Below are 62080 nucleotides of genomic sequence, written 5' to 3'. Positions count from 1 at the left end.
CAGGGTGAGGGCATTGTTGCAAATCCTCTTAATGAATCATGGCAACATCTTTTCAAATGCAACTCACTATTTATGTAACGTTCACCAAATCTCAACAAAAGGACAAATTCCAAGAATTGTGTAACGAGACAAAATTCACAATACAGGACGTTTTACAAAACATGACTAAAAAAAACTGAAACGCCAAACATTTATCTTTTTTTTTTTTTTTTTTTTTGGTTTAAGCCCAATTACCAACATAATCCACACTGCCTGATGAAAGCTATTAATGTGTCATTTTCTGAGAAGAAACCAATTTAAAATACAGATCAGGTGTAAAGTATTTCAAGCGCAACACTGGAACTCTTTACATTCATAGTTGTCCCTTTTAGGAATATCACAGGGTGATTTCTAATAGAACAGTTCAATTTTGTCAGTATGTCTGATATGACAAATATTCTAAAACCTCACCATAATGGATTCACATGTGGTCTCCTAACTCCCATGATGAAAATAATCAACATTAATACGCGTATCGTAACACCCCTACTGATAACTCACTGTAGTTAAGTCACAAAGAACTTAACTGTTACAACTTTAGGGGGTTATTGGATATAAAGTATTGTTTTGTATCCTAGAATCCATTTGACTGCAAAAGATTTTACTTGCAAGAGGGCAGCAAAAATGGAGTGTACACAGAACATTTATGTCTTTCATTTTCACACCTCCTGACTAGTGTAATTAAAGCTCCAACATTCAGTGTAGTTACCATGCCCTCTTGTGTCTCAATATTGGCACAGCAGTCTCAGGCCCTCAATAACAACAGACCCTACAGTAGGCTAATAACAAACAAACAAAACTTTCCTAACAATATTAATAGAGAAAGGAATTCCAATCAAGTGCAAAAGTCAGCTATTACTGACATCATCTTGTCCTGGCAGCAAAGTCGATTTCTGAACTGAACAGAATGATTTTTACAAATAAGGCAACCATGGTATTCAACATCAACCTTTAGCAATCCTTTATTGATGATAACAGATCAAATTCACCGTTTGCTAATGAAACATCACAACATCATACTGGGGGCTATCATTACATGGATTAGAGAGGGTCAGAAAGAAAGAGGGAGTGAAGGAAAAAAGAGAGAGAGAGAACACAGAGAGAGAGAGAGAGAGAGAGAGAGAGAGAGAGAGAGAGAGAGAGAGAGAGAGAGAGAGAGAGAGAGAGAGAGAGAACAGAGAGAGAGAGAGAGAGAGAGAACAGAGAGAGAGAGAGAGAGAACAGAGAGAGAGAGAGAGAACAGAGAGAGAGAGAGAGAGAACAGAGAACAGAGAGAGAGAGAGAGAACAGAGAGAGAGAGAGAGAACAGAGAGAGAGAGAGAGAGAACAGAGAGAGAGAGAGAGAGAACAGAGAGAGAGAGAGAGAGACAGAGAGAGAGAGAGAACAGAGAGAGAGAGAGAGAACAGAGAGAGAGAGAGAGAGAGAGAGAGAGAGAGAGAGAGAGAGAGAGAGAGAGAGAGAGAGAGAGAGAGAGAGAGAGAGAGAGAGAGAGAGAGAGAGAGAGAGAACAGAGAGAGAGAACAGAGAGAGAGAGAGAGAACAGAGAGAGAGAACAGAGAGAGAGAGAGAACACAGAGAGAGAGAGAGAGAGAACAGAGAGAGAGAGAGAGAGAGAGAGAGAGAGAGAGAGAGAGAGAGAGAGAGAGAGAGAGAGAGAGAGAGAGAGAGAGAGAGAGAGAGAGAGCGCAAGAGAAATACAGAAAGACAGAGAGCCCTCCATCAAAATTCTCAAAAACAGATTGATTCAGCAGTCTCCCTTCCAGCTCCCTCCTCCCTCTCACACAGCACATCCATAAAGCCAAATATTCTGAATAAATAAAATCTGTCACAATAATCATTCTATTCATCAATAATTGTAGATATACAAAAGAGTGGGTGCTTGTTCCTTGGCACCCACAGCACAAAATATATATCTTTAACATTTCAATTGGAAATCATTTAGTAAATTTAACTCCTATCCATCATAAAATTAAGCTTTCCAGCATATGGCTACAAGTTTGTGTGTGTACCAGCGGGAAAAGAAACTGCAAAAATATATATACATACATAAAACAATTATCTCATTAAATTCAATTAACACTCATTTTAAAGCTACACACCAGATCAGGTGGTCAATGAAGCAGGAAAAAAAGGACCCTGGGGATGTTTGGCCTCCAATAGCAATAAGTGTTCCTGCAGATTAAAGGGGGAGTGGGGGTGGGAAAGATGGGAGTTAAAAGTATGTGTGTAAATGAGCACATCTGAAGTAATATGACAGTTTTGTCTATACAGCATGAATATGAGAATGTGGAAAAACAAAGAAACAGACATGAGGGTGTGAGAAACACATCCTCATTCAGCGCTTGAATATATACAAACATGTACTTACATATGTATGTATAAACTGTATGAATGAGTGTGTAAACAAGGGTTACATTCATCCACAGCTAGCTGTCCTGTAAGCATATCTTTACTGCAATGGATCTTCCACTGATTCTCACAGGCACAGTTAAAAATTTGAAATCAACTACTATAAATACTTCCCCTCAAGGGTGAGTGAAGAGGGGGAGATTTAAAAAAAAAAAGAATTCAAGTACCTATCAAACAAAAGGGAAACAGAGTGTACTCCCCCACTCTTTCATGTCTTTGCTGACAGATCAGGACATATATATGTATATACATATTTCTGCAGTTTTGCTTTAGAAATACTCTAACAACCTTTACTTTCTCAAATATTTATTTAAAGTCATGCTTTCTGTAATCAAAATTGACTGCAAAACACCACCAATTACACCATATGATCATTAAAAAAGCTTTAATTTAAGAAAAAAAAGCTTTGAATGATTTCTTTTAAAGTCCTTTAAAAGTAAAAAAAAATTAAGTTAAAATATTTGTTTTATATGTTATACTTTTGTTAGAGGAAAAACAAAAGAGCAGAAGGCAAGTTGATGGAAAAACCACAGTGAGGAGAGCTAGGAAAAAGAGCGAAAAAAGAAAGAAGGAGGAGGAGCAAAGATAGATAAAGGATGCAGAGGCTTTAAAGGAGACATTTTTAACCCAGTTCTTCAGGATCTCCAACCGTTCCCCAATCTTATTCTATTCCCAAAAATAACTAAAAATAATAATAATAATAATAATAATAATAACAATAATTTGCTTGAGTTATTTAAGTCAGCAGAACATTAGTATCTCAGTTTCCAACAGAAGAAAATGAGAACTTGGTTGAGTCCTCAAGAACTGGATCTAGAATCTCTGTGCTGTAGTGAATGCCTCAGGAAGTGGAGGTCAGCCTCCAAAACCCCAAAGCTCACCATAGTGACATTCCCTACAGCAGTTCTCTTTCATCTCAAACTGCTAGGTGAACATGTCCTATTTTCCTCTTGTTCTAATGAGTGCTCTATTTTTTTCTTGTTTGTTTTACAGCAAGCACCAAAAAGAAGTATCTGAAACAGTAAGCATAACCCCAAACAGAACTTAAAAAAAGGATACATAAGAATTCACAAGCAGCAGGACAAGGAACGTGAGAGATTGAGAAGAGTGTAAATGCAGGATTTCAGTAGAGTTGTGGTGTTCGGTGGCAGGTAGAGCTGAACATGGCAAACACCGATAGGCAACACCTATCAGCCATGTCTCTGGGAAGCTGCACATGCTTGGACAGGGGATGAGAGCCACATCTGAGATACAGGTGAGGAGGTGCAAGGTAAGCTCCACATGCTAGAGCACCCTGCTAGAACAGAAGTCCAAACATTTCCGCTCTCCCCATCAGAGCACACACTGGCCATCTGTCCATCTGCAAAGTCCAGGGTCCTCTCCTACAGCTCAGCAACATGCCAAAAATCCTCAAACATTCTTATCATCACTCTCAGGTAACTTATAGTGCGGAGGGGAAACAAATGTTCAGTCTCGTCATCGCTCTCAGTTAGTGGAGAGGGGAAATGGGGGGGGGGGGGGTTGAAAATTATTTCTCTCTATACCAAACAAATGATGCAGTTCTAAAAATCTTGCAATTTCTGTAGATTCCTCATCTTCAAAAGAGGTGTATGTTGCATTGTGTTTACTTTCCAGACTCTTAACATCTCCTATGAATTTCTCAGAATCAAAACCAAAAAGTGTTAGTAAGGATTTTCTTCTGTGTGAACTGCAGACATTCTCAGATGGAGACTGTAGGCTTCAGTGTCTCTGGTTACCATGGGTCATCTAGGTCACCTCCATTCTATGACAGGGAGAAAAAACAAGAGAGGGATAGAAATGAGCAATCTAAGGGGGCAAAAGAAAAAAAGGAGGAGAAAGACTAGTGAGAACCAAGGAGACTGCAGAGAGAGGCAAAGCATGCCCAACATCCATATAATAAATAAATAAATAAATAAATAAATAAATAAATAAATAAATAAATAAATATAAAAAAATATATATAATATATATATATATATATATATATATATAAAAAACATTTATCTGATTCAAAGGAGAAATTACACAATGGGTATATATGTAAAAGTAGTGATGATTCTGGGAACAAAAGAAGCAAATGACTTATAAAGGCAGCCTTTTATTAACCTTAGGTGCTCCACAGACCACCGATGAGGATGAAAACCACAAATCTCATAGAGGACTTAAAAATAACTAAAAATGAGGGGACAAAGGAAAAAACTGGAGGAGCATACTTTCAACACAAACTAGTACCACACAAGGAAATGCAGAGCCTGCTACAACTTTAGAGGCAGAAACAAAGTTTAACAGCAGTGATATCATTATGGTTATACCATATAATACCAAACAGTTTAGTCTTAACAATAAAGGATTTGTAAAGGCAATGGGTAACCACTATGCCACTGCAGTAAGGCAGGATAAAAGCAAGTTCTTATGTTCCACTTATATTGTAACTGAGAATAAAAAGCACAAAACTGTCCAACATAGACCTTACCTATACTTACCCGAAGAGATTACACAGCAAAATCTATTAGATGTACACATATCAGTGCAAAGCCACACATTTAAGTGTTGTTGACAGTGGCAGATGTTTATACACTTCTTTTGCATTAGCAGGCGACATACCCATCAAAATGACGATGAACTGACTACATACAATATTATGAGAGCCTGTCTGTGAGCTTTTGCCATCTGACAAATGGAAATGTTTTAGTTGATGAAGCAGGCCAAATTAAATTATACAGTAATGACAAGCAACAGCATACACAACAGATGAACTGTTCAATAAGATTTATTTGGTCAAAACAACACAAAAAAGCAAAATCCAACACACTGTTCAGGATATAAAGTCTTGTCAAGGCCCCAACCCAAACCCGGAAAATAACGGTACTGACTACTGAATACTCAAGAAGAAATGATTACTAGAACAAAGAAAATCAAACTCTAAACAATACCGATCCCATAGTCTTCCCAAAAATCAGTAGGGCAATAAACACAATTTTAATTAAATTTTTAATATCTTTACATATGCAGTTATGCTCATAGTTTAGAAGCAATACAGAACGCTTTATCTAATTAATGCAAGATCAAATCAAGTCTGTATAAAGCACAAATTATTTTCACATTCCTTTTAACATGGGGTAACTGAAGAGGGATTAAGAGAAAAAAAAAAAAAAAAAAAAAAAAAAAAAAAAAAAACACACATAAGCATCAGTATCTTTGGGCATGACACTTAACCAGTGTGGAAAGGATTAGAAACTATCCAATTCACAGGCTGATAAGTGTTTCTGTGCAAACTTTGCAAAATACAGACAACTACAAGCTATCATGTACCAGTGGTCTGTCAGCTAACCTGAGAATGGGGATGAAAGATTTATACAGATTTAAACAACCTTCCATAAGTGAACCTGAGCACAGGAATATGACAAAAAGGTGTGTGGGGGGGCTGTAGGAAGAAATGGCCACATGTGAGTAAATAGGGAAATGACAAGACTTTAATTTAATGTTATTTAGTATTTAAGTGCTGTTGCATTGACATTTTTGTGCTTTTTAGTGGCAATTGCCTAGTACCCCCCCACTCACCCCAGAACACTCAAAAAGGAGACAGCAAACATGAGACTTAAATTGTACAGTTTATACATATTTATCATATACAGTCTATGATCGGTTTATTATACAGAAATACAGATTTGTATCCATTAATTCAATCAGAGATACTGTTAAGAGAAATAGTCTTAGATAGTATCGACAGGCGTCTCATATTTCTGCCTTCATGTCTCTCACACACATTTTCAGCACTACAAAAGTGCTAAACATGACACACACACCCTAAAACCAATCAAAAGACAATCCAAAACGCAAAGTTCACATGCACTGCATGGCAAGCAGCATGTGCTAGTATGCACAAAAGCAAGTATTCAGTGATTTCCCTGGCAAGCCCCAGATTGTCTGTTCCATTAACAATGTAATTCCCTTTTTACACATTATCTATTTACATGGGGTAAATACTGGAATACCACCCTCAAAAGTGGTTGGGACATTTCTGCACCCTTATCAGAAGCAGCCACATGTACCAAGCATCCACATGTACCAAGCTACTCCATGTCACCACTGAAATTCTACATTCAAATATGCTCTGATATATAACCAAATAAAGACTCCATAAGGTCTAGATCAGGTCAATGTTAAGTGCTGCAACTCATAAGTGCTGATTACAGACAGTGCTGGGATACGCCAAAGATGACATCATTTACAGTTACAGAGCAGGTTTTAAGCTATGAGAATAAGCTGAGTTAAATTTGTTTCAAAGAGTTTGACCCTTTTGTGGTTTAATTAAGACCAGATCTAGGCCAGCATCAAAGTAACTTGTTCTCATTTACCAATACTTACATATACTTACTAAAACAATTAACCAAAAACCTGCACCGAAACTGTTCACTGGGTTGGGAGGGAGCAGTGCCACAAGACAACTGGGGAGCGAACTAGTGCTCTGAGCCAGGGAGAAGAGAAGAAAGTTGGTGAGCAGGATAAGAGAGGGGTTTGGAGGTTACTGGATTGGACATCAAGGATCATGCAACAGGGGGATCAGAGAGCTCATCAAGTGGTGGTGGCGTAGCTGCCTCGTCGGCTCCCTCCTCAGAGTTGAGGGGCTCAGTGGCAGGGGAAGGTGGGGGCGAGGGAGGATCCTCCTCAGGGTTCGGTCGCGAGGCACCGCCTGGCTCACAGGACAGCCGGTAGGTGGACAGTGCTTGCTCCAGCACGTGGCGATACTCGCCCCGGTGGCTAAGGCGGAACTGGCGCAGCGCCTCCAGCAGATGGGCAGCAGCGCTGCTTTCTTCTTCCTCACTGGCAGCGGCCGCACCTCCTTGGTCGTCCTGGTGCAAGACGCCAGTGTCAGTGGACAGAGCAGCTTAAGAAACTGGACCTGATTAGCACAGGCCGCCTGCCCAAGACCTCACATTGCCCTCATCCTGGCTCATCATTAAGAAAGACTCAGAAAAGGGTGCCGGGACAGAGAGGGCTGCCCCAAATCAGAGAAGCTGACAGCTGATGAATGTGTGAGTGTGAGAAACAGAGTGAGAGTAAGCACCTGAGTAAACACAACATGTGCAGGCATCTGCTTAACAACAAAAAAAAAAAAAAAAGGGAAAAAAAAAAAGACATACTGCAGGCAATGCACGTTCTTTTGTGTTCCAAGATTAATCCAAGTATCTGACTGAAACTTGAACAAATGTATTTGTGCAGCACCTCTCGTCATGGACAAATACAGAATATTTTCAAGCAAGACAAACAAGACAAGAGATCAAATCTCCCATTTTTATAAATTCAACACATACTAATACATACTGAATTCAGGTTCCTATACTGGCTTAAAGGGAACATGTGCTCATCAGGTTCCTTATATCACCTACTCAAGTACTGCCCCAGACCTTATACTGCACAAGAAAAACACACGACAGGCTGTAATGAATTAAAACCCATTAACATGCCTTACTAATGATATCTGACCTTGCAATCTCTGCATTAGTATGTGACCAAGTCTGAATAGCTTACAGGCAAGGGTGTGTACTATAATCTCCTAGTGTTCTTTCAGCATTAATATTTAATAAGAATAATTTAAATGGCAACTCACCCCATCTTCTTCTCTATGTGGGTTAAGCCTGTTGTACACAGCCTCGATTACACTGCGCCTGAGAGTTAAGAAATAAGACACTGAATGAACACAGGAACACAGAATAAGGACAGTCAATGATGTGAAGCACCAGCATGTAATTCCACATTCAAATATACTCACATACAATAAAAACAAATAAACAACAAATAAAGACTCCAGAAGGTCTATATTAGGTCACTGTTAAGTGCTGCAAATCAGGTAAATGCTGATTATAGACATTGCTGGGATACGCCAAGGATGACATAATTTACCACTGAAACAGACACCAACACTACCACGTCAGTGCTGACAATGATCCACCCCTCAAATAATTCCTTCTCTGTGGTGATCCTGACCATTGAAGAATAGGGTGAAAGGGAGATAAAGTGTACAGATGGACTACAGCAACTGGGGAAGTAAAGTGCACCTTTACAGTAAGTGGAGCTGATAAAATGGAAAATGAGTGTAGAAACAATTAATGAACTAATGTAATTAAATGAACTGGCTAGGCCTACATGCAATGTATAGTGGATCACATTCTAATATGCCCCTGTATTTTGAAACTTGATGTGGAAAAAAATTCTTAAGCATGTGCACGCAGAAAAGCTCCTGGAGAAATCTGAGTGAAGTTCTGTAAATGGCCTTGATATAACCTATAAAGCAGGGCTGGACTGGGAACTAAATTTAGCACCCTGAATCTTTGTCTAGACCAGTCCACTACAACCACAGTGACCTTCCCACCATCCACACTGGATTAAGCCTGCTATCAGAGTTGACGCATACATTTGAACAGTAAACACTGTTCCTCTCTACCATATATGAATGTAAACACATTAAATTAATTTTAAATTAATTTAAATTAAAATTAGCCTTCTTTAGCCTCAGTGTACAATGGCTACCTTACCACACCTGCACTTCAGCCATGCGGTTCCTCGCTCTGATATTAAAAAAAATAAAAAATAATGAACTTTTCATTTCTTTGTTTAAGTTCAGTTTTTTCATCATGCTCTCCTCCCCCTTATGTTTTTAGATGTTTCTTCTCCATCTTTCTCTAGTCAGCCTTCATGATTTAACTTTGCCAGCTATCATCAATATGCTTTGTTCTGGGGGCAGCAGCTTTTGCATGATAAACCATGGACCGCAGCATATATACTGGAGCGTACGGATACATGTACTCCAGTATTCGCTCGGCACGTACTGTTTGTCTCTAGTCATTTTATATAGGACTACATTAGAAATGACCATGTATTTCTCTCTTTCTCACCCTCTTAGCCGCCCATCAGGAATTCTATCTAGAGTGGCAGTATCTTGTGCACAATCTTGTTAAAAGTGAGTATGTGATTGAGTGAGTGAATTACAAGCCAGGTCCACTAGGTGCTTCGCATGTAAAAATAGAGCTAGCCGACCATTCCCTGACCAAATTAATTTTGAAAAGTTAACATTTAAGACAATTTTCTTAGTCTGGACACAATTGATATAAGTATGCCTCATATCAAAGTGGACAACTCAGAGAAATGAAATACTGAGAGTGAGTTTTCATACTTGCTAACAAGACCACCTCCTGGTGGTAAATTTGAGATATTCTCAGCAGAGAGGGTACGCATAACATAGGCCAGGTCTGGGATACCTTCCTCCCCTGACTTCTCCATGATCTCTGCAAGTTCAGAAAAACAAGACATACAACAAGAACTGTAAACGGACCATCTTAATTAAATATTTGACACTCCCTAAAATGAAGCACATCTGGATGCAAGCTTTGATTAATCTCTACATCCTTGAAGACACGGCAATTGATAACATCTTTACATAGTGGACAACAAATGTTAGTACACATCACTGTTTCCTTTCTGATGACACCAATATTTGGACAACAAAGTAGAATAGATACTGATGGCATCCATGAGCTTTATAAACAAAATAATCACTTGTAATGTGTGATCGTAGGACATTCTCTTACCCTCAACACGGGACTCTAAGAACTTGTCAAGCTCTGCCTCTTTCTTCACTGCTTCCTCTGATACTTTGGGTGCATTTGGGAAACACACCAGCACAACACTCATGTTGTCACGACTGCCCTGAATAGAAAAAGAGAAGATATGCTTTAAACAAAATAAATAAATAATCTGTTCAGTGTTGCACTTAATATGACTGCTATCGTAAACTTTCATAAATCTGCTCTCTCTTCCATTTGCCAATATTTTAATCCAATCAATGGAAACACTGACATCTTTTTGTGGTATCTACTTGTACTGAGACACTAACTAACCAGAACATGAACTTAAAAGAACCTTTGAGAATGGGGGGGATACTTAAAACATGATAAGAAAACATGTACACAAACTAACGGTTGTTTTAGTAGCCTTCAAATGGTTACTTAAAAGTAGTGATTTTCTAAACAGTGATGGTTCTCTAAGGATCTACAGTTATGCACAGAAATATTTGGACAGTGACACAATCTTCATGATTTGGGTTCTGCATGCCACATTGGATTTCAAATGAAACAACTGAGACACAATTGAAGTGTAGACTTAGGTTTAATTCAAAGGGTTGCACAAATATGTCCTATGAAATGTTTAGGAATTGCAAGGGCTCAAAAGTAATTGGACAAATTAACTTTACAAAGGCAAAGTCTAATCTGGCCTTTCTATTTTTGAGGCTGATTAATGGTTTGCACCTCATGGTGAACGCTCTGTATTTGCTCTCATGAAGTCTTCTCTTTATGGTAGACTTAGATACTGATACTTCCTGGAGAGTTTTCTTAGCTTGGGTGGATGTTGTGAAGGGTTTTTCTTTACCATGGAAAGAAATTCTGCAATCATCCACCACTGTTGTCTTCTGTGGATGTCCATGCCCTTTTGAGTTCCCGAGCTCACCAGTGCACTCCTTTTTTCCCCCAATGTACCAGAATGTACCAAACTGTTGATTTGGCCACTCCTAACATTTCTGCTATCTCTCTGATGGATTTCTTCTTTTTTTCAGCCTAATGATGGTCTGGTACACTTCCATTGAGAACTCCATTGACCGCATGTTGTGGGTTCACAGCAACAGCTTCCTAATGCAAATGCCACACCTGGAATCAACTCCAGACCTTTTACTTGTCTAATTTATGTAACTGATGGATTAATGAGGGAATAGCCCATGAAATAGCTTTTGAGATAACTGTCCAATTACCTCTGGACCCTTTAAAAAGAGGCAGCTACATATTAAAGAGACGTAATTCCTAAACCCTTCCTCCAATTGGGATGTGAATGCCCTCAAATTAAAGCAGAGAGTCTGAACTTTACGATCAAGTTGATTATTACCGGCATTTGGCTGACACTCTTATCCAGAGCGACTTACAATTTGATCATTTTACACAAATGGCCTAACTGCATGTCTTTTGGACTGTGGGAGGAAACCGGAGAACCCGGAGGAAACCCACGCAGACACGGGGAGAACATGCAAACTCCACACAGAGAGGACCCCGGTCGCCCGGCCAGGGAATCGAACCCAGGCCCTCCTTGCTGTGAGGCGACAGCGCTAACCACCACGCCACCGTGCCGATTATACAACTGTATCTTGAATAGGTTTTGGTAAACAGCTAAAATACCAAAACTTGTGTCACTGTCCAAATATTTCTGGGCTCAAATGTACTACAAGGATGCAAAAATACTCCACACAATGTCATGCAATTCAAAATTCATATTTTTAAAGGTGTAGACAAAAAGCTATAGAGCTGACTACAGACATCAAATCTTGACGGTTGTTACTAAAGGCTATCAGGAATGCTGCTTAAGTGGCAAAATACAAAAATAAGTATGAAAGCTGTAAACAAAAATACCAGCATGAAAGCTATAAATGCAAAAAAAAAATAATAATAAAAATAATCCACCCTGAATTACTTTTACCTTGTGTAGACATGTATCCACCACTGAGTTGCAGACTTTCTCTAGGTCATCCCACACCTCCAAACGTGAGCGCACAAACTCACACAGCTCCTCGTTGCTCATAACGTCCCAGATGCCATCACAGGCCAGCACCACAAATTCATCTTCCTCTGGAACTCTTGGGATTTCAAAAACCTCTGGCTCAGGTGACACCAGCTGCTCTGTGGGTCCCTTTCCATCTACACACTTGTAGTCATAGTCTCCCAGGGCCCGTGACACAGCAAGAGAGCCATTAACCCGCTGGATCATTACAGAGCCTCCAGCATTCTGGATACGCTCCTTCTCACGTGGGTTACAGGGCTTGTGGTCCTGCGTGGAGAAGCGCACCTGTCCAGCCCGGGACAGCACTGCCCGCGAGTCTCCGCAGTTGATGAAATAGAGGTGTTCGGGTGACAGCAACACACCTACTGCTGTGGAACCACTGCGGTCCATGCCATTCCGCAGGTCTGAGAAGTTGCGCATGTACTCATCAATCTTCAAGAAGCCTGAACGGATCCCACTTTTCACACCCTCCACAGAATCAGGACCGGGCCTAAAGTCCTCACTGCTGGTGATGATGTGCTCTAGCAGGTGTTTAGAGCAGTAGTTGGCCACACGGGATCCAGCATGGCCATCGTACACAGCAAAAAAGGACCAGTCATCCAGACCATGGGGAAGGCCTACCACAGCTGTGTGTGCATCCTCCATCTCCACCCGCCAGCCCTGCATGCTGCTGAGGCCAAAGCGCAGGCCGTTACCTGCACCGTGGGCATTGTGCTTCTCTGTCTTCGGTTTGTCCAGAAACGCCCCCATGTCTCAGGACACCGTCTGTGCGTGCGAGAGAGAGAGACAAATACAGATTTAAAACAAACTTTAATATATTTAAATTATATTTATAGTTTAAATATTTTTTTTTTCATAACATGAACTCCATTTCAAAGAACAGAATTTGGTAGCCATGATTTATCAGGTGTCTTGTAATCAACGCCAATGACAGGCTACAGTTAGTACGTAAGCTGCCCTGCAGAACAGCTTATATCTATACAGTATGTTTCCTCAGCCACTGAGAATCAAAACCAAAAACATGGCTTAAATGTGCAAAATCATTTCTAACGAATTCTGAACAATTTCATAAACACTTTATTTGCTTTGTGTGTGATCTTCACTACATTAAAAAATTTATTTATTGATTCATTTATTTATTTATTGATTTATTTATTTATTTATTGATTTATTGATTTATTTATTTATTTATTAACGACCAAAACTTCCACTTCAACATAAGCCAGGGTATCACTGTAATAGCAACAAAAATAAAGCATGCATATTTATAGCCATACTTGAGTTTATAAAATGTTAACATTTCTAATTAAAAATAATTACACCTATGAGTTAACAAGGCCAACGATCATGTATAATTTACCATCAATGGCTCAGCTGTAGCAGAATCACAATTGGTGGCAAAAATTCCCAGGAAGTTATGGAGAGTTTTAGAGTCTCACTAACATACACAACACACAAACAATTATAGTATCATGGCTTATTATTATTATTATTTCTACATTGCTCACAAATTGTTATTATACCTGACTACCAAATAAGTCCAGCTATTTCTTCCCTTCACAAGTTTACTTCCCCTACCATACTCAGTATTCAAAGACTGGAGCAGCTTTAAGCTGCTTTGAGCAAACCTCAAGCCCAAGTCCATTACATGCCTCCACAAATAACCACTAAAATGTATTTCCAACTCTAAATAAACCATTAAACAAACTGGACTGTGCGTTAGAAATGCTCAACACCCCATGCCTCGACAGAGTCAGCAAAGTTCTCAACTGATCTAATTAGAGGGGTCACAGGATAGGTTAATATGCCACCAGCCCATCCCACCTGACTCTCTAGATGCTTCACTATATGCACAAGCTAGTCTGCACTGTTGTTCCAGTAAGAGAATCACAGTCAGCAGGACCCAGTTCCAGTGGAAGCTCCAGCATACATGAGATCCTGGTTCATACCAAATATCCATCACCCACGTCCGTAGCCCCCAAATGCAGGGTGAGAATTACACAGGGGCAATGTCTCTACCCAGCCCATGCTGCTGCTCTGTGCTTCACAAACAACAGGCATGGCAGGCATGTGCCCAAAAAAGGTTACTGAGTGCTAGAGCACATGGTCGATGTAGTGGGGGTCGAGGTAGTGGTTGTTCGGCATAGTCATGGCTTGGTCTGCCAGGCTGTCTGCTTGAACACCCCACCCACTCCGAGCACCACACTATTTATAACCACCTACAAGCCTGGCTTAGGTTACAAAATGCTGCAGCTGGTCAGAGGAAGATGGCACACCCCTCTAAACCCATTCATACAAGGAAGTTAAAACCTTTCCACAACCTTTTATGACTTTTTTTTGCCATGTCCAAGCTCATATCACTTTATTCATAAGGAAGAATTTCATGACATGTCTATGAAAATATTTCTAGTTTTGTTTTGTGATTTACTCACAACTATCCCTAGTCCATCAGTGCAGGCAGTGAGTGACCTGATAGGAAAAAGTGAAACTATCCATGAGACCTGTTTGGCCAAAAATTTGAAAATTAAACTTGATGAATCCACACTTTGTAGCAATTTAGAGGATTAAATCTGGGACCAAAATGGCTGAGAAAGTCTTATAGTAAACCTACACCCAATGCCTGTGTTAAAAGCACATCCATGGCTAGCTACTTTGTGCTCAGTATGGCTTCACTCCATCTACCAGGATGAACTGAGGATAATGGCATGCATGGGTTAACCAGTGTTTCACTGAGATCATCTAACTTGGTGTGAAGGGCATACATTGTGGCTCTAGTAAGGGTCCAGTATGGCAATGCACTCTTTGCAGTCACCCTGGAAACCCATGCTGTTTAGCAGGGCTAAGTGTGATGTTCACTTCTGTGCAATGGAGATGGTACATATTTCCAAATTTTGACAGTGAAAATAAAAAAAGGTATAAATATTGTACAAGGATATGCTGACAAAATATATTGTGGCACTGCCACATCACATTGCAAGTGGTTCAGATTTTTTTTTTCTTTTAAAAGAGAAGAAATGGCTGTTTTAGGTTAGTTAGAACAGGAACATCTATGTTAAAGAGCATAAATACGGGTGGGTGTTGAAGACAACCACCACCACATCAAATGGGAAAGTAACTGGCATGTCTGTTAGTTCCTGCCAACACGGACAAAAGGTTAGCTTGAGTCGGCCCAAGCACATCAAGCAAATGTTGAAAACACCTGAACTTTCTCTGCCATGTATCCCATTGTAAATAATGCATTTTAAAGCACATTTGTGAATTTTACATATTCATTGCCAAAGCAGCTGTGTTCAGACAGCGGAGCCAATTCCACAAAATATATGCATCTGAACTGCAAACAATCGAGTTGTGACAAGTTTTGCAAATCAGAGAAAGAGCGGATAGTTGTATACACCACATCACAAATCCCTAAATAGATAAAAGAAACTAGCATTGAGCTTCATTCTGAAGGAGAAAAGGTCCACCAAGTTTAACTCTTCTCATCTAACCCATGTAAAAATTAGCAACATTAGCCCTGAACAGCACAACTAACAAAGAGACACAGGATTGTACTTATACTTTGAACTACTCAGCAAGCTATTGTGTTTATGGGTCTTTTCTCAAGGTTTTGAACCTTGAAACCTTGATGACAATTTCCAGGATGGTATGTATAACAGTGAATCGATATTTATACATTCAGACAAGCCTCTCTGGTTGAACTACTGGTTCTTTTAAGAAAGCAATGATTCAGGATCTTATCAGCCTTTGTTTACAATGTGACTAAGCCATTTCATGCTATTATTTATGCTTCCGCATTAACAAACACAGAAGTATGAGAATGCTCTATACATGCAACAGAGCAGTGGGAAACTTATTTGGATTGCACGTAGCATTCAAAAAACACTGCTCATTATCACCAAAAACCACTGCTTTTGCATGGGGCACACTGCCAACTACCAATGTATAGCTGGCATTTAGCTTGATAAAAGTTTGTTTCCTGTCTGCCTTGTTTAAAAAAATGAATGAAAGAAAGAAAGAAAAAAAAAAAGTAGGTACTCAAGTACTACAGTTTTCAAAAATGTAATTATCAGATTTATGACATTATACTAAACATTCCTTGCATCCATACTGATACCAAAATAGTCAGTTATATAAAAGATCAGCATGCAATTTTCTTTTTTAAAAAGTCACTAACAATAACAACAATAATTAATAAATAAATAAATAAGGATAATACCACCAGTCAGAAAGCAGATTTACAAATTTGTGATTTACTAATAACAATTTCTCATTTAAAACAGAGAAAAAAATATAGATATAATAAAACATTAAAAATGTATCTCTCAGTGAACAACTGGTTTAAAACAGCTAGCAGTTAGTCTTTTAAGCACAGCTCATTCCCTTCAGATAGATGGCTACATCTTTCCAGCGATCCAATTTTTTGAAAGAGACAGAAATACACGACTAGTCCAAAATAAATGACAAGGAGCACCTGCACAACAAGAAAATTCCATCAGGGAGCCAGGTTTGTGATCAGCATTTTAGTTATAAGAGGGGAAAGATATCATCAAATACAAACCAACTTTAAAAGGGGCTATCAGCTCCACAGCTGGTCTCCAAAAGCAAACTTTACACAAGGCTTGAATACCATTAACATGAGCAGTCATAGGATGTTAGCATAATGAAACTGGCCTAGATGTTGCAACTTAAAATGGCTAGACTTGGTTTGATGTCCATCCCATTGTTTACATGAATATGGTTAGGAATAGGGCTAAATGATTTAGGGAAAATGTCTAATTGCAATTTTTTTGAATAATTCTGTGACTTTGACAAACCAATCATTTTCAATACATTTATGCTCAGGCCTGTTTTTTCTGGCTAAGAGGACCAAAAACAGCCACCTTTTCTGGCTTGAACACTGACCCCTGAGAGTAGCATGTGAGACTGCCAGTAAGCTGTGGTTGTGAAGTCACAACACATGGAGATTTGGTTACCTCTGACAGAGCTCCTCTACAGGCAGTTCACAAGTTCTGTGTTAAATTTCCCCACTTAAAACTCAAGACAACATTTTTGATAATGCAGGCTATAACCTAAAATTGCAGCCCTGGCAATTTCAAAGATGCACTGTGTTTAACTGCAATTTTGATATATGATTCAATCTTTCAGCCCTAGTAAGGAAGGACAAAATAAACCTTATGAACCATAGCCCCGATCCTGATAAAGTACATTTGTGACTTACACCCCTATTTTCCTTAATCTGGCTGGCTAGTAAGCCGGTGCTCTATTCTAAAAATAAAGTAAACACTGTGGCGTTGCCAAGCAACTCCAAGTGCTAAGCACTAAACAGGGGACTTAGCTTCATTCAGTGACCCAACTACAAACACTAAGTCTTACTGGGACAAGGGACAACCTCCACACAATACTATGAAAGAAAGTTAATTCTTTGTCCTTCCGTTCAGCTGACAGATTGAGGTGGTGACAAGCCAGTCACTTACAACTCCAGGTCCCCCCCCATTCATTATAATAATACCCCTGGTTCATTATTACCAGGTTTGTCTGAAATCAGTTCATCATTAATATCACAATTACAAGGGGATACATGCACACCATGCATTGCTTTATGCTTTCCAGGTTGAGCTTTATGTTCAAATCACTGATGTAAAACTCCAGTCCCGCTTTTAAGAACTTTAAGAACTGCTGATAAACAAGAAAAACGCTATCAGTATCACTTACACTTATAGTTTATTGTTCATCATGACGTCTTTTCACACTGCACTTTTAAATTAAATGTAAAGCACTATAACCTTCACATCAAATCCAAGGTGTTTTGGCAAAGCAGGAAGAAGGCTCAGAGACAGGAAGATGAAGGGGGAAAAAAAGGATCCATTGAGCCATAAAGGCAACAGTCGGTGGGACCTTAGTGTGAGTATTGGTATCTCTTCTGATGAATGCACCTCACTAATGACTGAAATCAACTGCATTAATCAACAAGCTTAAAGTTTTAAAGCTACCAAGCTCAGCAGTAGGCTATATAGCAGAAATCAGTGAATTCAAGGAGTGTGCTATATGTCCCAAACTCAGTTTAAGATGTCACTAAGATCTGTCTAAAGACACCTCAACTATAGATTCTTTTCTGATAACAGTATCCATTCTACATTTTCTCTTTAAGAATGACTAAGCTTTAAAAGGAAGCTATTTTAACTGAAGCACCTTCATTACAATTTAGTCACTCTATACATTCATAGAAATAAAAAAGTTAGTTGGTTAAAAATATATTTTATAAAATAATTAAAATATGCAACACATTTAAAAGATCATTTGCCAAATTGAAACAATTATTTCATTACCAAACATCATTTTTTACAGCTCTACGGATAATCAGTCACTGTACCAGAGCACTCACGCAGCTAACACAGGACATGTTGCATCACCTAGGCATCAAAACAAAAGATCAGCAACAAGGCCCTTTATGGAGAGAGGCTATATCTGTCCAGTCCTACTCAGCTGAGTAAACAGGGCTCTCGGAGCCACAGCCTACCTTTTACACTCACATGCATCACTGAATGCCTCTCTTTAGTGCTTGCAGACAAGCACTAGGATTCTACTTCCACACTCACCACAAACACACAGTTCTCACTTCACTTACACACACCTCTCACCCCCACCTATCATGGTCGAAACCACAAACTCTCAAACCTCTCGCCCCCGAAACTGTTGTCGATGACATTCCTGTCCAGACCACAGAGTGAAACCTGAAACACTGACCTCCCTAGGACAAATTAAGCCAAGAAAGACTGCATCAATGAAAAAAGGAACTCCAAGTAATTAGGCTTACAAAACATTGTGGGCATGAGTGTCAGCACACTGCAGACAAACCAATAAGCCCTGCTAACTTACACATTCACTTCACATTAATTTCAGGTTACCAGGTCGCATTAAAGTCAATTAAAAACTTTGAATAGCAATATGTCCAAATAAGTTGAAGATCATCTTCAAATGCTGCTCTGTTAATAAAACACCAAATGAGCAGATTTGTTCATAAATTTGCATTGTTGAAATTAATATCAAGTATCCAACACATTGTCAAAATATGCTTGCTGGAGCACAAGCTATGAAACAACCTTATGACTTATGCCTTATGGCCACCACACTGAACACAAGACGTTAAAAGCTTTAAAAGCTGGCTTGCTGTGGTTTAACAAACTTGTGATTTTCAGCGCGCACATATACATTATATATGTGCTTTGATAGCAACAAAAGAAAAAAAACAGCATGTACTGCTAGCTTTCATATAAACAGCAAGTCTTTTTGAAACACTTCAAGCTGTCAGAATGACAATTACTGTGGTCATTTCCATCTTCTTAGTATCCCATCTAGCGCAATTCTGCCACAGGCACACAATGTAGACAAGTAGCCAAGTACGTACGAGTCGTTTTGTACCAAGCATCAAAATGGAAGCCATCTACTCCAAAAGTCAAAACTAGGAAACACCATGGATAGAACTGTGTTAATGAATAGTAGGAGAAAGGCTCCTGCTACATCAAGAAAATTCAAGGAAATTTTATTATGACCATGTGGCAGTGAGTTACATGGTATGGAAACGTTTGTGAACATGGCTCCGATATAACAAATGACCAGTCTGCCAATGTTTATACATCCTAACTCTGACTATCTTATATCCCTGATTAAGACTGTTCACTTACTTTGAATCTGCCTTTACCAACATGCATGCTACAATTAGAAAAAACATGATCTCCTCCCATGACACATGTAAGAGGCGATGGCAGCACCCAGTGAAAAAAATCTTCAGTCCGCTCAACATGAGCGAGTTCTAAGTTAGGTCCATGAGACACTTCTTAGAAAGAAATTTTAACAATCCTTGGCAAAGCCAACAAAGGGCAACATACTATTATTTGATAAATTACTATATTTGGCCTATATACTTCTCGGTCAGCTCTATCTACCACTTTTCAAGAGGGTTCTTAACACAAAAAAGCATCTTTTATTGTTATGATGTCAAGCTTCTAATAATAGAGGAACCTTTTGCTTATACAGAACCCCTTTTCAAAAAGCTTCTACATAGAAACGTCCTTTCAGCAGCAACAACAACAACAATATAGCTCAGAGTTTGGCAAACACAGGACAATTAAGAAGTAGAAAAACCTAGGGAATTGTGCACAATCACCCCTAATAACATGTTTCTTTCTTAGGGATCGCAATAATTAGAGATTAAGTACTCTTTGCTGAAACCGTACAGAGCAGTGTCCTGTTAACATCTTTGTGACTAGAAATCTCTCTAATGGAGAAGTTCATAACTTGAATCATGAGGCCTTGCTGCCTTGCACAGTTTCTTGCATTCTATTCTCAACACATGCAATTTAGCCCCCCACCAAACAACTTATTAAAGCAGGATCAGGTTTGCTGGGGCAGGAAACAGCCAACTGAAAACACTCAAAAGCACAGGTAGTTTATTTATATAAGCGCAATTTTAATCGCTGATGCATTTTCCAAACATTTTAGAAACATTTGTATTAACTTGCATGACTGTACGAGAGAAAAACAATTAGCCAAAACTCACCAAATGTGCAACTGAAGGAGCCCCAAACTGGTTACTTTAAACTCAGTCTGATTACTAACAAATAGTGCTAGCTAGAAATACACAGATTGCCAAGTGTTTTATGTAATTACTGTAGTTACAGTAATTAGTTGCAGTGTTTTGTATTTGTTTGAAGTTACTGGCATACAACAATATAGTTACAAAATCACTTAAGGTTTTTGCATTCCACCTTTCGCTATAACTGAGCTGACTACTAAAATCTCAATTTTCTTTTCACAGTATTAAGCCTTCACTGTTAGTGCAGTAGATATATCCCTTAAACTAGAATAATTTTACTGAAATCATGTCAATAATGAAGGCAGCTGTTGCAGTTTACTTTTGTTTATTGCAGGCTACATTCCATTGTTTTTCATTACTATTACTGCTGTTATTATTTTTGTCTGCTTATTATGTTTTTGTTGTAATATCAAACAACCACAAACAATAAACAAACTACCAACATTCTGGTACTGTAACATCAGTGTCTTTAGTTAATCCACTTGTCAGATGCTACAAAGTACAGAGTAAGGTTAGAGGCAAACACTGTTTTTAGTGCAATTACATTTTGCTGTATGTGAGACCATTTTAAAATAACATCAGGCCTCTACATAAGAAATCTCCAACCGAAACTTTTCAAACAACCCATCACCCCTTCAAATGTTATTTACTAGCCCCCCAAGGCAACTAGAATAATCGTATGTGGGGAAGTAAAAGCAAGAGTTAAACTTGAGTCATGCTGGCCAACACTCAATCACTCAGTCAAACCCATAAAGCACACAACCTCACATTTTGTATGCATTACTTCTATGTAGCACATATGTTACAGCTCACGCAATTTTTAATGCACCCATTCTCTTTCAACAAATTCTGCCCCATCCTAGCAATGCGTCACCAGTGAGAATTAGGTGTTTCTGATTTCACAGCATTGTTTAGATGACTGTGATGAAAACAAAGATATAGATGCACAGATTAAAAAAAAAAAAAAACAAAACACTGGGACTGTACACCACACAATCTGGTTTTGACCCACATGCACCATTTCATTAGGAGGACACAGCAAAGCACCAAAACACTGAAGCATATAATTCTTAATATTACAAGGCATAAATATTGTAGTCAAGATCTTTACATTCTGAACTCCTCTACTTTCCCCCTGGCTCTCAAACATGCTTCACAAAGTAGCACTATCACTTAGGGCCTCGGTACACTTCTTACAGAGACAACACGCTGGCTTCAATGAACAATATGACATAACCAAGAAGAAAATGAACAAGCACAGATTTTGCACAGAAGCTTCACACATGGCAACTGGAAAAACTGCATAGATTAACATTGACCAAACATGACCAAACAAAACCTCAGACAGTATGCAAGCTTGTAAAGGTGGTTTTGGCTGTGTGCAAACTTTGCGAGTATTATTTTGCTCCGCATACTTTACTCTTACAGAGATGACACTGATATCGATGGGCATTGACATCAGGTGATATAAACATAAACTGTCGAATGGGATATCAGATGGACAAAAAAGAATGAGCTTGATCCAATCCTGCAACAAATGCAACATGAAATTGCACACACACACACACACACATTGTGATATACTGTTAGCTGTTTATTTCTTCCTGTGGTATAGTAAAATTTGAGTAGTTTGAGCATGATAGCGTTTTTAGATTTTTCTATTTTAAGTGAAACACTACATTCTAAAGCTTAGACGTTTTTAAAGAAAAAAATAAAGAATTGGTATCAACCAACAAAGTGCCAGTATCAGAAAAGAAAAAGTGGGATTGTGCCACCTCTACTTACACTAAATGTAAATCATTATTAGATTCAAGACCACATACAGTACACTTCTGAGTCTAACAGAGGAACTGGACATGTACACCAACTCTCCATGTCTAAGTAGCAGGGAAACGTGTGCGTGGGCTGCCACAGATATGCATATTCCTAGCTATAACACTCAATCCAATTAAAATTTACAGGTTCTATAACTTTCTGAACTTTAGCTTCTTACTCTTAAATAATGACATGCTGAGGCTCTTTAGCCACCTTATGTTTCTGGTTCTACCTGACAGCTCTGACCTAAACAGCTAGGGAAGACTGCCAGCATCCCATGGCTACAACAAATCACACCATGATAATATTTAAAATTGAGTATTTAACACTGCAGCCAACAGCCCTCACCCTCTGCAAACTCATCCTACATGATGTCACTGCAAGCACATGACTCTTGTGATGGAATTGCACAGAAGCTTTCTTTGCTCATATAGTATATACATATATAAATGTCTACTGCTTAAAAGTCTTCTGGATCTAACCAACTGGATCAGCTAACCAACAACAACCTTAACTAACTTTGATGAAGATGGCATTCTTAGAGCTTTCCACATGTGATTACAGGATAGAGCATGTCCTTCTTGCTGGAAAGTACTTGTAACTTAACTCCTAAGGAAACCCTGAGTGCAAAGGAAACGTAATAGTGTACAGGGAGAACCTGTACCAGAAACCAGAGGCTGGGGTGCAGAACAAGCACATCTATACATAGATATAAACACTGTATGGACAAAAGTATTGGGCCACACACATTGCAACTACAGGAGGTTTTATGACATCCCATTCTAAATTCATAGGCCTTAATATGGAGTTGGTACCCACTCTGCAGCTGTAACAGTTGGATTTTATACACCTGTGCCAATGGAAATATACAAAACACCAGAATTCAATGATTCATAGCTGTGCCACAATACTTTTGTCCACATACACACACGTACAGCTAGCAAGCTGATTACTATACACATATTCGATTATGGCCATGTGGCAGTAATGGACTCCCCTTATTCAGGTAACCCTGTGATTTTTCCTCGACCTTTTTGCTCAGTGTTTTGACAATGGTCCCTTACACTGAGCCGCACACAGGAGCAAGCACAGTGATAGCGAGTGAGCTGTTGCCTAATCTTTGTTAAATAAAATAAAATAATAGCACTGTTCAATAAACATTAAGGTTGCAGTATAAGGTCATCTTTGACTTGGCCACGAAACTATCATTAATCTAGTAAGAAAAAAACAGAACTGCGAATGTCACACAGACCTTACCACACCAGAGTTTGTAGCCGCATTAGTTTGAGGCTGCCTTCTCTGATTGTCCTTTATTCTTCAGCCATTTTGCGTGACGTATGAGAAATTAGGCAATGTCTGAAAACCTGGCACTGTGGTCTAACAAAGCCCTGAAATGTACAGCACCTGGCTTTTTTAACAGGCATATCCAATTTGGATGCTTTATAATAAAGGTGGTATTAAATGCACGACATCACTTCACTCAACAAACGCTTAAAAGTTCAGTTACTTTCACATGTAGAATAGTCTTGTTTTGGACTGTATAAAGAAAAGAAAAGGAATTTTTTTTTTTTCCTTTTCAAAACCAGCAGTAAATGCATTTTTACCATAACTAGGGACAGTTACCATGGCACAGGCCTGGTGATGGATAAGTTAACAGTCCCTAGTGACAGTAAAAACACATTTATATATTCATCATAGTCTTACGTCATTATATACACAACACTAAGGGCTATGCTTTGCTTTTTTGGATTTACCATAGCATACAATGACATTCTAACAGCAGGCAGAAGTTAAATGAACAATTTCTATTTGTGAAGAGGTGGCCAGACCCCTCCCATAGAAGCTACATATGAGTCAGCAAAATGTGAAAGTATGCAAGTGATATACGTGAGATGCTTCTCATCTAAAACCTGCCATCATGATAACAGAGTGAGAAGAAAGAAAAACAGAAGCGATTTTAGAATCACACACTAATATGTAAGAAAAACAATGTGTCAATATTTAGAACAATATTACAGCAATACAACAAAGAATGAGTTGTTAAGTGCCAAACATGTGACTTCTGAAATTTCACAAGTATCACTTTTGTTTTTCATTAGTCATAACGGTTGTCATCAGTAAAATTTTGAAATTGCAATTTCGTTTCAAACACTCCTGCCACGTCACAGAATTTTGGTGAACTTAGACAAGCAAATTTGCCTTGTCGATCAAAAGTACTACTTACCTCTGAAGGAGCAGAACATCATACAACAATGAAAACCTAACATGACATCAGTGCTAATTTTAGAAGGTTTTTTTTTTTTTTTTTTACTTTACATATTACCCTTTACACATTTCTTCCTCAATTGCTACAAATTAACACATAAAAAGCACAATAAAACTTAGTCAGTTTGTATGCTATATCAAACAGTATCTTTATTTTTTTATCTTTTTGTTTTTTTATTCTGTATGGTAGGCTAGTTAGTCAGTTTGCTAAATGCAGAGTTTACCTGCCTGTTTCATGTTGTATCAACATGCGTTTTTGCTGAGGGTGTCACATTCGGTTTTCATGTGACTCCCTGATAAGAAAGGTATAAACACACCTACGCACTGTGACTGGATGACAAACATATTACTCAAACCAAATTTGAAGGTAGTCAGAGATGGATCTTGACCTCATTCAATACAACTGTAAATTGTATGCATTTTCCATGTCCGCATTCAGTTCCATATGCTCTTGCCTGCATTTAATTATGTGGCTTTTTTATGGTTGCTATCAAATTAGCTAGTTTGCTAAATGCAACAAAATGGAGGATTATTTTCATTTCCTAGCTTCCAGTGTAATCTTGGTGTCACACCTATTTCACAAGATAAACTACAAATTTCTACTGTGACTGTGGCTTAAAAAAAAGCAATGGTAAGGCCTCTGAGATTTACAAAAGTGAGCAACCCTTACATATCATTTTTAAGCCTACAGGCCAGTCAATTAAACAAAGGGTTCTCTGATATGGATCAAAGTGATCATTAAACAATGCCAGAGCACAAAATTTGCACCTTCGTCTAGATTTCCCACAACACATAGACATGCATATCACTAAACCTCTGTGTTTCTCACTTACACTGCTGATACTTCAGAAGCCCTCAACCATTACCAGGCAGCATCAGCTGCATATAGCCTGCACTGTCAGCACTATCCAGAGTAGTAACACTGCAACATGGGTCAAAGTTTCAGTGACATGATGATGACAGTGAGACTTACACTAGGCATATGGACTCATCCACCCTGCTGCTTCTTTAAACCACTGAACAAGATAAAATCTTTAATACACTTACAAATTATTAATTTACCTTTTAATCTTTCTTACAATATTCAAAATCTGGATTAGTCTTTTAAGTATCTCAGACCACATATTAACACAGTGGTCTTAGAGGCATCAGTACATCTAACACGATCATTTTAGAAATCAATGCTTTGGGGGACAAAGACACTCACATGAAAAAGGTCATTATGAGACTGGAAAGCCACTGAACGCTTTACTGTATGATTACACCCATCAACCCTTTATACATTTTTTTAAATAGCTTTTACAAAGACATTCAATAGACAGTAGGGACAGGAAAATAACATTTAGACCAACAACACCATTTGTCTGCATGAGGAAAAACATCTTTACTTATGTAAAGTGATCAACAGGCTGGGCAACTATTTAGCCACAGAAAGACCTCCAGTAAACCAATGTCTCCATACATTTACTGTCATGGTCTAAGACAACATGCCTCAATTACTTAACACACCAAAGTAAAGGTGCAGTAGGTCTTTGAACTTTATTTAACATTTCACAGCCATTTAATGTGCTGTTACCTTTATAACTTTGTAAATCGACCAACCTGCAGGACTTTCAGTTGCTGTTTACCTTTTAAGAACTGCTTCAAAATCTGAATATTGTTACAAAACCACATAATTATGAGAAAGGATCATTATAGAACTTGACATGTTCAGCTTACTGAAAATTTTGCCTGTATTACAAATGATCAAAGCAGATAAAAATTACTCATTTAATCTCAACTTCAATTCAAGTTATTGGGCAAAACTATGGCCTACTAAACTGTTGGCCCACTTCATTCTCAAGATAAGACAAACAACTCGGCAAACAGAAAATCTGGAGACAAAGGTCACTAACGAACTCTGTTCACACACAATCACATACATTTAAGATAACAGCATACATTTGAATTTTAACAATACTGGACAGCACCCGACTTGTGCAACGTGTGACAAACTTAAAAACCTCCTTGACGTGTGTCCACGCAAACAAAGCACAAACAAAAGGCTACTTGTATAAAACGTGAGACCAACGCTCCCCAGTTGCTTATGACAGGGTGGGTAGAGTATCTGCTTGCAGGCCCCAAAAGCCTGTCTTGGCGGGCAAGCTTTAGACTTCCACACTTTTAGCATCAATGCGACGTTTTCGAGAAGCTCTGGTCAAAAACCGCAAACACCGCAGTGCAAAGCAATGCAATAATAACCAAACACGGAGCTCGAGTCAGCACGCCAGCAAGGGCAGATGTGAGCCGTGACAATGTAGATTAAATACAAGGACGAAACCGTCGTTTAAAAGTGAACAAGGACAAAAAAATAAGTTCTGACCCAAACACTATATAAGTAGTTTTAAATCACCGCACGGCGGATTAGATGACAAATGGCAGTATATTATTGAGCCTGACTAAAGTGGATTATAAGTGACGCGGGGTTGTTTGTTGATTGCGTTTAAGGCTACAGGGTGACAAAAACATGAAACCTTCAGCCAAAATAAGCGAGTGTTCATTTTACCTAGTAAGCTATTTAGCTAAGCTACACAACGAAGCGACACACAAAGGAATTAAGCTGCTGTTAAACAACTTTATCATCAAACGGTTCTGTCCTCGTTCGTCGTTATACAACATGTAAGAAACTCACCTCGTCTAGCTAGCATAGCCTAGCTAACGTTAGCTAGACCACACACCATTAGCTTTCGTGTGGGTGTGCGTGCGTGTATGTATATATATATATATATATATACATACATATATACACACACACACACACACACACACACACACGTGTGTAATTGTGTGTGTGTATGGACGTATATGTACGTATTAGCTCATTAGCTATACTAGCAGGCTAACCTGTTTGGCCAGTTTAGCCAGGTAGCCTGAGCCCTCCGCCGCAGTAAAACTGAGGCCATGTTAGCTAACGCTGGCTAACTAAACGAAATGACAGAAACCAAGCTAGCCTTCTAGCTAACCACCGAGCTAATGAGTCACAGACACACAGCTAGCGTTAGCCAACAAGCTAACGACTTACCTTTTAAGATATACCACGAATACTGGTGTTCCGTCTCAACTTCTGTTTCTAATCTCGGTATAATTTCAAACCGTCTTTTCCTTCGAACGGACTCCCCTCTTCAACGAAAACAAAAACAGACAAATATGACTTCACATGAGCGCCGATAATTCCGTTTTCGGTGTTTCGCTGCTTTGATAGCGTAAATTCTTGGGCATTTTAAGGCCAATTTTGTTCCCTAGAACAATTCCACCACCTAATCAATAAACTACCGACAACCTAGTATCAACATATGATCATGGTTTAAAAGAAACGATCCACCAGATCCTACAAAAAATATCTTTCTCCTACAAACAGGCCAAGATCTTCTTCGGGTCAGAGTCTTGATGAAGGGGAGGGCTGCTTCGTCCTGGAGCGCGATGATTGGCCAAACCCCTCTGAAAGACGCTCGCTGATTGGAGTATACTGCTGGCAAACAGCGCCACCGATGGACAGTCGAATGATTTTATTGGTTATCGTGTTGTCACTTATCTCAGTCGCACAAGTTAAATCTATTACGTATACAGTGTAATCTGTGAAACTGAAGCTGCAAACAGCGCGCCGAAGCATGCCAAATCTGTGGAACAGTTGCCCGACATCAGACGCCAGACATGTTAGGCTAGTGTTCCTCAGTCCTGCTTCTGGAGTTCCCCGGCTTTGCATCTGTGTTTTTGCATGCCATTTTACCATCGTTAAGGATTTTGTCGGTAGTTGATAGGCTGAGGTGTGTTAGAGCTCAGGCTACGAGTCAAGCAGGTATTGTTGTTGGTGAATTGCAATGATAGTAACCTGAAAATGTGTTTCACTCTTACCCTACATACTCATGGCCAGGTCTACCACATGGTGACATATACATATATATAGGACCATCGCCAGCTTCAGATCCAGCAACAACGGAGGAGTAGAGGTCGGTGTGGATGGGGCCAACAAGCTAAATCTGTTCTTTTTACAGAACCCCCCCCCCAAGCCTGACTCCTCTGCTGCTGGTCCTCAGCAGCCCATTCCACTCACCCCCCTCCCCCTCCTGATAGCCTGCCCCCCTCTTGTGACAGCCCATCTCACACCTCCATCCCTCCCCCTCCCATCACCTCTACAGTGAGTCTCACTGCTGACCAGGCTGACCAGGTGAGAAGACAACTGAAGAGACTCCACACAAACAAGGCTGCAGGCCCTGATGGGGTTCCACCCAGGGTGCTTAAAGCCTGTGCCGCCCAGCTTTGTGGAGTACTTCAACATGTCTTCAACATGAGCCTGAGTCTCCAGAGGGTCCCCATGATGTGGAAGACATCCTGCATTATTCTTGTTCCAAAGACGGCACGACCCAGTGATGCCAAGGACTACAGGCCAGTGGCACTGACGTCTCATGTCATGAAGACCATGGAGAGGCTCGTCTTGGATCTGCTTAGACCCATAGTCCAGCCTTTTCTAGATCCCCTCCAGTTTGCCTATCAGCCCCGTCTGGGAGTTGAAGACGCCATCATCTACCTGCTCAACCGAGTATATGCTAACCTGGATAAGCCAGCCAGGTTTTTTTACTTCTCCAGCGCATTTAACACTGTCTGGCCCGCTCTTCTGGGTGATAAGCTCACAGTGATGCAAGTAGATGCCCCCCTTGTGTCCTGGATTGTTGACTACTTGACTGGCAGACAACAGTATGTATGTGTCAGACAGAGTGGTCAGCAACACTGGGGTTCCACAAGGAACTGTCCTCTCTCCCTTCCTCTTCACCCTCTACACCATGGACTTCAGCTACTGCACAGATACTTGCCACCTTCAGAAGTTTTCTGATGACTCTGCAGTAGTCAAAGTCGTCTCTATTTTCTGAGGTGCCTGAGGTCCTTCAATATCTGCCGGACTATGCTCAGGATCTTCTATGAGTCTGTGCTATCCTCTATGCTGTTGCATGGTGGGGAAGCAGGCTGAGGGTGGCAGATGCCAACAGACTCAACAAACTGATCTGCAAGGCTGATGATGTTGTGGGTGTGGAGCTGGACTCACTGACGGCGGTGTCGGAGAGGAGGACACTGTCTAAGCTGCAGGCCATTATGGACAATGGCTCCCACTCACTCTACGACACGGTGATGAGACACAGGAGCACATTCAGTACAAGACTCATCATACCAAAATGCACCACAGAGCGCCACAGGAAGTCATTCTTACCTGTGGCCATCAAACTCTGTGCAATAACTCAAAGGGACACTAATTTAATTTAAATAATTAATATAATTGAACTGCTTTATACTAGATGTTTCATATTGATTCAGATATTCATATTTCACTAGATATATTCATATTTCATATTCATATAGATGTTGCAAATTTCTCTATCTTTGTTTTAAATTATTAAAGTTTATTCTTTTACATAATTGGCTGCAACTGTAACAACTGCAATTTCCCTCTGGGATCAATAAAGGAATCTGAATCCGAATATATATATATATATATATATATATATATATATATATATATATATATATATATATATATATATATATATATATACTATACAGACTGTATAGCTGACAGAAGTATGTGTGAAAAAGCTTACAGACACCTTTTGTATCATTGCCAATAGAATAAGACCCTCTGGATCAGCAATACATGAGACTAACATTACTGGAGCTCCATCCAATAACTCTAGGATGAGTTTGAGTAGTGTCTGTGAGCCAAAACGGGTCATCCAACATCAGTACCTGACCTCATTAATGCTCTTGTGGCTCAAAGCAGTCAAATCCTCACAAAAACGTTCAAACATGTAGTGTAAAGCATAAGAAAGGGCTGTTACTGCAGGATAGAGGGACCAATTCCATATTCTTGATTTCAGAAGAAACACTGAATGAGCAGACATCTACAAACGGATTAATACTGAGCTAAATTGTAATATATTTTAATTTAACCATGACTGGCTATTGAAATGCCTATAGTCTATGCTTTAGATTAGTCTGGGTCTGTAAAACTGACAAATAGTGTCTCTTGATTAGATAAAAATCCCAGCCAATTGGATTTGGCATTAAAGGTCATTATCTGTCTTCTTCTCCATAGTTTTAAAGTTCTTTTACTTTTTACATTTTGCTTTTTCAATTTCCCTCAATTTCCCTCAAGCTTCAAAATGTCATGCATCATTATGAAGAACAAAATGTATGCATTGCAACTTCAAAAGTGTAAAAACAATACATAAATGGTTAAACATGCAGAACGCAGGGCATACAAACGTTATAGATCAAATTGGCAGCACTATACCATGACTAAGCTTTGTGAAAGCATTACACTGTGGACTAATGTACCTCTACTCCTTTGATCATCTGAGTTATTACTACAGTACGGTGATTTCAACACTGAGAAATTGATAACCCAAAGTTCAGTGTGCTTTAACAATCAAAAGAGAAACAACCATTGACTGCTTGACAGCACCATCAAGTGGCCACCAGCAGCTAAGAGCAGTTTTGTTTCTGATCTTCCCTATTCTGAATGGCATTCACTGTGTAGTGATGAGATTACATCACTTTTATATAATTCCTTTCTTTTTTAAAAGATACTGTTCAGTGACGTCCAATTCAATTCCCTTAGTTCTGTCAAAATTATTTGATTCCTTTTTTCATATTTAGTTAAATATTTTTATCGATGAAGTGATTTGGCATTAAGTTAGTTTTGTTTTAAAATAGAGATTAGTTGATATAATTTAGTAAGCGCTGATGTGATTCAGTGATCTTTTTTTTTTATCTCTGGAACGTTCCAGAAAGACTCATGAGGCTTTCCTTGACCTTTTTGAGATTAAGATTTTTCCCATATGCAGAAATAGTGTAAGATATTTCATCTTAGTGATCTCATGTGAGTTTGAAAGTTGAAAAGAGTTGAAAAGTTCAAAGAGCAGGCATTAGTCATTCATTTTGTTTGAAAAGTTGGAAAAATCACTTTGTTGGACCTTACATTAACCCAAATACACATAAAGAACATCATATAGTCATTAATTCCACATTTCCATATAAGATAAAGAATAACAGTTTTTATCCAGCAGATTATCTGAGTTATGGACAGAACATGGAATCAGAATGCATATTCATAACATGTAAATATAAGTGTTATATTATATAGGTTTTTCAGATAACCCTTTAAATTCCCAGGCCTGTTACATACTAAGGTTTATTATTCAGCAACTACACGGTGTCAGTGCAAAGTCATTTAGCTATATGGAAGTGTCTAATACAACTCTGGGGCCACTGGGGGGCCCTGACCATTTATGGGGTTAATAACTCATTGATAAAAGCATTTTTACTATGATACAACAAAACAATAACTTGAATATTCACTCGAACAGCATCCTGAAATGATTGGATATTAGAGTAAGACATTGTTCATTACAAATTATGCAATTCATTGTGATTTCAGTGATTGCACCTGGGTCATTAAATATTCACTACCACTACTACTACTAATAATAATGCATTTATTATAATATTATAATACTACAACTTCCATTACAAAACTGTCATTAGAGACCTGATCACATGAGATGAGCTTTAACTTGTATGAAAGGAACAAACATGGACCCACCTAACTGTATTTATTTTTTATTCATTTTTTTGCAGCCTGAATTACAATACCTTCACAAAAAGACCATCAGGAGACCTATATGCCAGATAAAACACAGCATCACTGAAAGTTTGATACACTGTTAGAAATAAAGGTTCTGTGCAGGTACATTTTTTGGTTCATCAAGGTACAAACAATGCAAATGTGCCCTCAATAGGTACAATAGTGATTTGAAATGTCAACTGTTCACCATCAATTAGTTTTGACTGAAAAGTGCCTTTTCATAAACTAGTGTTTTAAAATAGAACAATACAATAAAAAGGCTGGAGATGAGACAGTGTGTGTGGAGTCAATACAACTTAGAAAATATAATGTCAATGGATTATGGTACTATTATGTTCCCTGACTGAAGGTTTTGAGACAAGAGGGGTACTGCCCCAGTGACAGTTTCATCCCTTTTTTTCTGAGAGTGAAGAGTTTCTCTGGGGAACAGACTTCATCCAATGTAATGACTATATCCATGATAACGCTAAGATGCAAATAAAGAGCACAAACATTACAAGCAAATCAAAGGCACATACAAACTTAATTTATGTTTGTGAAAGGGCTGGAACTTTCTCTTCAATATTTAGTTCTCATCTTCAGCTAAGATGACAAAAATGATGAACTTCTATATGTGTCTGTTTCTGATGTTCTGTTTTTTAATTAATGAAAACAAAATAGCATATATTACAAAAACAATTAAAGCCTTTTGTTACGTTCTGGCTGTTTCCTTTTCTCTCTCTCTCTCCAAGTGTTTTCAGGTGGACGTTGTTGCTGCGTGACTGACGTCTTGGTTTTCCCGGCGAATGATTGGCTGTACCTGTTGGCGCCAGTTACAAAAAGCCTTTGATATCGGAGCGATATGGAGCAGTTTTCTTATTCGGCCTCACATGGTTCCGCTCCACTGGCCGCCCGCCAGTCGACAGACCGGTTTTTGCTCATTTACTGTCCTACAGGTATCTGTGGGCCAGTAAAGACATTATTGTGGTTTTGGTTTCTTTTTTTAGAAAGGAAACGTAGGTGTGGCCTGCCTTTTTTGTTTGATCTGTTGGACTTATTTTGTTTATTGGTGTAGTGAGGGTAGTGTTTTTGTAATTTCTTTTTCTTTTCTTTTGTTAGTTAGATTAGTCACATTTCTTGCATTGCTATTAGGCTCTTTTGTTTGTTATTTTGGGCCTTGGGCCTCCTTGAAGTTGTTTTTCCTTTATATTTTGTTTTTCTTGTTTCAGTGGATTGCTGAGAATAATTATGCTGACTGAATGAAAATGCAAAGCATCAAATACATTGTTGAATCTGTATTTGATGTGTTTACTATCATTAATATTTATCATTTAGTTTTTTTTGTTTCGGTTTGGCATCTGGGTGGGCAGTATTGCTTCCTCTTTGCGCGTCTTATCCCTAGGAGATGTAACACTATATAATTTAACATGTAATTAAGTTTTACTTTGCTTTTATTTGTGTATTTATTGTTTTCTATTTATTTCTGTTATGGTTTTTAAAAATATATATATTTTATTCTATTACTTTTTATTTTAGTTACTATATAATTTCATTTCATTTTGGCTTCTTTGTACAATACTTTGAGTTGCTATTTGTATTACACATGCCCTAAATAAATGTTCTTATTATCATATAATAGTTTGTTATTAACAAACAAAATTCATTTGGCAACAACAACAAACTAGTTTATAGTTCCCTATGGTATCAAATTCAGTGTAAAAATAAAATTTCCTTTCCATGCATGCTCATTCTAGATGAGCTGCTCCCAAGCACAGTGAGATCATTATTGCTGGTGACACAACACAGCTGCTGCTGACTGGATGATTTTACCCCCAGAGCAACATCAGCGCAGAATATTTGTGAATGTCTGCATAAATCCATACAGGGGGCTTTGTTAATCTGCTTGAATGAATATTTAGTTGTTGAAGCTTCATCATCAGGGGGGAAAAATGGACATTGAATGACTTTTCTGTCTCTGTAATCATTATCGTTGTGAAACATAAGCTTCTTCATTCGTGAGCTTAGCAAATTATTTTTACCATTTAAAGAGAGAGACTTCCTCTCTTTCTCCCTCTCTCCGTCTCTTTCTCTCGCCTGCCTCTGCACAGCATTGATGGATGAGGAGTGACGTAATGCCATGTAAATGTGAGCGCTTTGAGGGGATTCACTTCAAATCAAGCACGCTGGCCTACACAGCATTAAATATTGAGTGGAGGAGCCGTTTTGTTTTTATAATTTCTCCCCCCACAGGTGGTGTTGGCAGCCAGAGCGTGGCGCCTCAGAGAGGAAGCTGCATTTTGATGAGGCTTGGAATGAGTGAGCAGAGGAGACTGGAGGCTCTTTAGTGTGGCAGCCTGTTAGGCTGCTTGTTTGCTTTATAGCTTGTGACATGGAGCAAGCACAAAGACACACTACGCATCCAGGCCAGGCTTTTGTTGGGACCATGTCAGGATGTTCTGTGAAGAAGACACCAGTAATGGAGAAAGGAGGATGTCATCTTCTTGCTGCTCTTCCGTGCCTATCCTTGTTATATGTATCCTTCATCAGTGTGGTTCCATTCAGCAATGTTGCTCATACCCACTGTGCAGCCTTTGACAAGGAAAGTGATTGATAATTTAACAGACTGTGCTAACTTTCAGTGAGAGTGTGGGCATCAGCCAATTCTTTAGCTTGAAGTTCTAGATCAATGTAAACTTTTATGTTCTGTTGTAGGTGGATGTAAAGATGATGAAATACTGACCATAGACACATGGAGAGATATGGGAGTTCCTATGGGAGCCAATCTGTGTAAGGAAGCACACTTAGTTAAGCTCTGTTCATGGACCAGTTTATAATTCCCTTTATAGATCCCCAGTATCTGCTCCAAACAGGTTTGGTTCATGACTTCTCATCATGCTTCAATCATTGCATGGATTTGTTAGATTTAATTATCAGCACAGCACTGATTTCATTTAATGAAGGGTTGATTAGATCAGTGTTTCTCAAACTGATAATGAAGTGATAATGATGTGAAGGGCAGTGGGCCTCAAGGACCATGGTTGAGAAACACTGGATTAGATAAACTATGTACTAAATGGTGGCTGTAAATGCTGGGCTTCCTTGAGGAGATGTCACAATCACAAATCATTATTTATTTTTAATTTTCTTGGCTTTCTTTTTAACAAATGACCATTTCTGCCCAGATAAATGGCTTTACATGTCATCACTGTTAAAAAAAAACTCCAACATAGTAACTTTATAGAATGCGAAAATGTAAATACCCTTAAAGTTGAGTATGAGGAGTTTGAGTAGTTCAGTATTTATGTGTATTTCAGTGCATATGTCCATTCATACACCTAAAGCCTGTGGTCCCTACTCCATATGCATATGGTGGGAGCCAGTGGCCTAGCATCCAGAGGCCTGAGCTAGGGGTGGGCTTTAGGTGAGGCCCTAGGCCCTATAAGTGCCTGTGGCCACAGGGGGCTTAATGGAGTGAACCAGTGAGTGAATATTCAAATCAGAACATGGCTGATTTCATTTCTGCGCCTCTGAGCTCACTCCACCCACCTCAAGGCTTATATGGTAAACATGTTTCACGCGTGAATACCAACAGACCAATTAAGGTTCAAGCCTGCTAGCTTTGCTGTGATTAATTTAACAGTATGAGGAGATGGTGGTGTTTCAATGATTGATAGTAGTAGATTTTAACATAGTATAGTAAAGATTGTCTGTCTCATGTTTATGAATGATATAGAGGACACATTACATCACGGCCTGTTTAAATGTCTAAAATATGATACACTATATTGCCAAAAGCCTCTCCATGGATCACCACCTTATCTTGGTGGAGGGGTTTGCTTGCTTGAACGATCCTAGGAGCTATGTTGTCTGGAGCAAAAGCTCCTGGTAGGGTCTTCCATGGCAAACTGGTCCTAGGTGACAGGTCAGACAAAGTGTGATCCATAATAACCCCTATGAAAAGGGTTACCGGGGCCCCACCCTGGAGCCAGGCCTGGGGGTGGGGCTCGCAAGCGAGCGTCTGGTGGCTGGGCATTTACTCATGGTGGTCAGCCGGGCCCAGCCCGAAGGAGTTACATGAGTCCCCCCTCCCATCGACCCACCACCAATGGGAGAGGCAGTAGTAGGGGTTCGGTGCTTTGTGGATCGGGCAGTGTCCGAAGGCGTGGGCCTTGGCGTTCTGATCCTTGGTTGCTGAAACTGGCTTTTGGAACTTGCAACATTACCTCACTGACGGTGAAGGAGCCTGAATTGGTGCGCGAGGTTGAGAGATACCGGCTAGATATAGTCAGGCTCACCTTAACACACAGCTTGGGCTCTGGGTCCAATCTCCTTGAGAGGGGCTGGACTTTTTGGAATTGCCCATGGTGAGAGGCGGCAGGCAGGTGTGGGCTTTCTCATAGCCCCTCGACTTGGTGCCTGTATGTTGGGGTTTTCTCCGGTGGACGAGAGGGTAGCTTCCCTACGCATTCGGGTTGGGGAATGGGTCCTGACTGCTGTCTGTGCTTATGCACCGAACAGCAGTTCAGAGTACCCAGCCTTCTTAGAGTCCTTGGGAAGGGTGCTTGAAAGTGCTCCTCCTGGAGACTCTATTGTTCTACTGGGGGACTTTAACACTCACGTGGGCAATGACAGTGAGACTTGGAGGGATGCGATTGGGAGGAATGGCCTCGAGTGGTGTTCAGTTTTTGGACTTCTGTGCAAACCACAGTTTGTTTCACTTTCCTTGTCAAAGGCAGCACAGTGGGTATGAGCAACATTGCTGAATGGAACCACACTGATGAAGGATACATATAACAAGGATAGGCACGGAAGAGCAGCAAGAAAATGACATCCTCCTTTCTCCATTACTGGTGTCTTCTTCACAGAACTGTGCCGGTCAGACCAGGCAAGCCCAAATGTATAGTGAGGGTTTGCTGGGAACATCTGGCAGAAGAACCTGTCAGATTGATCTTCAACTAACACCTCCGTCAGAACTTTGACCAGATATTGGGGGAGGTGGGGGACATGAGAATGGGCCATGTTCCGCTCCTCCATTGTTGAAGCGGCTGACTGTAGCTGTGGCCATAAGGTAGTTGGTGCCTGTCGGGGCGGTAATCCTCGAACCCAGTGGTGGACACCCCAGGTGAGAGATGCCGTCAAGCTGAAGAAGGAGTCCTACCAAGCATGGTTGGCCTGTGGGACACCAGAGGCAGCTGGCAGGTATCGACAGGCCAAGCAATCTGCGGCTTCAGTCATCGCCAAGGCAAACACCCGTGTGTGGGATGAGTTTGGTGAGGCCTTGGAAAGTGACTTTAAGTCGGCTCTGAAAAGATTCTGGCAAACTGTCAGGCGACTCAGAAGGGGAAAGCAGTGTGCCACCAGCACTCTATATAGTGGAGACGGTGTGCTGCTGACTTCAACTGAAGACGTCATTGGGCAGTGGAAGGAATACTTTGAGGACCTTCTCAATCCCACTGACACATTCTCCAGTGAGGAGGCAGAGTCTGGGGACATGGGAATAGGCTTGTCCATTACTGAGGCCGAAGTCGCTAAGGTAGTTAATAAGCTCCTTGGTGGCAAGGCTCCAGGGGTGGATGAGATCTGCCCTGAGTTCCTCAAGGCTCTGGATGTTGTGGGGCTGTCTTGGCTGACACGCCTTTTCAACATTTCGTGGACATTGGGGGCGGTGCCACTGGATTGGCAGACTGGGGTGGTGGTGCCTCTTTTTAAAAAAGGGGACCGGAGGGTGTGTTCCAACTACAGGGGAATCACACTCCTCAGCCTCCCTGGTAAGGTCTATGCAGGGGTACTGGAGAAGAGAGTCTGGGTTATAGTCGAACCTCGGATCCAGGAGTTCCGACCTGGTCATTGAACACTGGACCAACTCTTCACCCTCTCAACCCTTATGGGAGTTTGCCCAGCCAGTCCACATGTGCTTTGTGGATCTGGAGAAGGCATTCGACTGTGTTGCCTGGAGTATTCTGTGGGAGGTGCTTCGGGAGTACAGGGTACATGGCTCTTTGCTACGAGCCATTCAGGCCCTGTACAAACAAAGCTGGAGTTTGGTTCACATAGCCGGCAGTAAGTCAGACTCATTCCCAGTTGGACTCCATCAGGGCTGCCCTTTGTCACCGATTCTATTCATAATTTTTATGCCGGGATGAGAATCGGTACCTCTAAATCCGAGACCATGGTTCTCAGGCGGAAAGGGCGGAGAGCCCTCTCTAGGTCGGGGATAGGCTTTTGCCTCAAGTGGAGGAGTTCAAGTATCTCGGGGTCTTGTTCAGGAATGATGGTACAAGGGAGCGGGAGATTGACAGGTGGATTGGTGCTGGGTCAGCAGTGATGCGGGCTCTTTACCGGTCTGTTGTGGTAAAGAAAGAGCTGAGCCATAAGGCAAGGCTCTCGATTTACCGGTCGATCTACGTTCCCACCCTCACCTATGGTCATGAGCTTTGGGTAATGACCGAAAGAATAAGATCGCGAATACAAGCGGCCGAAATGAGTTTCCTCCGCAGGGTGTCTGGACTCTCCCTTAGAGATAGGGTGAGAAGTTCAGTCATCCGGGAGGGACTCGGAGTAGAGCCGCTGCTCCTTCAGGTCGAGAGGAGCCAGCTGAGGTGGTTCGGGCATCTGGTTAGGATGCCTCCTGGACGCATTACAATTTAGCTCAATCCCTGATGTGAGATTAAAAATCTCATTCCACGTTCTGCTAGCGCCTTATTTCTGTTGCAGTGTCACAGAATACTTTGCCGACATGCAGACAGCAGATCCGGAATCCCTTCAAAAAGCCCTGACGGAGCAAGGACAACTGCTAGGCTGGCATCAACATGTTCTAGCTGGAGTCACTCAGTCCCTGGAGTCATTGGCCCATCAGAAAGCCGATCATCAAACCCAGCTGGCTCAACTAGTGGCTAGCATGAAAGGACCGATGGGTCAACTACAACAGATGAGTTTAGTCCGATGACTCGCTATCCTGTTTTCTGGTTAGTAAACCTAATAAATTTGGAGGCAACTCGGATAAGTGTTAGGGTTTTTTACGTGTGCAGTGTTTTTTTGATAACACTTAGCAAAAAACCAGTTAGCAAAAATTTCCTTTGTCATATCCCACTTAGCACATAAAGCATTAGAATGGCCTACTGTGAGTTGGATGAATATCCATCGCATGTCTAATAGTCAGTTTGTTAAGAAATTTAAGCTGGTCTTTGACCACCCCTACAAAGGAAAAATCATTGGAGAACTGCTATGCCAACAGCATCAGGGAAAGTGCACAGTAGTGGATTATTCCTTAGAAGTTCATACATTGGCGGCAAGTAGTGGACGGAGCAAAGCCGTGCTCCTAGTGATATTTCGTTAGGGACTTAATACTGACATTTTGAACGAACTGGCCAGTCAAGACAATGAACTTAGCTTGGACCAGCTGATCTCCTCAGCTATTAAGCTTGACCACTTGCCAGGAATGGTTAAACCAGAATGGTTTAAAGGTCTCAGCCCTGGATGGAGAACCAGTGGGAGTTGGAACTATCTCTCATGCTATGATTCCCTTGGTATTACAGGCCAGCTCTATCCATTGTGAAAAACTATCCTTTCTCGTCCTCCCACAGTCAGAATTCGACATGATATTAGGACAGAAATGCATTGACACCCCAGAACTTAATTTTAGCTCTACTGCCATAGAAAGCCCAGATTCCGATTCTGTTTTTGAAATACCCTTGGAGTATCTTGATTTACGAGAAATATTTAATAAGAACAATGCTACCAATTTACTGCCCCATAGACCATATGACTGTGCAATAGAACTCAAGGAAGATCCCATGCTAACTTTTATCATAGGTTCATCAGGGATTTTAGTTCAATTGCCTCTCCTCCCACTTCTCTTTTGAAAGGAAATCCTAGGAGGATCTTTTGGACAGACAAGGCCGACAAGGCTTTCCAGGATAGGAACCGGGGTAGGAGCCATTCTATCTCAGAGATCAGGTCCCCATGCTAAATTACATCCAGTAGCATTTTATTTGCCCAAAATTACTGAGAGAAGCTATGTGATCGGGGACAGAGAACTATTGGCAGTGAATCTGGCCCTTGAAGAATGGTGTCATTGGCTAGAAGGTGCTAATCACCCATTTAAGGTTTTGACAGATCATAAGAACCTAGAGTACCTTAGAACTGCCAAAAGATTGAATGCACGACAGGCCCGATGGTCTGTTTTCTTTTTGAGATTCAAGTTCAGTATTACCTATAGGCCTAGTTCCCATAACATTAAAGCAGATGCACTATCTAGGATGTTTCAAGAGGAGGTGTTCGACCACCATAAGGAGTGCCCAGAACATATCCTTCCTCCTGAAGTGAACATTTCATCCATCAGATGGCAAATAGATGAAGAAATCAAGAGATCACTGCTTAACACTCAAGTGCCACCACAATGTCCTTCTGAGAAGTTATACGTAGTAGATCAGTTCAGAACACCGCTGATCACACGGGCCACTCTTCCCTCACCTCGGGCCATCTGGGAGAAACACAAACTTTCAAATTACTGCACAACAGGTACTGGTGGGAATCCATGGTTCACGATATCCATTCTTTTGTAACATCCTGTCTGATATGTTCTCAGTGTAAGACCCCCAAAGTGTTACTTGCTGGCAACCTGATGCCTTTACCCATGCCCCAGAAACCTGGCTATCACATTGCAGTGGATTTCGTCATGGATCTAACAGCATCGCAGGCATTTAATACTATTCTGATGGCAGTGGATAGGTTTTCACAGCGTGTATGTTTTACACCCTTTAATTCAGTCTCAGACCAAGGACTACAGTTCACTTGCCAGGTGTGGACGGCTTTCTTTCCAGCATTTGGGGGATTCGGTGAATTTATCTTCAGGGTACCATCCCCAATCTAATGGGCAATGTGAGAGGGTGAACCAGGAATTAGGGAAGTTCCTTAGACTGTACTGCTTTGACAACCCTTCAGACTGGTCAAGGTACTTGCCTAGAGAAGAGATTGCTCAGAACTCTTTGATTAGCTCAGCCACAAACTTGACCCCCTTCCAGTGTATTTTAGCATATCAACCTCCTCTGGCTCCATGAACAGGTGTACAGATGGACGTGCCTGCGGTCGATCATAGCGAGCAAGTATGGGCATAGACACTGCGCTACAACGTCAGAAGGAGGAAGCAGATCTACACAGAGGTCCTACTCCTAGCTACAATCCTGGGGACAGAGTGTGGCTGGCTGCAAAGGAATTCAGGAGGACTGAAGAGAGTTGTCGTAAACTTTATGCCCAAATATATGGGTCCTTTTAAAATAGTTCAATGAGTTAAAGATGTAACTTGCAGACTAGACTTACCCCCTCGTTTCCGAGTGTCATGCTCATTCCATGTCTCTCTCCTTAAACCAGTTGTTGCAGGGCCATTGAATGATGAGGTACCGGACGTCCCACCACCACCGCCCGCGGAGATAGATGGAGACTTCCCAGGAGTCTCCAGTGGATCATGTGACTCCTAACCTTGACTTGCGCACCTATCGGCGCTCACATTCTCCTGAATTTTAATCATGTTCACCTGTACTTATTGTCACATGACCTGTTAGATGTAGTATATAAGCTCAGTCTTAGTTTAGAGAGATTGCGAAGTATTGTATCTCTGAGATCTTGCTGAGCATTTGTTATGATTGCCTTCTCGTGTTTTTTGAGCATTGTTTGGATTACCTGTTTCCCATCTTTTTCCCTTGCCCTTTTGATACCATTGTCTATGCCTTTTGATCTGTGTTTTGACTCTCAGACTGTTTACTGTTTATGATTTTACTAAATCCTTGGTGTGAGATTAAAAATCTAATTTCACGATCTGCTAGCGTCTGATTTTTTTTGCAGTGTCACACACAGTACATTTTCATCTATGTGGTGACCCTCTGTTTTAAGCTTGTCATGACAGTGCAATATGATTTGTTTGGGAGATTTCATGGAAAATATTACAAGTAATGTAAACTGTGTTTTTTTGGTTGGTTTTGACAACCATCTTCTTACCAGACAAAAATGATCTTACATACTTTTAAAAAATGGGGAGATGTATCCTTCCTGAATTTGCACCAGTGGATCTAATCACTAACACATTTTTAAACAAGGCTCTTTAGCACTGAAAGTTGTCTCAAATGTGATTTTCCTAAAACTACAATAGCTTCTAAAGCATGAGTATTTAATAATTTAATGTCACAAGCCAGTGGCTGAATGTTACTAACCTCTTTTGAGGGATGAAGAATCACAACAGTAGCGGTGCATTTGTGAGTAATAAACAAACTTCCTATTCTCAAAATTATTCTGGGAGATGACAAATCTAGATTATTATAGCATAAATAAAGCAAAGCCCAGGGGTGTTTTATTAGTTTAGCTCATTTCAAGCTGTACTATGTAATGTTTTTGTTAAAACTAAAAGAAGTTGCATTACTGAGTCAAGAGAAAAAAAAGGAGCATGGAAAAATATGGTGTCCATGAGCTGAAATAATAATTATGTAATAATTAAGAAGTTGGGTCGAATTTCATGGAATTTTTTTGGACCGTGTCACACACAGGCTCAAGAAGAAAGTCTGATTCAATCTTTAGGTCTAAAACGCCATTATGTGATTCATCCACTCAAGGAAGTGGTCAGAATTTTTAAGACAGAAGCACTTTTCACACTAAGATCACTGACACTGAAAAGCTAGCCTAAGAAACAAATAAGATCATCTTGATCAATCCCTGTGAGTCACATCTGATCGAGTCACATTCGACACTTACAGCATATCTATTAAACAGATTGATGTGGCACAGTGTAAATCCTCATTGGATAACCTTTAGTGGCTTTCAGAAAGTTGCTGCCATTTCTGGAAATTACTTGAAAGAAATAAACTGTCACTACAGTTTAACAGCAGTGATTTTAGTAGGACATAAGAAAAATGTTAATTAATTGCATTTTGGTCCATTTCAAACCCAAATTAGTGAAAAGCATATTAGTCAGTCTTAAAATCTCTCTCTCTCTCTCTCTCTCTCTCTCTCTCTCTCTCTCTCTCTCTCTCTCTCTCTCTCTCTCTCTCTCTCTCTCTCTCTCTCTAGTTCTGTCAGTGCCAGACAGTAATGAGAGAGTATTTTGAACGTTTCACACACTCTTCATATGAGCTGAAGCATTTCATTCTCAGGCAGTGCAGCCATTAGCTTGGCTGCCTTCCAGCATTCTGTCAGTCTAGTTTATGTGCCTCACTGGCTGTGTGTTATGGATGTGTGTGTGTGTGAGAGCGTGGGTGGGTGCGCTGAAGCACAGAGATGGGCATTTTTCGAGGACTGCTGGGTATAGTCAGTGGCATGTGATTGCCCACAGGCAGATGGTTAATGGTCTCAGCCTGTATTCTCTTTCCACCAACATTTGTGCCACCTCAAGACATCATACCCGCACACTGTCATACGCTGCATGCCAGCTAACTGTATGATGCAGCTCTCTTGATGCCACTTGTGTCAATTTCAATGAAATTCTGCATGCTCCTGCTGAATGTTTGGACAGCCACCTGGGCCACGGTCCAGTAGGCCCAATCGCACCAGGCCCTTAGGATGTCCTACTTTACTGTATAATAACCCTTCTGGGAGAGCTAAACTGTGCCTGGCTCTAAACAGGGGGAGGAGGGATAGGGGTGGGGGGTATCCTTGAAAAGCCAGAATGACCCAGATGATGCCCCCCTCTGTGCCCTCTCTCATTGTTCTGACAAGGCAAAGAGCCTGTGCTTCATTTGCATAATAGCCGGGAGTAAAACAACAAGATAGTGCCGCTTGTCACAGCTTTAAACAGTGCCTATTATAGCGCCATGCAAATGATCTTCATAATAATCTCATGATCATTTATAGATTGGCTTGGGTTCACAGGAACTTCTCATTCCCTCGAATACAAACACACCCAAACAAAAACACGAGAGTTATGTATTCACACACAATCTCAGAACAAAGAACTTATTCATTAATAATTGTCTACTTAGCAAAGGATTGTTTCTGTCTTGAATGTAAATATAACCATATTCTTAATCATAGCCACCCATGGGTGTCAGCGGGGGGGTTGGGGGGGTGGACGGAAGAGATTAAGTGTTGTGGTTAGAAAACAGTTTTTTTGGCACTTGCCACTAGAAGAATGCATAATGTTACAGCATTTTCACTCACTATTTGTATATAAAAAAATACAAACACTCAGTTCCACACTACCTGAAAAATGAAGTGCTTTCACCATTGTATTCAAGAGAAAATAGCAGTCTAGAAAATCTTATCTAAATAGAATTGGCACTTTAAAGTATTTGGTGTGTGCACTGTATATATTATCCCCAGGGTTGGGATGTAACGGAATACAAGTATTCAGAATACATGCAGAAAAGTAATCATACTGATAGACTGATAAATCAACATGATCGGCTATTAATCTCAGTGTCACTGAGCTCTGCTAAAGTCTCAGTAAACTAATAAATCAATGTTATGTTTCTGGAACTTTATGGGATAAGTGAAAACTTTCTTAACTTATAGGTTAATTATTCTCAGGTTATAGAAGTATGTAGTAAAACATGACCCACCTGGGGGTGCTGAATATTTAAGTTGGTGAATTCACCACAAAATATTGTACATATTATTATTATATTCAAAAAACTGTATATACACAATATAAGGTAGCTGTCATTTTTAGTTGATGGAAAAATAAAATAATATATAATAATATAATATAATAATATAATGTGTGTATTTGTGTGTATGCATGCGTGTGTGTTGGTATGTGGGTGTCTGTGTGTGTGTGTGTGTGTATATGTGTGTGTGTGTGTTTTTTAAGGCTTTATTTTCTCACACACAATGTGTTACGTCTAGGATTACACCCACCTCACGTCAAGATTATTGTACCCCTCTTATCCTTATTGCAATATGATTATTATTGTCATTGTCATTTTTTGTATTCCTGTTTACTATCCGATTAATTCCAGTCTTATTAATGAAAAACTCATCAGATGTCAGTTTCTGAGATGTTTGTGAGACTGAGGGCAAAGCTGGGCAAATGTCCTTGTGAGATTTGCTGCATTTAAGTACATTCCAGGCCAGAATAATTCTGTCTGCCTGGATCAGAGATTCTAGTTACAAGATAAGCTATCATGGTTGTCTCAGGACAGAGGGACACAGACTTACAGCTCACTCTTACAGATCAAAGGGATTTGACAGTGTCTCACACATAGTGCCCAGTTTAGCTCTTTCAGGTTAAACAGCACAGCCTGCAAGAGGCAGGATATGTCCCAGTTGTGAGTGAGAGTGTGAGCGGTTCATTTGCCTTGTAAAAAGATGGAAAGAAGTGACTACAATTTCATCATTCCTCACTGATCTGAGGATTTCATCTGAGCACCAGGCAATCACAGGGCTCCTTAAGCTTTCTTAATTCTCACCGCTTTAATTTGTAAAGTGCCAGCGATTCCCATGATCCTTATCTCTCATGATTCTCATCCCTCTGATTGCTCAAACACTGATTTGGCCGCTCCTCAGAAGAATATCCCAGCCCCTTGCTATAAAAAGACAGTGGAGGTATTATCGTCTTATAAAACAGATTCGGAGACAAATTAAAAATTGTCATGCCTAATCTTCTTTGACCAAAAGTACCAAGTGCAAGTGGTACATGTTCTTAAATCTGCGGCCTGATCCCAGTTGTTTACAGCGCTAAGCCCTGAGAGGGATCTGGATGCTCATAAATCCGGGGTTTTTGATTGTGTCACGGCGGGAACGGGACACAAAGACACACTCCCATTTTCACTTCCTTTGCATCAGGACACCCACATCTAGGTCAGATAATTACTGTTCTCCTCCAGCTTACACACCATACTGTTCCTGCACACACAGACACACACAGACATTAATACATGCATGCATGAGCAACTACATACATTTGTTGTTTCAATAAATTAAACACACACACACATGTATATATATATATATATATATGTATATATATATATATATATATATGTGTGTGTGTGTGTGTGTGTGTGTGCCTTTATTACAGCTTCCATTTCAGGAGACTTGCTTTACGTGTTTCAAAAAAAGGTAGGATGTTTTTCTCACCTCTAAATTTGATTGAATTTTTGGCTTCTCACAAACCAAGTAATCCCAGTTACAAATTGAGACCCCTCTATTCAACATTCATCCACAGCTCAGATGTGTAGTTTCAGTGTTCTGGTGCATTTTTTTTTTATTTTAGTTTTTGAAACCTCTTTTCACAATGTCTTTATATTGTATCTTCACTTTCAGTGTTTTTTTTTACTATTTTGCATAATTTGAAAACTCCAGTAACTCTTTACATTGTGTTAAAAATCCATTATAAACAGGCCAATAGCAGAGATCCAAAATTATTTGTAAAAAAATACATATACAATATATATAGCAAATGAGGGAAAGTGCTCAATAACCAATAAGATTTCAGCAGCTGCTCATTATCGAAATAAAGCAAAATGCAAGACATACAGTCTCTGATCTCAAGAGTCAAAATGTAATTATGAGATGTATGAGATGCAATTCTAAGAAGGGCAGAGATATCAGATTCCAAATTGTATCAGCAATATCATAGTGAAGATACAACCATCATCCCCATCCCAAAGAAAACCACCATCTCAAGCATGAACGACTACTGCCCCATTGCTCTCACACCCATAGTCATGAAGTGCTTCGAGAAACTGATCCTCACTCACATAAAGAGGGGTCTTCCCAGCACCCTGGACTCTCACCAGTTTCAACAGATCTACTGAGGACGCAGTCTTTCTGGCAATGCACATTGCACTCAACCACCTGGAAGGAACAAACACCTATGTAACAATGCTGTTCATTGGCTTCAGCTCCGCCTTTAACACCATCATCCCCTCCAGACTCATCTCCAAGCTCAACACACTTGGAATAAGTCACACCCTGTGCAGCTGGATTATGGACTTCCTCACCTGCAGACCCCAGTGTGTTAGGCCCCTCCCTCACACTCAGCACAGGTTGTCCGCAAGGCTGTGTCCCCTCACCAATGCTCTACACACTGTACACCTACGACTGCACTCCAAAACACAGCTCCAATACTTTTATTAAATTTGCGGATGACACCACAATCATAGGCAATATCACCAATAATGATGAAGGACCGTACAGAAAGGAAGTCAAGCTCCCCACAGAGTGGTGTGCTGCCAACAACCTCTCCCTCAATGTCAGCAAAACCAAAGAACTGATTGTTGACTTCAAGAGGGGAAGTAGAGAACATGCACCACTGAGCATCGAGGGGGCAATGGTGGAAAGGGTGAACAGCTTCAAGTTTCTTGGTGTCTACATATCCAAGGATCTCACCTGGTCACTCAACACATCCCACATCGTCAGGAAAAGCCAACAACGCCTTCACTTCCTCAAAAGGTTAAAAAAAGTCAACCTGCCACAACAGCTCCTCTGCAACTTCGACAGAGCCACAGTGGAGAGCATCCTGACCAGCTGCATCACCGTCTGGTACGGCAGCACCACTGTTGCTGAACACAAGGCCCTGCAGAGGACTGTCAAAACTGCTCAACACATCACCGCAGCTGTCCTCCCACCCACAGAGGACAAATATAACAAGCAATGTGAGAGGAAAGCCATCAACATATCCTCGGACACCACACATCCCACCCACCCTTTGTTCCAACTCCTGCAATCCAGAAAGAGGTACCGGAACATCCGAACCAGAACCACCAGGATCAAGAACAGTTGCTATCCCCGAGCTGTCAAACTGGTCACACTGGCAGCTGTCACAATTGGCCCCTCCCAGTCCGGTCCATGTGCGTTTGTTTTGGTTTGGCCCATGTGTATTTGTTTTGGTTTTTAGTCCAGTCCCCACGTTTCAAGACTCCACCCCTGATTGTCTCCACCTGTGTTTCCACCTGTCCCTTGTTTACCTTTATGTATTTAAAGCCTGTGTTTTCCCCTGTCTGGTTACTGGTCTTTGTCTGAATTGTTATCTGCTGTGTTGGTGGTACTGGTGGTGTTTGTATTGGTCATCGTACTGTTGTTTGGACTGGTCTTTGTACAGTTGTTTGTTCCGTTTTGTCATGTCTGTCCCCCGATCAATCCATGTTGGCTCTATGACTCAGGATTTGCCCTTAATGAATCTCGCTTATCTCTGCATATGCGTCCGCCTCCTCGCTCCCCGTTACAGCAGCATCGACCTGAGCTTAACAACACTATAGTCTGTTACTGATCAGCCTGATCACCCAGCACACTAAACACTGAGATCCACTAGATCAGAGGACTGTATGCTGTGCACTTCATCTCTGACTAAGCCTTATTTCAAGTATATTTATATATTTATACTGTAACTGTTTATTTAAGATTTTTCCTGAACATTATGCTGCTACTCTGTACCTGCACTGTACACTTTATATACAGATCACTGTTTACATCTCTTTACATTCTACATACTTTTGCATTTACTGTACTGCAATTCACTATGCACATTTCTGTCTATATATCTGACACACCTGAATATCTGACTATGCACATGCTGTATACATCCAATATACCTGTTATAACCTTTGCCTATGCACATTATGTCTACGCTCGATATTTGTACTTACTGACTATGCACATTTTTGTCTTGTCTTTTGTCTTTGCACTGTTTGCTATTTATCTTTTATTACTGCACTGGAGAAGTAGCCCGATAGTGTTTCGTTTAGCTCTTCTACTTGCATTGTATAATGACAATAAAGTTGAATTGAAAGTTGAATTGAAGATGGTATTGCAGCATTACTGAGCTTGAGCATGTCTATTCCCTAACCTGATGAGGAACAGGATGTATGCAAAAATAAACGCAGAGGCAGACTGTTTCTGGCAGCCTCCCTTCAGTCCTATTCAACCTATATACTGGCTCATATATTGCTTCAATATTGTAAAATCTGGCAAAATATTCTTATTCTAGTTTATTTTCAGAACTCTGCAGATTTGCTTCTGAATTACTTTTGTGCTCTTCTGAGTTCATGATCCCATCAGTGAACACAAGCTCACCACTTTAAGCAAAACAGTACCAAACTTTAATGCGGGGCTACTTCTGGTATAAACAACATAGACAGTTGCCTGGGAGAGCACCCTGTAAGTGATGTCATATTACTGAACAACAGTTAAATGCTGAATAAGTGTGCAGCTTAACATGTAGCTTCAGAGTCTGCTCATCATATGTATTACTGCCTTGCTGACTGACAGCCATCTCCACTCCCCTACAAAATACTCATCCAACAAAGTATTCAGTAAAATTTTGTCTAAGGTGCCAAATAGGTTATGCCCACCACTGCTCTGATGTTCCCACCTCTGTACTTTACAGTGCAGTCTGGTTGGAATTCTTCTCCAGACTTTCTCTATGCAAAGTGTCTATTATCAGTCTGATTTTCAATTAGATTATTTTATACTATCTTACTCAGTCTTTTCATGCTGTCAAAAAATTATGCATTAAGTTTTATTTTGTATGCACATTAAGCTGTTCTTTGTAACTTACCAGAGAGATGGACATTAGAAGAGAAAGATGTAAACTTATAATATTCAAAATATCGTCCAATGTAAACAAGAAAGAAAGAATAAAATAATTTGTTCAGTTTGTGAAAAGGTTTCATTTACAAGGCAGTGGAGAGTTTGCTTCACTCTAAAACTTTTATTTATTTGTCATTTGTAAGGAGAAGGTTCATCCAGTATGTCTTCCTAGTTTCAAAAACCTGGAAAAAAATAATCAGGATCAGAATCAAGCATTATTGGCCAGGTATTCTTACATATACAAGGAATTTGGTTTTGATTACAGGAGCTCACAGTATCAAACAGACATTTACATGTAGTGAATAAAAAAAAATAAAATAAAATGAAATAAAACATGTATTCCTACCATCACTTACTCACACACACACACACACACACACACACAGTCTTACCTGTAACCTTTACATTGTGCAAGGTATGTGTCTAAAGTTAAAGTGCTGAGTGCAGCAGCAGTTAAAGGGTGTATAGTGGTAAAGAAAGGGATCAGTGAGGTGACAGTCAGATGAGTGGGGTAATATGGCAGGTAAGTAAGATGCTACAATATACACTGGTTTGAGATGGTAGTTTCAGAGAATGGAGTTTGATACTATATCCAAGTATTTTAGAAATGCAGTTTAGAAGCTGGAATATTGTGAGACCGATGACTGTAGTGTCACCTGCATACCTCAAGATTTTGACTGAGTGGTCCATGGAAGTACAGCCATCCGTGTACAGTGAAAAGAGCAATGATGAGAGAACACAACCCTGTGGAGTGCCTGTACTGGTGATCTGGGTGTTTGAGGCGAACTTTCCTAACCTCACCTGCTGCTCTCTGCCAGTAAGGAAGTTGGTGATCCACTGGCAGGTGGGGGTTGGCAGGCTGAGTTGGAGTAGTGTGTTGTGTAGCTATCCTGGGATGACCATATTAAAGGCTGAGCTGAAGTCCAAGAACAGAATTCTTGCATACATTCCTGGGTGTTCAAGCTGTCCCATGTTCACTGCATCGTCTGTAATTGCCTAAATGGTAAATTCACTTGACTAAGATACCTCATAGACTGCTACACCAGATGCTGTGAAATAACGATGATAACAGGCAAATGTTTGTATGATGTCAACGGAACACAGTTCCAGGACAGGTTAGTGCTTCTTTCTTTTAGTTGCTATAACCAAACAAAGCAACCTCTATTTGGGATTAATTCGAGTTTTCAACTGTAATTGCCAGCTGTATAATAAATAATATCTGACAGTTATGTAGGTTCACGACAACCATCTAACACAGTTTTTAAGCGGGCATGTCCCACCTCTATCCATCTGAACTGACACCAGGGCCAACACATTTACTACACAGGAATAGGTGATCATAGGTGCTCAGAAATGCAGTTGAACTATGAGATGAACTATGATGAACTATGAGACAGGAAATGCTATCAAGGAAAAGTATGGAAAATTCAGAATTAAGGTACCTTTCAGTCCAGCCAAAAACTGAATTGTCACTTTCTAATTATAGGCAGGAACTGCTTTTCAGGGTGCTGATATTATGCAGCTCTGTTTTCTGTTCATTTGTGCAGATTCTCTCAGGATGCAGTTGAACTGAGCAACGCTGAGGCTTATGGCCTGATTAAAGAGATTTCTGATTCCTGCCACAGCCCAACGAACCAGCACAGGCAAGTGGCCCGGCTGCACAACGAGATTTTCTTGGGATTGGTGGGAATTATTCTGAGTATTAATTCGGGTCTCTGTGGCAATCTGCGAGCGGCGGCTGTCCGGTCATTGGGCTGATGCTGAGGATAAGGAGCAGCTGCTGATGCTCAGTTCAGCAGGCAGATTAATCCGATGAGACTGTGTATTAAAAAAATAAGGGACAGAGCAAGTTTGATTGAGACTTAGAGCTGCAGAAAATGAGGTGTGTTGTTGGAACAGAGGACAAAACGGCTTGATCTGCATGTTGTTGAGATGAGATGAGTTCACATTCCTCATGGGTATATTATCTGAGATGTACTATATCTTTTTGTCCAAATTATCATCTTTTCTTGGATATAGAGTATAATTTATCAAATACCAACTGCAGAAGGGTTTGGTTATGTTGAGCTACAGAAATCCCTCTTTGTAACAGTTCTGAACAGTTGTAAGCAGTGAACCCTGCTTCACTGGGCAGAGTTCACTTTTCAAACCCAAACATGACTTAGAATTGTGTACATTTGTAATGTATTCAAAAACAGGTTAGGAGACATTACTTGAGTCACTGCAGAAGAATAACAAGACAACAAACAGATATGTTTAGTATGTTATATCTAAACACAGGATAATACATAAGTTCCAGTAGTATTATTCACAGTACCTAGTCTTAGGCAACCAAGGACTTTGTTTAAGGCTATTAATCTCAGTAGTAAGTGAAGTAAAAACACTATATAATGCTGGATAAAATACAATAAAATGTAAAAATTTGTTGGATTCATTAAAGCCTAATTTTCAAAATGTCTGCATAATTCAATCAATGAGATAAAAAAGTAATTCAGTGGTTTGATATATAATGGTTTATTGTAGAGAGACTTACTGAGTCTGTTTTTACAGTGGTGGTGATAGGAACCAGGAGTCGCAATGGCTGCCGCTCTAATTCATCCCAAAGGTGTTCTATCGGGTTGTGCAGGCCAGTCAAGCTCTTCTACATATTACATATTATTACATATTAGCAATGTGTTCAATCATTTTGTGTAATACCTTTTGATGTAGTGTTAATGGCTCATAGCAAAGAACATTGATTTTTTCTTGCTTTTTCTTAAAATAAAAGACTTTGAATTAGTACAGAAACATTTTTAATGTTTGAAAACAAACCATTCAGTCTCCAGAGCATGTGATCCATATATGGAATATAAGCTTTGAAAACAGACCTGTTTTGAATAAATTGTTTTAGTGATCAAAAAGAGCCACAAAAAGCATCACATTTACATCTTATCCACCTATTTAGCTTACAGAGGTTTAGAATTCCTCTTCATGGTCATTCAGTGTTTCAGCACGGACGGTATTTTGAATGAGCAGCTAATCAGCGCAGCTCATTTACCTGTCTCAAATTCTAATGGATAAAGAGAGGTCAGAAAATGGTCATGTAAAAATAAATGAAGACCATTTTTGGTATGTAACCTACACAAATTTTGTAATTGGAACTACAGCAAAAATGTTCCTTTAAACACTTCTTACTTCTGGTTCCTATCACCACCACTGTGAACAATTCTGCATTCGTATATCTCTTTAGAACGGCAGCATTTCAAATAAGATCACTCTGACTTTTTTCTTTTTTTTTGATCATACACATCAACAGCACATCTGATTTCATTGAATAAAGCACCAATTACGAATTATGAATTATCATATCCTCTACAAAGAGCAAATGTGAATATGACTCTTTTTTGTTTTGCATTTTAGTGCAGTGTTTATTTATTTGCCGAGTGGAAAAAAAAACATTAAATATAAAATGGTGGTGTGGTGGGTAGCACTGTCACCTCACAGCGAGGAGGGCCTGGGTTCAATTCCCTGCTGGGTGACCGGGGTCCTCTCTGTGTGGCGTTCGCATGTTCTCCCCGTGTCTGTGTGGGGGTTCTCTGGATTTCTCCCACAGTCCAAAGACATGCAGTCAGGCCAATTGGACGTGCTAAATTGCCCCTGGGTGTGAGTGTGTGAGTGACTGTCTGTCTGCCCAGTGATGGACTGGCGACCTGTCCAGGGCATATTCTGCCTTCCACCCGATGACTGCTGGGATAGGCTCCAGTACCCCCCCGCAACCCTGACAGAGAAGTGGTTTAGATGGATGGATGGAATATGATATATATATATATATATATATATATATATATATATATATATATATATATATACACACACATACACGTAATACATGTGTACATGTAACTACTTATGTGCAATAAGAATTTTCCATTCCATTTTACAAAAAAATGGTTTTATAATTTCAGTAAAAAAAAAAGAAACATGTTTTAAAGACACTGTTTGTTGTCCCTGTTCTTCTAACATAGTCAGGGCATTTTTGTCCTGAAAATATATGAAAACACACACCACTCACTTCCCCTCCTGTCTCTCTTCCACAGCTTTCCCCACTCGCAGTCATGAATATTTACGAGGGGCAATAATAATAACATGTTTGCATTGTTGCGACTGCTCTGCCTGAATTATTCACTGGTGGCCTCTCTTTATGTGGTGCTGTGCAGCATGGCCCCGTTCGTATCCTTCCTTCCAGTCAGCTACACTCTGCCGCGCCACGTCAGCCATGTCACTGTGGCTTAGGCCAAGACGGGGGTCAGAATTTGCTCTGCCAAGCCGTGTGAGTTTGAGGGGTGGTGGGGGCCAATCACGCATGAGACAGCTTTTCACTTCCAGTGTCCGTTTCTGCACACCAGCCAACAGGCCCTCCATGCTTCACACATTAATCTACTCAGCAGCCTTAATGCTGCAAATAAAACTTTTATGCACTTCTATTTGCTGTATCTGTTCTGACTCAAAAAAGGCTTAGGTCAGCAAGGCACCTCTCTGGTTTTGACTCTGTTCATCCATTATATAGAACTGTGCTGATAAATACTGCATTCGTCATGTGAGTTTTTAATAAGCCTTGGATTTGTTCCTATGGCTGATGCAGCTCTGAATGCATTACATGCGCTACATGTGTGTTTCCCATATACACTCACAAAGAGGTCACTCATGTATCACATGTCATTGGAGATCTGACCACTTACATATACAAAAAAAGGCAGGAAAAAAAATTCTGCTGAATGAGCATGAGACACGCTGGCCTGACATTATAGTAACTAAAATTTGACAATGTCGCCCTCTGCTGTTGAAAATGTAAATTATCACCTTAAACAATGCCAACTACTAGACACAAAACTGATGTATGTATATGTCACATTAGAAGTTTCAAATATGCTGTTTCCCAGTTCTGGTATTGGAGTCTGTCCACTCTTTACATTTTAATGATTTCTGTATTCTAACATACCCATTTAAGTCTTATTAATTAGCTAATGAGCTAAGTCAGCTATGTGCAGATTATGAGTTATTTCAGGACCAATACTGTAAACATCAGTCTAAAAGCTTAGGAATTGAATTTTAAGTGAGTAATATATTGTTTCTGTCACAGCAAAATTTTCAGCTTTAAAAAAAGGCAAAAAAAGAAAAACACTCAGTCACAAAGTCACAAAGTCATAGCTGAAAGTCAAAGTTTGAACACCTCTGGTCAAATAACATTTTTGTTGATTTTCTAAGTGAAAATTAATTATCATATCCTCTACAAAGAGCAAATGTGAATATGACTCTTTTTTGTTTTGCATTTTAGTGCAGTGTTTATTTATTTGCAGAGTGGAAAAAAATAAAACAAAAAATATAAAATGGTGGCGTGGTGGGTAGCACTGTCGCCTCACAGTGAGGAGGGCCTGGGTTCGATTCCCTGGCCGGGTGACCAGGGTCCTCTCTGTGTGGAGTTTGCATGTTCTCCCCCTGTCTGCGTGGGTTTCCTCGCACAGTCAAAAGACATGCAGTCAGGCCGATTGGACATGCTAAATTGCCCCTGGGTGTGAGTGATTGTCTCTGTTTGCCCTGCAATGGACTGGCAACCTGTCCAGGGTGTATCCTGCCTTCTGCCTGATGACCACTGGGATAGGCTCCAGTACCCCACCGCGACCCTGAGGGAGAAGTGGCTTAGAAAATGGATGGATATAAAGTGTGGTTTTCAGCCAACCACAAATAATGTTTATTTTTTCCAATATCTTAAATTCAGTAAAAAAACATTAAAATGTACAGAAATGTGTTTCATGTAGATAATGTGTTAAATAATTTTCACTTACAAAATCAAAAACATGTCATTTAACTAGGGGCACCCAAACTTTTGCATAAACTATATTTTGTATGTAACAATATTTTATTTCAGTCATTTTAGTCCATGAAATGGTATAAAAGAAGTAGTTATAAGGTTTTGCTTTGACAGTGATGAAAGTTTAGATCATGTTTCCAGCCTTATTCTAGTGTTCATCTCATCACAAAGTGGCCCCTTTCTACTGACCTCTTAATGGCCATTCTGCCAGTGGAATGGAGACCAACTGAGATGTTTTTCATTGATTTAAAATGTTTTTTTAATCAATTAAAATCAATGAAAAAATATAATGTAAACACAAGATCATAAATGTTGACTTGCTCGTGCATTTTCAAAGACATTTGGTTCTGCAACATTTCCATCAAAATATATTACATCAACATTACTGAAGAAAGAAAAGCATTCCTTTAAAACAGATGAAAACTGCATTTTATGGTTAAAAGTTATAAAAATGTAAGTAAATAAATAAAGAAATAAACAAGATATGTTGAAGTATTTTTATGAAGGCCTGAGATTACATTCATGAATTACAAAAATAAGACCATTCAATATGAGGTATGTGTATTATTCGATGTATGCATTCAAGTGTAGTACATAGCTGCTCTCAATCAAAAATGTATATTTCTGTTAAAGCTACTGACAATATCAGTGATTTTCAGTAGTTTCTATTTTCAGGTGAAGCCTAGCTAAAAGTGAAAAAATTATTGAAGGGAGATCTGAAAGGTAAAAATAATAGCTTTTGGCAGCAGGGGGCAGTGTGCTTCCACAAACCACTACAAGGCCTTTTGACTGCTCACCTGAGTGTGACATTCATTCCTTTCACACAAGCAAAGCACTTGTGCAGGTTTTCACATTTTTTTACTATAATACGTTTAATTTGCATATCAGATTAGCAGCTGCATCTTTCATTAACAGTCCATACTAAAAATTGAACCTCTTTAGAGTCAGACTGGGTGCATAGTTATTCTTGTGTGTATTTATTCACTATGTGCCACACACCGCGCACTATTTTGCAAAGTGCTGCAGAGCAGGACACACTCAGGGGTGTGGTGGTGTCCTCGATGGGGGTGTTGGGGCACCTCCCTCGGTTGCTGTAATGAAAGGCTTCCTGGCTGTGGCTAGGCCAGCAGGGCATTCTGCAGCTTAGAATACCCAGTCTGTGACCCAGCTCTGTGGCACCGAGGACAGGGAGGAGAACACTACTGGCTTCAGAGATCAGTCTTTATAGAGAACTATGTGTAAATCATAAACAGGTAGAACAGGCTCAAAATGCATATGCATGAGTTACAAACACTGTTTATTTTTTGGATTATAATGTTGGTACACTTTCCAGTTGCCTAGTATGACACCGGCTTACTGAAAGCTAGCACTCTTTGTGCTAGATTTGCTAAAAATACCTTGCCTTATAACCATTTAATGCCACTTATAATAATTTTCAAAGCTTATAGCAGACATATCACCCTACAGTTTGACTGAGTAGCACCTCAACTGACCTTCAGGTCATAATATCTAAAAAAAAGAAAAGAAAAGCCTGAAAGCCTGGCTAAAAAAGAAAATCTCCACAGAGGAGACGCCTCTGACGATAATAACCCAGAGTGGCGAGCCTGGTTCTGTAGCAGGCAAGCAGTGCAAACCGACCCAAACCAGTCTGCTGTGCAAGGCAGAGGCCTGGATGCTGCAGCAGATGGAAGCTGGGGTTAAATTCAGCTCTGGGTGTAACCATACATAAACAAGAACAGCAGACCTCAAACAGGGCTTCTGGATGCACTGCTGCCGGCTTCTTGGGAAGATGACTCTGGGTACAAAATTGTCCTTTCAATCTGATTTACAACCAACTCTCCCTCTATCTTAATCTAATATAGCTTCAACCATTATAAAGACACTGAGATGGTTGGAGGAACAGCAGTGGAAGCAGTAGAAAGAGCTCTCCAGCAACATCCAGAATTACTGTCATCCTTGCTGGCTTTACACAGACCAAAATGATATTTTGAGCATTTCTTCTCCATATTTATGAGCAATTAAAAGTGTTTCCTCTTCATATTTATTACACAGTGAAACGGGCAGTAAGGGCTCATGACTTCCTGACGTTTTAAAGATTCAGGCGTGCTTAAAAGAACACTTTCATTTTCACACACACACACACACACACACACACACACACACACACACACACACACACACACACATATATATATATATAAAATTTAGAGAGTGAAATGTTGGGGTGTATATTTGGGGGTGTACATATGTACATAATTAATATATATTTATAATCATAACAATAATAACATAAGGTGGAGCTACCTTTATAAAATGGTCAAATTCACGTATAGTCATTGTGAACAGCAGCTAAAAATTTTCAACTTATGTAGAAACTGTTTGGTTCTGTCTTTTTCAGTCACCCTGTGAGTACCCTGCATAACAATTTCCTGATGAACAGACCAACACAAATGGCCCAAAATGACTTGCAAAAAAATCTGGCTACATTAACTTCCATTACCATTTTGATGATACCTTGATAGGAAGTCACTTGTGCAACAAATCCAGTTGTGAAATTTCCTCACTACTAAATATTCCACAGTCAACTGTAAGTGATATTATAACAAAGCGGAAGCAATTCAGCCATGAAGTGGTAGGCCACGTAAAATGACAGAGCGGGGTCAGCGGATGCTGAGGCGCATGGTGTATAGAGGTTGCTAACTTTCTGTAGAGTCAATCACTACAGACCTCCAAACTTTATGTGGCCTTCAGATTAGCTCAAGAACAGCGTTGAAAGCTTCATGGAATGGGTTTCCATGGCTGAGCAGCTGCATCCAAGACTTACAGCACAAAGCACAATGCTGTGGTGTAAAGCGCCACCACTGGACTCTAGAGCAGTGACATCATGCTTCTCCATCTGGCAATCCGATGGATGAGTCTGGGTTTGGCGGTTGCCAGGAGAACAGTACTTGTCTGACTGCATTGCGCTAAGTGTAAAGTTCGGTGGAGGGGGGATTATGGTGTGGGGTTGTTTTTCAGGAGTTGGGCTCTGCTCCTTAGTGCCAGTGAAAGGAACTCTTAATGCATCAGCAGACCATGAGATTTTGGACAATTTCATGCACCCAAATTTGTGGGAACAGTTTTGGGATGACCCCTTCCTGTTCCAACATGACTGCACACCAGTGCAGGAAACAAGGTCCATAAAAATAGGGATGAGCGAGTTTGGTGTAGAAGAACTTGACTGGCCTGCACAACCCGATAGAACACCTTTGAGATGAATAAGAGCGGTGACAGTGTCTGATTTCACAAATGCGCTTCGTGCATATGCGTGTGAAGGCAAATGAGCGAACACTTTTGGTAATGTAGTGTATGTGTGTGTGTGTGTGTGTGTGTATATATATATATATATATATATATATATATATATATATATATATATAAATATATATATCAATCAACTATTCTACTAGTTATCCAGTTAAATTTGCCCTTAAAATTCAAGACTAAACCTTCAACTATTACCTATAGCACCTATGTACCTTCAACTTCAACCCAAAATTTTAACCTAAGTATAGCCTGGCACTAATCTAAATGCTAATCCTAAACACTGTTGAGAATCAATTGACTTTTGACAGATTACAAACAGTTTGTTTGTAAATTGAACATCTATAGATAATCTAATTGCAGCTATCCAAATAAAGTGGGACTGCTACTTTGAACCTTGAATGGAAGTTAATGGATTAAGATTTGTTTTTGGAGCATTTCTATTGGTCTTTCTTCATGACATTTTAACACAATTTGCTAGGTAGCTGGCAAAAATAAAAAATAACAAATATTAATCTAGATTTTACTTTAGGTGAAACAGATTTCTACATATTTTCAACATAAGATCAAGTCTATAAATAACACATTTTTTCTTAATCTTTTCTGCAAGGTGCTAATAACTATAGAGGGCACTGTAACTTGTGGAAACCTTGTGCAGTCAAGAGACTAGCAGTGGACACATTCTTCAGATGACAAAGAAAATAACTAAAGTGTGGTATGTCACACAGAATCAACTGCTTTTAAATATACAGGACTATAATATAATGCAACATATCAGCACACATAAGAAGCTAGCGGTGAGGGCCCAACTACTCAGAAGGGTATGTTGTGGACATGCACCTGTGTGAGCATGTTTGCCTCTGCTCTTCAGGGAAAGGCAGAGTGAAAGTGTGTTGAACATTAGCATTCGTAGCAGCGAAGGGAAAAAAATCCCTTCCTTTGTGGGATGCCCTCTATACCAAGTGGTCGCCTTGGAAACTTTCTGTGGACATCACAAAGAAGCCAGTGTGCAGCGCTGCACAGACAGCTTGGCAGCCACGCTGGCCATAGTAGCGATGTTCCCTCTCTGAGCAATGATGTAATGTTTTGGAATGATCAGAGCGCCTCAGCAAGAAGAGCAGTGTGTAATGGATGAGTGGTTGCTGTGGATGAAGTTTTGTTTGAGAGTTTTCTTGTTTTGGAGGGGGCGGTTTCAATATGGCTGTCTATGGCCCATGCCAGGTCTATGGCTTGCACTTTTTTTTCCTCTCTTTCTTCTCACAGTGTAATTTAAAACACCAAATTGAGGGTTTGCAGCCAATCCCTGCATCCTCTGTGATTTGTGTTCTGTCACGTTCAGCTCTGCTATGAAGCCATTTATTTGCCTATCCACTCATTTGCTTTTGTTTGTCCCTCTGTTCAAGAGCTAATCCCTGGCTTATGAGAGGAGCTGAATCATACAGCACAAGACACCCCTTGTATCTGATGCAATACATTACATAACCCCAGAGCCCAATCATCATACATGTTCCATGCCAGTGCGGTCCTCAGCCGTAACACAAACTGACAATTTATGGCAATTGGAATTTCACAAAATTGTAACATAGGCTAAATTTAAATAGCCTCTGTGCCTGCAAGCCGCAGGCTTCCATTTGACTTATGCTATGAACCACACTGTTTACATTCACGACAACTCGCTCCTGCATGGCTGACGACCAGCAATGCTGTGACCAAGGTGGTCAGTAATCATGGACATCATTGTAAGTATTTGTAGACTACTTGATTGCTTAAACTTTTCGAGGCCCTGAGCTTGCTGTCTGCCAACATAAAGAGTGCAACTAAAGAGAGAGTGATCTGCAAGAGAGACTACCAAAAACTAACTTTCACTTCAGACACAGATGTAAATGCAAACTGAGCTACAAAGAAACGGAACTAATTTAATAAACCAATTGCAGAGTGCTTAGAATTGCAGTGCGCATTATTTGCATTGAGTGGCGCTGTTCGTCCATATTGTTCTGCCTATTTTATGCAAACAGGACATTAAAGCAGTTCAGCACCTACTCTTTACTGAGTAACGGTGCAGGATGCAGAAAGCAGAGTAAGAGTAACGCATCATGCTGTGGTGACAGCAGCACCAATCCAAGCGTGTGGAAAGACGACGGCTTAACTGGGGCAAAAGAAAGTGCTGTTGAATGCGCTGAATTCGTGAGTAAGAAAAGTGTTTGCTGAAACCTCCTTTACAGTAAAAGAAATCAGATCCCGAGCAGCTCAGATTTGTTTGTCAGTGAATGACTGACACGGCAGGACTGTAAACCCGGGGCTGCTGTGATGACGTGTTCGGGGTGGGGTGGGGTTAAAGAACCAGGGAGTTTCAGCGCCCTGCAAAAACTTTCTAGGCTCCTCCTCTTCAGCAGCTGCAAAGCATTTATACACATGTGCAAAACTCACCGATACACGACACTCCCCACAGCCGAGGTTCACTTTCCACCAAACAGCTAAAACACAGAGGAACAGCACGGCGAAGCACCAGCGCTGTCGTCCGCGAGCGCCTGAAGAAACGCCAAACTCAGAAAGAGAGCAGCCGTGGATATTCCGTCACGCACAAGGATCCTTCTCGATCCATCAACAGTTTTTGAGCTGGAAACTCAACGGAGAAAATGTCTGCTTCAGTGCTGTCTTCCATTTACGACTTCGACCTGTTGTACAGGGTAAGGAACTCTCTCTGAAAACCTCTTTTTTACTACATACATTCCAGTCTTTCTTGTAAAAGCCAGCTTTAAACGCTGTAGCTTCAGGGTAACGTGTTTGTAACCGAGTTCGGAGGAGGGAGGTGTGTGGCGCAGGCGAAAGCCGTCCAAGTACAAGTGGTGTTAAAGGAATAAAATAATGACTAAACGCGCAAAAAGTAACTACTAAAAACTTTAAAAAGTATCAGGTCAAAAAAGATCAAGTACTGAACTCTTTATAGAACTATAGAACTGCTGCGGAGCTTCTAAGAACGTCCAGAATCTATCAGCATAGAAACTGACCAATATTAGGCGC

General features: G+C 40.2%; 2 protein-coding genes across 5 annotated transcripts in view; one reads left to right on the top strand and one right to left on the bottom strand.

The window, feature by feature from the left end:
* Positions 1 to 2738: 2738 nt before the first annotated feature.
* On the bottom strand, positions 2739 to 28195 carry ppm1bb (protein phosphatase, Mg2+/Mn2+ dependent, 1Bb). 3 transcript variants are annotated; one of them, XM_017703015.2, is made up of 6 exons: positions 27805 to 28194; positions 11990 to 12835; positions 10060 to 10177; positions 9645 to 9756; positions 8082 to 8139; positions 2739 to 4232 (listed from the first exon to the last, which is right to left on the bottom strand). In XM_017703015.2, exons 2-6 carry the CDS (start codon positions 12818 to 12820, stop codon positions 4203 to 4205), a joined length of 1149 nt encoding a protein of 382 aa, XP_017558504.1. In that variant the 5' UTR covers positions 12821 to 12835; positions 27805 to 28194; the 3' UTR covers positions 2739 to 4202. The 3 variants fall into 3 exon arrangements, with proteins under 3 accessions (XP_017558504.1, XP_017558456.1, XP_017558470.1); XM_017702967.2 differs by lacking the exon at positions 2739 to 4232 and adding an exon at positions 5225 to 7323 and having other exon boundaries at positions 27805 to 28195; XM_017702981.2 differs by lacking the exons at positions 2739 to 4232; positions 27805 to 28194 and adding exons at positions 5225 to 7323; positions 13431 to 13656.
* Positions 28196 to 61423: 33228 nt separating this feature from the next.
* The window catches only part of zfp36l2 (zinc finger protein 36, C3H type-like 2), a 3506-nt gene continuing 2849 nt past the window's right edge, over positions 61424 to 62080 (top strand). Inside the window, exon 1 of one of the 2 annotated variants that reach the window (XM_017703036.2) lies at positions 61424 to 61746. In XM_017703036.2, coding sequence (XP_017558525.1) covers positions 61696 to 61746 — 51 coding nt within the window. In that variant the 5' untranslated portion in view covers positions 61424 to 61695. The remainder of the gene's footprint in view (positions 61747 to 62080) is intronic. The other variant, XM_017703028.2, reaches the window with a different exon arrangement.

Source organism: Pygocentrus nattereri, chromosome 13 (genome assembly GCF_015220715.1).
Source record: "Pygocentrus nattereri isolate fPygNat1 chromosome 13, fPygNat1.pri, whole genome shotgun sequence".
Classification (NCBI taxonomy): domain Eukaryota; kingdom Metazoa; phylum Chordata; class Actinopteri; order Characiformes; family Serrasalmidae; genus Pygocentrus; species Pygocentrus nattereri.
The sequence above is the reverse complement of the archived record's forward strand: the minus strand, read 5'-3'. Positions and strand labels throughout refer to the sequence as shown.

Coding starts and splice junctions, on each gene's coding strand:
- ppm1bb (XM_017702967.2), bottom strand. CDS start 12,820: ATGGGGGCGTTTCTGGACAAACCGAAGACAGAGAAGCACAATGCCCAC. Junction 8,140..9,644: donor GGAGGTGGTCTTGTTAGCAA/GTATGAAAACTC, acceptor CTTAACTCTCAG/GCGCAGTGTAATCGAGGCTG. Junction 7,324..8,081: donor CACATAGAGAAGAAGATGGG/GTGAGTTGCCAT, acceptor GTCTTGCACCAG/GACGACCAAGGAGGTGCGGC.